Source organism: Mobula hypostoma, chromosome 15 (genome assembly GCF_963921235.1).
Source record: "Mobula hypostoma chromosome 15, sMobHyp1.1, whole genome shotgun sequence".
Taxonomy (NCBI): domain Eukaryota; kingdom Metazoa; phylum Chordata; class Chondrichthyes; order Myliobatiformes; family Myliobatidae; genus Mobula; species Mobula hypostoma.
The window spans coordinates 21445144-21517232 of NC_086111.1; positions in this window are offsets into that span (position 1 = coordinate 21445144).

The window sequence follows — 72089 nt, forward strand, 5'->3', positions numbered from 1 at the left end:
TCAGGGCAGGGTGTTCCATGCACCTGCCACTCTCTGTGTAAAGAGCTTACCGCTATACTTTCCCCCAATCACCTTAAAATTATGCCCCCTCGCATTAGCCACTTATGCCTTGGGGAAAAGTCTCTGGCTATCCACTCGATCCACGCCTCTTATCATCTTGTACACCTCTATCAAGCCACCTTTCATCCCTTCTCCTTTCACCTTTCTCATTCCAAAGAGAAAAGCACCAGCTTGCTTAACCCATCCTCATAAGGCATGCATTCTAATCAAGACAGCATCCTGGTAGATCTCCTCTACACCCTCTCTAAAGCTTCTACATCCTTTCTATAATGAGGCAACCAGAACGGAAGACAATTTAAAGTAATTGGTGAAAGGATTTAGAGGAGAGATATCTTATTATAGTGTGGGCACGTAGCCAAGTGGTTAAGGCATTCGACTAGCGACCTAAAGGTTGTGAGTTCGAGACCCAGCCGAGGCAGCATGTTATGCCCTTGAGCAAGGCACTTAACCACACAGTGGCCTGCGACGACACTGGTGCCAAGTTGTATCAGCCCTTGCCCTTCCCTTGGACAACATCGGTGTCGTGGAGAGGGGAGACTTACAGCGTGGGCAACTGCCGGTCTTCCATACAACCTTGCTCAGGCCTGCGCCCTGGAGAGTGAAGACTTTCCAGGCGCAGATCCATGGTCTCACAAGACTAACGGATGCCTTTATTATTTATTATTATCTTGTTACAAAAGCTCGCTGGCATGTGGAACCAGTGATGGAGGCAGAAAGATTTATCATATTGAAATAGAGCTTGGCATGTATACGATGTCCACATCCATAACACCCATGAAAGCATTTATTTCTCCAGTCCTGCTGAAGGGTCTCAGCCCGAAACATCGACTGTCCTCTTTTCTATAGATGCTGCCCGCCTGCTGAGTTCCTCCAGCATTTTGTATGTGTGGATTTCCAGCATCTGCAGATTTTCTCTTGTTTATGAAAATACTGTTCTTGTGTTCAATAACAGGCAAAAAAGGACTTCCTAGTCCATTCAACTTGTCTAAGACAACTGACGTTCCTTGTTCTTTATGAGCTGTTGCTTAGGGAGGCAAAATAGATAGATAGATACTTTATTGATCCCAGAGAAAATTACAGTGTCACAGTAGCTTTACAAGTGCACAGATATAAATATCAGAAGAGGAGCAGAATGAATAAAAAAAATAAGTTACCACAAACAGTCAAACAGGAAGGGGTCATCACTTGCCGAGCTATAGGTTGACTAATAGCTGAGGGTAAGAATGACCTCACATAGTGCTCTTTGGAGCAGCACAGTTGTCTTAGTCTATCACTGAAAGTGCTGCTCCTTCTAGCCAAGGTGGCATGCAGAGGGTGAGAAACATTGTCCAGAAGGGCCAGGATTTTCCATAGCATCCTTTGTTCTACAGTGCGATGAATGTTGATTTTGGTGAGGTGGAAGGTGGATAAAATTCAGAGAAGTATGTCTATTATGCAAGGAATCTGGAGTCCTAACAATGGCCCTTTAAGTGTTATAGAGTCTCAGAATCAGCACAGCATAGAAATGGCCTCTTTGGTCCAATTAGTCCATGCCTATCAACAGTCAACTCACTTGCCTCTATTAGGCCTGTGTTCCTCCACACCTTTCCTGTCCAAGTATCTGATCAAATGCCTTTTCAATATTGTAAATACGTCTAACTCCACCACCTTGTCCCAGATAATCACCAACCAGTGTGTGAGAAACATATCCTTTGGGTCTCATTAAAATTTCTCCCCTGTCACGTTAAACCCATCCCCTCTAGACTCATCAGCCCAGGGTGAAACTCTGTGACTATCTATGCCCTTCAAAATCTTGCAAACCTCTATCTGGTCTCCCCACAGGCTCCTATGTTCCAGTGAGGTTAAAAACCACATCCTTCTTACATCCTTCTACATCCTTCCTGTAGTCTGGTGCGCAACAGTGAATAGACTACAGAACGGTGCACAATGTTTGAAGAGTGGTTTTACACAGCTGTAATTTGGTATTCCATCTCTATGTTCAGCGCCTCAGTCTATGAGGGCAAACATGCCAAATGCTTTCTTCGCTACGCTATCCACTATTTTCAGGGAACTAGGCACCCCAAAGTCTTTTGATAGATTAACAGTCCTTTGGTCCCTGCCTTTATTGCACTTTACCCGCCAACATTTAAGTTCCAAATTGCTTTGCTTTGTACTTGTCCAAATTAAATTCCACTTGTCCTTTATACATTATTCAGCCTCATTGTTCTGAATTAAAACAAATAATAAGCAATGTTATTTATGTATTATTATTATTTGTTTTTGCCCATTTTATCTTCTTTTCAACATTGGTTGTTTGTCTGTGTAGTTTGTCAAAGATTCCATTGTATTTCTTTGTACCTACTGTGAATGCCCACAAGAAAATGAATCTCAGGGTAGTATACAGTGACAGATCCGTGCGTTGATAATAAATTTAGTTCGAACCTTGAACTTTAAACAAACTGAGTCATAAGTCTTTACCTAACAAAGTCCAGCAGGAAACCAAGGAATGAAAATCAGACATCCCACCTCTCCCGGAAGTTCTGGGAGTCTCCCGCATATTGATAGCGGCTCCCTGATGCCCGGAAATTATATACAATATCCCACAAAACGATTTTTTTGAGAGGGAGAGGGAGAGCGAGCATCCTAATTGGTCTCTCTTTGTGCTAAGTAGACCTATCAGTTTTCTTTGTGGGTGGCTCTGCAGTTGACCTCAAAAATAATGACAGTGTTGCTCGCTGCACTGTCTGCAACAGTGACTTTTCTACTGCCCATGGTGGGTTAAAATGTAAAATACATGTTGAGGTGAGTTTAACAGGTGTCATCCATTCATTAGCATAGCTAATGTTATTTAAACTAGCTGGCTAGCTGCTAAGGAGCTACTCTACTGATGTCCTACGTGATGACGCCAAACTCCCTGTAGACTTGCTTAAAGTTGTAATAGAATAAACATGATAATATAATATAATATATGTACATATTTTAATGTCACATTTTCTGCATATACCCAACTTGGTTTACAGATTAGACAAAATCACTAAACAAAGTATTACATACACCCTTGGAGGTCGACCGGGTTTGGGGGGGGGGAGGAAATATGAGGTTGCGGGGGGCGGGGCTGCTACCTCCCTGAAATGAGTGTTTGCAGGGTGGAATGTCTGGAAAATGATTCTCACTTCTCCAGCCAGATCAACAGAATCAAACACACTCCAAGTCTTATGTGGAAAGGACCTGAAATAATATTGCTACAGTGATGAAATAAAGAACATTGTATTTCCTGAATAATGCATCCTGAGGAGTCAGGCCTACTCTGCTAAGGACAATTTCTTGTGTTCCTGGCTCAAATGTGTCTGATAAAACCTTGTTCTAGGCTTTGGCAGGACTAAAAGCAGAGTTGGTGATAACACGTCTACTGCAACATCAAAACTGCTGTGTTACCTATTAGAGCTTTGCTCAACAGATAACCCTGCGGACTCGTTAAGAATGTTTGACACACTGAGGGTGCAGGGCTGCAGTATAATCAACAATTCCAGCCAACAGTTTTCCACGGTGTGAAAAAAAGAAATCGTGAAATTGACCATTCCCTAGGGGCTCCCTTGGCCCCTGGAGTCTAAATCTTGGCACGATAGGACTGGAACCACAAAGAGTCACTATTTGCTTACTTTTTTCACTAGGAGGCAGGTGTGAAACCGCATACCTGACAGAAGCAGAAAATTTGTGCAGAATCCCACCGTGCATTTGGCATCATTAACTTTTAACGACACTTGGGAATAAACAGTAAGCCACTCTCCCACTCATGATGGTACTGCTCAACAGCTTTGTACCATGTTACACAGGACCAGAAAGGAAGGGGAGGCACTTACTCTGTAGGGACAAGGTCTGTGGTACTAAAGGCTGGAATGATAAGATCATTCAGCCCCACATCAATTCTATACCAAATTTCAGATTTCCAACATCCGAATATTCTTATTTTTATTGTCTAGTTCCAACTTTCAGGCCCTTTTGTCATCGCAATTTTTTCTCCACCATTTATTTATCCAATTCCTTCTTGAAGGCCTGAAACCAAAAGCCTGAAGTCCCACACCACCAAGTTCAAGGACAGCTACCTCCTATAGGAAGGTGTATGGTGTAATGCCCTTCATTAGTCAGAAGATTGAGTTCAGCAGACCATGAAGTAATGTTGCAATTCTGTAAAGCGGGTTAATACTATACTTAGAGCTCTGGTCACCTCATTATACAAAGGCTATGGAAGTCTTAGAGGGCTTGCAGAGGAATTTACCAGGCTGCTGCCTGGATTACAGAACTTGGCTTATGAGGAAAGGTTAAGTGTTCAACCTTTAGTGCTTTCGTCTTTGAACTGATGGAGGGTCTTAGGTGAGTTAACAGAGTTACACAGACAAAATGCTGGAGGAACTCAGCAGATCAGGCAGCACCTATGGAGGAAAATGAACAGTCAACATTTCAGGCTAAAGCCCTTCATCAGGACTGCTCAGTTCCTTCAGCATTTTGTGTGTGTTGCTCAGCATTTCCAGCATCTGCAAAATCTCTCGTGTGTCCAGCTTCAGAGTTGTATAAGATTACAAGAGGTGGACAACCAGCAGCTTCTTCCCAGGGCAGTGAAGACCATTAAAGTGAAGTGGAGGAAGGTTTAGGGAGGATACCTGAGGACAATTTTTTCCTGGAATTGCCTGCAGGGGTGGTGGTAGAGGCTGATATATCAGGAACATTTAAAATAAGATAGGCACAGGGATGAAGGGAAAAAGGAGGTGTGTGTGCCGGTGATAGGCTATTTAGAAGATTGATTGGATTGATTGTGGAATAAGCACAACATCATGGGCAACACTATGACCACTTTAATAACTTAGTCCTAAAATCACCCACAGCGTCGGTGTGCAGCGTTGCAGTAACTGAAATGCTCCTGGGCACATAGCCTTCGTTGCCTTGCAGCTGGAATTGGACACAGCTAGAAAAAGTTTACGGAACATGAAAGATTTTCTTTGTTGTACGGTATTTCATTATATCCTTCAATTAATAAATAAAATAAAAAGTATGCTATTTTCCAATTTGCATTTTAAACATTCATAGAGTGCATATTACATAAAAAAATAAATAAAGTACCATACAGAGTTTCAGGCCATGTAAAAATTTCCTGCTCAGAACAATGGTTGGTCTGCACAGCTGCAAAAAAAAATTGAAGGAACTTTGACTAAAATGGTCTTTTTTTAGTTCTAATTGTGTTCTTTTATTTAATGTTTTATTAATTTTACTTAAAATATGTTTAATTTATGTTTTTTGTTAATATTGCTAAAATGACGCTTTGAACATGTGATGCTCTGCAACAATGTCTTTCGTTGCAATCATGTACTTGTGCAGATGACAATAAACAACTTTGGCTTTCAAGGCCTTGAACTGTGGAGGAGATAGACAACATGTGGAATACAGTACAGCCTTTTCAAAGGCGTGAAACAGATAACAACTATTCCACTAAAGCATCTGTGTATCATGCCAGGAATATAGAATGATAGCATTCATCTCCCTTTCCCTCGCAGGGTCCATGACAGGAAGCCTGGGCAGATTTTCATGTGGTACATGAGGTATTATTGGCATACGACACACAACAGTAGAGAAGTTCTCTACTGTTATCTGAGCTGCATTTTGAGGTGGCAAACAGCAAACAATGTGCCGTCTGATGGTGATAGTACTGAGAGGTGACAGTTTTTGATGTAGCAGCATGTCCGAAAGGACTTTTCATGAGCTTTATGTTTGAGACTGAGGATCACATCCTACAGATGACCAAGAGCTCTGTCAAATATTTGGATGTAAAAGATCACCTCAACAAAGGGAAGAGTTATGAACATGGCGAGAGTTGGGAAAAGAAAGTCACAGTTTAGAGCTTTACTGGCAAAAGACATTTGTTGCTGATGATGGAGAGATTAAAGTCCAGTTGCCATAAATGCTGGAATTGAAGGACAGATGCTTCAAGAGCTGAGGAGGGAAGGGTGAGTTCAACACAGTCTTGCTGAGAACAAGAGGAGATCGTAACCTTTGATCCCGACAGAATTGTGTGATTGGGGCATCAGATTCAGAAACAGATTTATTTATAGATTCTTATTTAGTAAGGGCATCAAAGGTTATGGGGAAAGGGCAGGTGAATGGGGATAATAAATCAGCCATGATGGAATGGCAGAGCAGATTGGCATAACTCTGCTCTTAAGTCTTGTGGTCTTATCATTGATTATATAACACGAAATTTATTGTTCTGCAGCAGCAGCACAGTGCAGTACAAAGACATACAATTACTAGAACTAGGGATCACAGGTTAAGGGTAAAAGGTGAAATATTTAAGGGGAACTTTTTCACTCAGAGGGTGGTGGGTTGAGCTGCCAGTGGAAGTGGTCAATTTCAGCACTTAGGAAAAATTTGTATAAGTGCACGGATGAGGAGGGTTATGGAGGCTATGGTCCAGTTGCAGGTCGATGGGACTAGGCAGGATAACAGTTCAGCATGGACTAGATGGGCCAAAGGGTCTGGGACTGTGCTGTAGTTATTTATCACTCCATGACTCCTCTATCAATTAGAAAAATATACAAACAGCTGAAAAAAATGACTATAAGGTGGTGTTCATGCTGTTCATAAATCTGATGACAGGAGGGAGGAGGCTGTTTCTGAATTGTTGAGTGTGGGTCTTCAGGGAGGTTGTGTGGGCGGAACTCAGTATTTAGAAATGCAGAACAGTTCAGTTGGTAAATGATGAATAGGGATACATATGGACACAAAAACATAGCACACAAGCTTGAATGTGATGGAAAGAGAAGCCGGAGGTTAGAGCTAGGAGTAATGTTGCTCTTCACTTCATAAGACTGTCCCTGGACACCAAGCTTTGGTGACAATACTATGATGTTAGACAGACTGAGGTTATCACAGCATCATGCAGCACAGGGGGCAGTTCAGCCCATCGTTTCTCTGCTGCGTCATAGAATAGGTCCTGCAGCTCACCAAACCTGTATTAATAATTAAGCACACGTTTATTCTAATCCAACAGTAATCCTATTTATTCTCTCCCTAAATCCATCATCTTTCCTCAGACTCAACTATACACCTTCATTAGTGGCGAATTATACTGGATAATTAATCTAACAACCCTCAGTGACCCTTTGCCTGATTGCAGTTACCATCTTATCATTTACACAACTTGTGTCTTATGGAAACTCCCAGAACCAGACAGTCATTTGCAGTTTTCCAGAGCGTTTTTAAGCAAGGGCTATCCATTTGTTCAGTCCTGCAGGTTATGAAAAGATTCCGCCTGACGGACACTTGGTGGACTTGGTGGATCATGGCGGATACTGAGACCAAAAAATGTTGATGACAAGGAGGAGGCTGTCAAGCCCACTAATCGAAGAATATACAGCAAAGAAACTAACAGCAGGATTACTCACTCCAATAATGGAAAATTATTGACAGGCATGGGAGCTAAATATGTCCTGTAAGCACTTGCTCAAATCTACTATTGATTCTACACAAGTTTGCCATTCCCAGAGTTTGACATTTTACTGAAGAGCTAAGTGACTGTTTTCTACCTAAGGAATAATTAACAGGGCTTAACTCACTTGGGGATACAAAGAAATGATTTGTACATTTCTCATCCAAAGGCACTTTGTAACTAATAAACAACACACAGAAATACTAGAGGAACTCGGCAAGTCAAGGAGCATCCACACAGGGAAATAAAATAGATGCTTCAGGCCGTCACCCTTCATAACCCGAAAATGACTGTTCATTCCCCTCTATAGATGCTGCCTGGCCTGCTGAGTTCCTCCAGAATTTTGTGTGTGTTGCTTTAGATTCCCAGCATCTGCAGAACTCCTTGTGGCTAAGAACCAGTGATGGCTAAAGTCTGAACTTTGGTTGTCCAGTATATCACTGTATCTGGTTGTCGATACATCAAGAGAAGAGCTGCAGCTCGGTGATATCATTGTGTGTGAATGCTGCCTTTCCCTAATATGACTTTAATCCGGGAAGAGGGAATCATGATGGGTCTAGCTCAGTCTGAAAGTCGTAACCAGGATCAGAGTATAACACAGTACAGCACAGACAGGCCTTCATTGTGAAAACTTCAGCTGATCCCATCTACCAATCCATGTCCCTATCAAGGATCATCTTTATTCCCCATATACATTTACATATATTAGGAATTTGCTCTAGTGTGTTGGGCAGAGTGCTAGATGCAACAAAAACCAGTAACAGCAATTATAAAAAAAAAATTAAACTTCTCCCCTCTCACCCTAAATCACTCCAGTATTTAATGTGAGGAAACACACTCTGGCTGTCTACTCTAGCTACGCCACTCATGATTTTGCATACTTCTGTCAGGTCACCCCTCAGCCACTGATGCTCCGGAGAAAACAAACCAGGTCTGTCTCATCATCATTGTGTGCCGTCTCGTCTGACAGGTGATCATGGTCTCATGACCATGATTGTTCTTGGCAAATTTGTCGACATATATGGTTTTATGTTGCCTGCTCCGGGCAGTGCCTTAACAAGATGGGTGACCCCAGCCATCATCAATACCCTTCGGAGATTGTCTGCCTGATGTTAGTGGTTGCATAGCCGGGACATGTGACATACACAAGTTACATATGACCATCTAGCACCTGATCCCATGGCTTCCCTGATCCGAGGGGGGAGGGGGTGCTAAGCAGGTACTAAACTTTGCCCAAGTGTGACCTGCAGGCCAGCAGAGGGAAAGGGCAGCTTACACTTCCTTCGATGGAGCTGTATCCCCACAAATCTGTCCAAACTCCCTTTATTGGTAATACTCTCTAAACCTGGTAAACATCTCCTGCACCCTCTCCAAAATCTCCACATCCCTCCTGTAATGTGATGACCACAACTGTACACAATACTCCAAATGAGGCCGAATCAAAGATTTATACAGCTGCAATGTGACATCCCAATTTATATACTCATTGACTTGACTGATGAAGGCATTTGAAAAAAATGGTCACATCAGTCTTACAGGGAGCGCGAAGTTCAATTAGTATTTTTACTAACGCATACATTGTAAACTACCTGCAAAAGAAAACAGTCTAGCTCCACTTTTGAAACATCTTGCTCAGAGGATATTAACCAATAACACACACAAAACACTGGAGGAAGTCAACAGGTTAGGCAGTATCTACAGAAATGAATTACCAGTCAATGTTTCAGGTTGAGACCCTTCCTCAGGACTGGAAAGGAAGGGGGAAGACACCAGAATAAAAAGGTTGGGGGAAGGAGAAGGAGGACTAGTTTGAAGGTGATAGGTGAAGTCAGGTGAGTGGGAAAGGTAAAATGCTGGAGAAGAAGGGTCCTGATTGGAGAAGAGAGTGGACCATGAGAGAAAGGGAAGAAGGAGGGCAATGGGCAGGTGAAGAGAAGAGATGAGAGACCAGAGAAGAAGAGGGAAGGAGTTGGGAATTTTTTTGGGGGAAGGAGAAATTGATGCCTGTGCCATCAGATTGGGCATTACCCAGACAGAATAAGAGGAGTTGCTCCTCCATCCTGAGAGTGGCCTCATCGTGGCAAAAGAGGAGGCTAGGGACTGACATGTCCCAGTGGGAATGCGGATAGGAATTACGATATTTGATCACCAGAAAATTGTGCTTTTGGCAGAACATGCCCCAATGTTTACATATTTTCTTATGATATAGAAGGAGGTTGCTCTGCCCAGTGGACAATCCCATTCCTTCGCGCACCCCCCCCACCCTCCCCAACTTATTTCCCTGTGTCCTATTCCCTCCCACTTGCCAATAAATGCTTCTCAATTCTCCCACCACCCACTTACACCAAGACAACTTACAGTACCCATTTACCTAGCAGCACATCTTTGTGTGAAACTTACAGTAGAGAATGAATGTTATGGCAACATTATTACAACACCAGCAACCTAGGTTCAATTCCCACTGCTGTCTGTAAGGAGATTACACATTCTCCCCGTGACCACATGAATTTCCTCCAGGTTTTCATACATTCCAAAGACACAGGGGTTAGTAGGTTAATTGATCACATGGGTGTAATTGGGTGGCGTGGGCTCATTGGGCCGGAAGGGCCTTTTACTGTGTTGAATTTCTAAATAAAAAATAAAATGTGCTCTTCATTCCCTCCTACAAGTTAAAGTGGCTCATAGGGCTTATATGACCAAGGATAAGTTATCTCGTTTTTACAGGGACATATCTCCCTACTGTGATAGGTGTAACAATGGAGAACCTTCACTTATTCATATGTTTTGGACATGCCCAAGTCTTGGAAAATATTGGAAGGAAGTATTCCAAACTTTTTCTGTACTCTTTAAAGTAAATTTTAAGCCTAATCCTTTGACTGCCCTATTTGGTATTGTTGGAAGGAAAGATATCATTTTGAAGACATCTGATTTGCATATTCTGGCTTTTATCTCTCTTACGGCTAGGAGCACGCTTTTGTTTAAGTGGAAGGATGCTGTTCCGCCTAATCATGCTCAGTGGTTACGGGATGTTATGGTATGCCTAAATTTAGAAAAGATTCTTTGTTCAATTTCTGAATCTAACCAAGGTTTTCAAAATTTTTGGGGGCCATTTTTAAATTATTTTCATAATCTTTGACTTATTTTGGTTAATAGTACATTTTATTATCTGATAAGTTTTTTTTTCTTTTTTTTCACAAACAGCTTCGACTTTGGTAGTGGGTGTAGATCCTTTTTTTAATAAAATTGTTTATATTCTAATATAATCTATATGAATATAGAGCAAAGAGGTCGTTAATGTGATTCAATATACTGTATCTGCTATTACTATATTTTTTCTTTTATTTTATAATATGCATTCTCTTGAACTCTGTATTCTATACAGAAATCAATAAAAAGTATTGGAGAAGAAATAGAAATAAAAATAAATATGTAAATTATAATAAATAAAAAATAAGTAAATATATTCAATTCTGGTCACCTCACTACAGGAAGGATGTGGATAGTATAGTATCAGAATCAGGTTTATTATCACCGGCATGTGTCATGAAATTTGTTAACTTAGCAGCAGTAGTTCAATGCAAAACATAATATAGAAGAAAACAAAAATAATAATAAATAAATAAATAAATAAATATATAAATAAATTGCAATATACATATATTGAATAGATTAAAAATCATGCCAAAAAAACGTAAATAATATATATTTAAAAAGTCCAAGGGTTCATTGTCCATTTAGAAATCAGGTGGCAGAGGGGAAGAAGCTGATCCTGAATCGCTGAGTGTGTGTCTTCAGGCTTCTGTACCTCCTTCCTGATGGTAACAGTGAGAAAAGGGCATGCCCTGGGTGCTGGAGGTCCTTAATAATGGATGCTGCCTTTCTGAGACACCGCTCCCTGAAGATGTCCTGGGTACTTTGTAGGCTAGTACCCAAGATGAAGCCAACTAAATTTACAACCCTCTGCAGCTTTTTTAGGTCCTGTGCAGTAGCCCCCCCCCCCCCCACCCATACCAGACAGCCTGTCAGAATGCTCTCCATGGTACATCTACAGAAGTTTTGAGTGTATTTGTTGACATACCAAATCTCTTCAAACTCCTAATAAAGCATAGCCACTGTCTTGCCTTCTTTATAACTGCATCAATAGTTGGGACCAGGTTAGATTCTCAGAGATCTTGACACCTAGGAACTTGAAACTGCTCACTCTCTTCATTTCTGATCCCTCTATGAGGATTGGTATGTGTTCCTTCATCTTACCCTTCCTGAAATCCACAATCAGCTCTTTCGTCTTACTGATGTTGAGTGTAAGGCTATTGCTGCGACACCAGTCCACTAGTTGGCATATCTCGCTCCTGTACGCCATCTTGTCACCATCTGAGATTCTACCAACAAATTTATAGATGATATTTGAGCTATGCCTAGCCGCACAGTCATGGTTATATAGAGAGAGTGCAGAGGAGATTTACAAGGATGTTGCCTGGATTGGAGAGCATGCCTGATGAGAATAGGCTGAGTGAACTTGGCCTTTTCTCCTTGGAGTGGTGGAGGATGAGAGGTGACCTGACATAGGTGTATAAGATGATGAGAGACATTGATATGTGGATAGCCAGAGGCTTTTTCCCCAGGGCTAAAATGGCTAACACGAGGGGGCATAGTTTTAAGGTGCTTGGAAGTAGGTACAAGTGGGATGTCAGAGCTAACTTCTTTACACAGAGAGTGGTGGGTGCATAGAATGTACTGCCAGTGACAGTGATAGAGGTGGATACGATAGTCTTATAAGAGACTCATAGGTACGTGAAGCTTAGAAAAATAGAGGGCTATACAGTAGGGAAATTCTAGGCAGTTTCTAGAGTAGGTTACATGGCCAGCACAACATCATGGGCCGAAGGGCCTGTAATGTGCTGCAGATTTCTATGTTCTGTGTTCTATAAACTCAACACTGACATCAGCCCAGGTGTGTAACCATCTTGCAGCAGGCAAGGTTAAATGCCAGGACTGCACTCTGCAACAGCTCTGTGTAGGCAAAGGACTGAAAGTCTGGATTATTACCACAGCGTTGTCAAAGCTCCGTCAAGTAAAATGAAGTGATGGCTTGCGATGCTGCTGCTCAACAGATCAAGTAACTGATACCTACAGCAGCAAGGTTAGGGAGCCTCAGGTGCTGTTTTATTCACATCCAAAGTAGTTAATTCCTTAGTCCATAACAAGAACAGATGCCATAGATTTAGTGCCAGTTTGATCTATGCACCATCAATCTCATTCCTGGTGGGAATGATAGTTCGTGACCTAAAGGGTAACTGGCTGCTGCAGGGAACTGGCTGACATCCCACATTGTCCTTTGCCGCTTGCAACATCGATTTTTTTCAGTGACACGTCGTGATGGAGGTCACAAATGTACGAGAGCAACTTTCTCCTGTCTCTGCTCAGCCCATACGGACAGGGACTGAAGTAATAATACGGAGAAACTGGAATGATCATCGCCATGATCGATTTCATAATTTAGATTAAGTTGAACTAGATACAGCAAGGGTAAAAATAAGACCATAAAACATAGGAACAGAATTAGGCCCACTGAGTCTGCACTGCCATTCCATCAAGGCCAATTCTGAACCCCATTCTCCTGCCTTCTCCCCATAACCCTAATCCCATTTGCCAACACATAACCTCCTAAACCTTTCCAACCCATGTATCTGTCTATAAAAACTAGTACCTGTAAACTGAAGACGCAGCTTTCAGATTCTTTTTAAAGTTTGGTTGGTTCATTAATAGACTTCTGGTTAGGAAATGAGGGTGATAGAGTGGTGCCAGTAGTAGAGCTGCTGCTTCATACTTCCAGTCACCTGGGGGATTCAGTCCTGGCCTCTGGTGCTGTCTGTGTCCTCTCCATGTGACCACACGGCTCTTCTCTGGTTTACCCCAACATTCCAAAGTCATGTGGATTAGAAGTTCAATTGGCCGCCGTAAATTGCTCCTAATGTGTAGCTGAGCGGTAGAATCTGGGGAGAATTGTGGGTAAAATAAATCATTTTAGTGTAAACAGATGCAAACTGGGAGAACTCAAAGGCCTGTTTCCGTGCTGGGGAACTTGACGATTTATGATAAACGGAGGAATTGAGGGTAATGGGGAAGCCATCATAATTTAGTCCCAATCATATTTCAATGTCCGCCCGGAAGCTGCATCTACCAGCACTGAAGCCTTATTTTTGAGAAATAAACACTCATGAATAGGCTCTGTGTCCAGGTGCCTGAGAACCCCCTCCCTCCTCTGTCCTAGCAGATGTTAATGGGCCCACCGTCATTTCACTTCATTCTCTGTATCTTTTAAAACAGCATTTGGCTTTGCAGCAGAGTGATTTCATCATTTGAATTCCAGACTGAAGCATTAATATGTTACTTTACTTCTGCTTCAATATGGCTAATATAATCAAAAGGAAATTGCTCTCCAAATCCCAACAAATGTTAATTAATCTATAATTGTATTCAGCACTTCTAATCAGGTCAAAGAATAGGTGATCTGTTTTCAACTGCCATGCATTAGCGGACTACCTATAAGTAATCATGAACACCGTTTAATTATTCATACTGTTTGCATGAAGAAGCAGTGTTGATTTTAAAAATGCAGGGAAGGATCTGACCTGGATACCTGTGTCTGACATGAAATCAACAAATCCTGGCTGGTGGCAAAAGCAAGTTGGCTATTCAACAAAGCATGAGTCACCATATCCCAAAACTCAAGAGAGAAATCATTGTGACAAATAGAAAGTGTTTAGCCTTTGAAGTAATAGAATCTTAATGAGGAAGGATAATTACGTTTGAATTGAAGGCAACTCCTTCACTGTTAAAAATGACTTCCCAGAATCAAAACTCTTGAGTTTCTGAACTAAATGGCATTTAATTATGTGCGAAATTCTCATACCAATAGATTATTTAGGTAAAAGCAAATTGCTGAGAATCTGAAATTTTAAAAAAATGGGAGAGAGAACAGTTAAATTGCCATTTAGCAGTTTCCTTTTTGGCAAGTGTATAAGCTATTATAATCAAAAGAAGTGTGATGTCATAATTGTAGACACCGTAAGGAGTGATACCGATGAGATTGTAATAGATAACGTCAAAATGACAAGCTTGTTTAACAGTTTTTTTTTATATATTGGAGGGCAAAATGCCAGCAATAACATGGAACTGAAATATATACTCAGTGGCCACATTATTAGATACCTCCTGCACCAAATAAAGTGGCCATTGATTGTATGTCCATAGTCTGCTTCTGTAACCCGTCCACTTCCGATTTCAAGGTGTTGCGCATTCAGAGAAGTTCTTCTGCACATGTTATAACACGAGCTTATTTACTGTCACCTTCCCGTCAGCTTGAACCAGTCCGGCCATTCTCCTCTGACCTCTCTCATTAACAGGGCGTTTTTGCCCACAGAACTGCAACTCGCTGGATGTTTTTTTGTGTCCTGCACCATGTTCTGCCAGCTCTAGAGACTGTTGTGTGTGAAACTTCCAGGAGATCAGCAGTTTTTGAAATACTCAAACCAACAACAATCATTCCTGGGTCAAAGTAACTTAGATTACATTCCTTCCCCTATTATGATGTTTGGACTGAACAACAACTGAACATCTTGACCGTGTTTTTACTTATTTATTTTATTTATTCAAAGATACAGAGTGGAATAAGCCCTCCTGATCCTCTGAGCCATCTCACACAGCAACCTACTAATTTAATCCTGGCCTCATCATGACACAACTTACAATGACCAATTGACCTACCAACCAGTATGTCGTTGGACTGCGGCAGGAAATCAGATCATCCAGAGGAAACCCATGCATTCCACGGGCAGGACGTGCGTACTCTAGACAGGACTCTGAGGTTGAACTCTTAACTCTGACATGGCAAGCTGTAATAGCGTCTCACTAACCGCTACGCTACTGTGGCGCCCATGCTGTCTGCATGCTTTCATGTATCAAGTTGCTGCCACATGATTGGCTGATCAGATATCTGCATTATGAAACAGGTGTACAGGTGTACCTAATAATGTGGCCACTGAGTGGACATAATATATCTCACTGTAGTCACCAAGTAAGGACATGCAATTCCACCTGTGTCCTGGTCAACGATTACCTCATCAGCCATCCCCAGCAAGCAAATTATCCGGTTAATTATTTGTTTATGCGTTGGAGATTGCTACACTCTCTCAGTCTGCATTGTTCATCTACAGAAGAACAGTGAAACAGTGGCTCCATTACCTACTCCCACCCTCCAAGTGCTAATACCAAGAGATTAACAATATCTACAAAGCAAGCATCCAGACGGTCTCTTCAAAATCCACTTATACATTTACTTGTACATTGTGTTTTATAGGATTGCATTTATATTTATACTTACTGAGAGGCGGAACAAAGTCAAGATAGCGCTAAACGGCGACTCCTGTGCTAGCATCTTCGGAAGCAGCTCTATTTCCATCTTTAATATCTTTATTTTTCCCTTTCAGGATTCTTTTGAAGACCCTAACCTGGAGTTACACGCTGACTTCGGTTCTTTGTGGGAAGGGGACCCGTTCTCGGGGTTTCAGGACTGGCTGTTGTTCGGCACGCCAAGGGTCCGGCCTGAGAGTCCGGCTTGGATTTGGAAGCCTAAGATCTCGCGGATCTGGAGACGGGTGGTCTGAGGGGCGGTGTCACGGCAGGAGACCCGTGTGTCATTGGGGGAGTCAGAAAATCTTCTGCTCTGTGCCCAAAGACCCGGGATCTTTGAGATCTTTGGGAATAGAGCTCGGAAAAAGCGACGTAACGGACTTTTAGCATCGTATACCAGCGAGTTGTCCGTTATGTCTCCCCACTCGCTGGGGAAAAAATGGAGACACCTCCTTCTCCCTTATTAGGGAGAGGGAGAACCTATGGTATGTCGAATGCTGGGTGAGACGCGAAGTCTTTGGGGTAACTGCGTCTGTGTCTTTCCTACTGCTTTGCTCACTCTTGAGTGCTCGGTGGTGAGTGCCGATGGTGGGGGGAGGGGGGATCGTTGCTCGCTGCCGTTTACGCGCAGGAGGGAGGGGAGCTGGGGGGACTTTGGGGTGCTAACGTTTAACTGTCAATCATTCTTTGGAGCACTCTGTTTTGGTGGATGATTGTGAAGGAAAAGCATTTCAGGATGAATTTTGTATACATTTCTCTGACACTAAATTGAACCTTTGAAACTTTATTGATTTTTTTTGTGTTCTTTATGCTTACTGATTTTTTAATGCTGCATCAGATCTGGAGTAACAATCATTTTGATCTCTTTCACTTGTGTACCGAAGAATGACAATAAACAATCTTGAATTTTTAATTCTGAATCCCTTCCAAAGCAGCTCACAGGCTGCAGAATGCTTTTGGACACATTGAAATAAGGCTTTCCATACGCACAAGTGTTTTTTAGCAATGTCCTACAACGTACAGCCAGAAACTCTCCTGTTACTAAGAATCAGAGTCTATTGTTACACCTTGGCTGCCCTGGTGCTGCACTAAAGACACTAAAATCCACGGGTTTTCATTCAAAAGAAATGTGAATTGGCTACATAAATTACCTTCAAACCACTTGCCAGAATTTTTTAAAAACTGCTAAGGAATACTTCAATCTTATCTCCCTATTGATCCTCAATATTATTTAACCTGTAGCTGGCCCAGAGCAGATCGGGTTAATTCACCTGGAGATCCCCTTCACCATTTCAATAAGACCTTGCATAATTATGACCTCTCAGAGAAAGATAAGGCTGTTACCGTGGCTTGTACATTAGTTGTATTCTAAACACCTTTGGGGCGCAGTAATGAGTACAAACGAGCCAAGGCAGGAGTAATGAACCAAACTAGGATTGGGAATGAGATTATCTTCCATGAAGTTTGATTCCATCAATTCTATTTTTGATGAATATAATTATCTAGTGGTCATAGGGTCATTTGAGTGAACCCAAGCCTCAAGAAGATAAAGTGAGCTGATCAGCAAATCTATGATTTGAAAGTCTGGCTTGTCAAATGCAGTTCAATGTTTAAGTTCAGAATTAAATGTGGCTTAGTGTCTCAGATAACCCACTGTAAACAATCAAAGCCTAGCTAGTTTCAAGCATAATTGCAATAGGTTCGTTTCAGGCCAGTATCTGGTGTTGTAATAGGCAGTGTATCTAGCTGGTGCAGCTTGATACACTGAAAGAGAATACCTGATTGACCTGAAAACGTCATTGACCTGAAGCATTAACGCTGTTCCTTTATCCACAGATGCTGACTAGCCTGCTGATCAGCACACTAAGTATCATTTCAAAGAAGGCAAAGCAATGCCTCTACCTTCTTAGAAGCTTGCACAGATTCAGCATGTCATCTAAAACTTTGACAAATTTCTTTCTATAGGTGCACAGTGGAGAGTATCTTGACTGGTTACATCACAGCCTTTGTTTCCAAAGTCTTGCAAATCTCCAAATGCGAAGTAACTTGGTGTAGGATTTGTTGATCAGAACCTGCATCCACCGCAGCTCCATGGAGCAGCCTGGAAACACCAATGCCCAAGCACAGAAAAGCCTACAAGTGGTGGAAACTGCTGAGTTATTCACAAGCAAAGCCCTCCCAACCTTGAGCACGTTTACAAAGAGCACCTGCCACAGGAAAGCAGAACCCATCATCAAGGACATCAACCATCCAGGCTACACTCTCTTCTTGCTACTACCGTTGGGAAAGAGGTAGGTTCCATACCACCAAGTTCAGAAACAGTTATTACCTTCAGCCATCAGCTACAGAACCAGAGTGGATGACTTAACTCTCCACAACACTGAAGACAACCTATGGACTCACTTTCAACAACTCCACAATTCCTGTTCTCAATCATATTATTTATTTATTTATCTATCTGTCTATCTTTTTATTTTTTGTGTATTTACAAAGTTTGTCTTCTATTGCACGTTGATTGCTCGTCAGTCTTTGCGTGTAGACTTTCACTGATTCTATTGCATTTCTTTTTTCTACCGTGAATGACTCCAAGAAAATGAATCTCAGGGTAGTATTTAACGACATATACCAACTTCAATCATAAATTTACTTTGAACTTTGAACATCGAGTAGTTGGAGCACTTATTTCAGACTTGCACCATCTGCACAATTTTGCTTCTTGAGAATGTCTACCAGTCTTCATAACAGCCTTTGTTTCCAAAGTCTTGCAAATCTCCAAATGCGAAGTAACTTGGTGTAAGATGTGTTGATCAGAACCTGCATCCACCGCAGCTCCATGGAGCAGCAATAGACATTTAACCACACCCTAGGGAACTGGAATCCTAGACAAAAGAGGTTGTTAGTGCTGAAATCAGGAACAGAAACACGGAATGGTGGAAGAACTCAGCAGATGAAGCAGCATTTGTGGAGGAGAATGTCAATGTTCAAGGACTGAGGGAGAAGAGGAAAGACTGCATGTTATGAGCAGCACTAAAGAAGGGAGGAACACTTGAAAGGGTGACTATTTTCTGAAACACCTGTGCTCAGCCCCAAATGACCATCTCAAACTTCTGGTTGCATTCATTTTAACACTTCTTCCCACCCTGACCATGGCCCGTCTGCCATCGGTCTCTTCCATTGCTATAGAGCAGCTAAATGCAATTTGGCAGAACCTCATCTCATATTTTGCTTGGGTTGCTTACAAACCATGGAACTTTTCAACATAACAATGTGATTCCATGAAATGAGGAAATCGCTAGTCTTCATTTTCAACATTTTCAACCTCACATCTTCATGTTCCCTGTGAGCCTTGCCAACTTTCTGCTGGTTTTATCTCTAGCAAGTTGCCTCTTGCCACCAAAATAAAACACATACGAGGATCAAGGATCAAGGATTAACTTCATTCACCATATATATTTACATAGATTTGGAGTTTGCTGTGGTACTTTGTTCAGAGCATGACATGCGATAAAAAAACAACAATATTCAACAATTATGAAGAATTATAAGTTATACTAAGTACAGATGTACAGATATGGAATAAAATGTACATAAATACATAAATGCCAACATGAATTAACAATGTAAACAGCATTATAAGAAGTGGTTTAAAGTGTTTTCAGTGCAGCGCAGTGCACTGACTGGGGTAATAGATATAGGGGGAGGGGGTTAGGATATGATAATTAACTGCCTGGGGAAAGGAACTGTTAAGATGGCATGAAACTTTTGTTTTAATAGCCCTATAGCACTTGAAAGAAGAGAGCCTTTGGAAAAGGCAGTTTCCTGGGTGGGTAATGTCCACAATGATTTTGCCCTGCCTGCTTCTTTGTCCTTGAAACATATACATTCTGCACCGATGGTACACTGCACCCAATGACCTTTTCGGCTATCGACAGTAATTATCGTATATCATGAGAGGATACTGTACCAAACCGGACAGCAATGGCTGATGTGACGACGCTCTCTATGATGGCAGTGTGGAATCGCACCAGTATGTTCCGGGGAAGATGAATTTTACCAACTACCACAAGAAGTACATCCTCTGCTGAACTTTCTTGAGTCATTCTGAGGTTTCATCAATACTCCCCATCACCTGATATTAATTGCCTGGCGATTCGATCAAAGATATTGTGGGAGAAGTACTTCATAACAAAGCCCATCATGTAGAGTGATTACACACAACTGAATAAGAAATGATTTTCTTTCTCACTTTGCTACATTTGTTTCTAACCTAACACAGCTATCAGCAAAGAATGATAATGATTTTGGTAAATGGCTATTCTCTATGTGCAATATGGATTTCTGAGAGAGAGTCACAGAGAGGAATCAATAGGTAGTAATGCATGCCATTGTCTGTGGTGCAGGCTGGAATCTAATCCCAGGTTATGGAAAGCTACTTTCAGATAGTGCTGTTGCTGGATATAATTGTATATCTGTAACAACGTGCTTTTTTGCCACTCATATTTATTCCTCTCTCCTCTTTATTTCTGATTAATTCCAACATGACCAGGATGGCACAGTGGCACAGCTAAAAGACCTTCTGCTACACAGTTCCAGTTACTCAGGGTCAATCCTGACCTCCAGTGCCATCTGAGTGGAGTCTCAACATCTCACTCCCATGACCACAACCTCACTCCCACAAACACCACCTCACTATGTCTTTTTAAAATTTTTATTTTTGCACTACTTATTTAATTTAAATATTTTTCTCTATTATTAGGTATTGCATCGTACCACTGCCACAAAGACAACAAATTTCATGACATATGCTGGTGATATTAAACTCGATTCTGATTTACTGACAATTAATGTAACTGCACCTCAAAGATGCATCCTTAATACGCTGCTCTACTCTCTCTACACCCATGTCTGCTAGGCTAGCCACAGCGCCAACAGCATCTATAAATTCGCATCCAGTGGAACTGTTTCTACTGACAAGAGAAGGGGCAAAGGCGGACCACTGGCGCCTCAAAACCAGTTGCTTCTGGCAGGTGGGGCTCATCAGTATTGGATGGCAGCCTGTCCAGGAGAAGGAAAGCTCTGATTTTAAACCTTCGTTGCCTTGCAACCTTACCCACCCACGGGAAGGGCTTCAGGAGTAAACTCCAAGGAAGAAATCCAGAGCCGGGGTCCCTGAGGCAGTTTGCTGTTGTTTACAACTTTACTCTGGCAACCTCTGCGGTGACACTGGTGCCAAGCTGTATCGGCACTTGCCCTTCCCTTGGACTACATCAGTGACGTGGAGAGGGGGAACCATGGACAACAGCCGGTTCTTCAAATCTTCCCGCCAGGCTTGCGCCCTGGAGAGGACACAGTCCACCAGAGGTGCAAACCCATGATCCCCTGGGATCGATGGCTGCCTACTATTACAAACTGTTAACGGCAGAATCTCATCTCAAATGGTGATGAGGTGTACAGGAGACAGATCAACTGGATGAGAGCATTCTTGTACTCAATGTCAAAGAATTGATTGTGAACTTCAGGAACTGGATGTCGAGGGAACACACACCAGTCCTTATCAAGAAGTCACTGGTCAAAAGAGTGAGCAGTTTCAGTGGGGTCAACATCTATCCTGGGCCCAACATATTGATGCAATTACAAAGAGGACGTGCCAGTGACTATATTTCATTCGGAGTTTGAGGAGATACTGTATGTTACCAGAGACTAGCAGATTTTCACAGCTGCACCACCACCTGGGTATGGAAGGGCCACCGCACAGGATCGGAAAAAAAGCTGCAGAGGGTTGTAAATTCAGTCAGATTCATCATGATGCTAGCCACCACCTTCGAGGATATCTTCAAAAGGCAACGCCTCAAAAAGGCAGCAGCCATCATTCAGGACCCCATCAGCCAGGACATGCCCTCTTCTCATTATTAACATCAGGGAGAAGGTACAGGAGCCTGAAGACACACACTCAAAGCACTGCTGCCACAAAACAACAAATTTCACAAGATATCTCAGTGTTAACAAGCCAGGTTCTGATTCCCCCTGTATCCAGTTTCCCCACACCTTCCTATGGGCTGCTAAATTAATTAGCCGCTGCAAGTTGCCCTTAGTGTGTCGATGAGTGAGTGAATCTGAGGGGCGTTAAAGGGAAAAATACAATAAAATGAAATTTGAGTAAATGGGTGCTCGGGGGAACAAAGAAAATTTCAAATGAATGAATCCAAAACAAAAAATGGAAATGTTGGAAGTACTCAGCCTGTGAAGTAGCTTTTGTGAAAGGGAAACAAGCCTGTGTTTTGGAGCAGGGAACCTTTCTTAGAATATTCCTGTCCTGACCTGATTCTCCAGCTCATGTTCAGGGTAGTTTTTTTTTTATATTTGCACACTTTGCCTTCTTTTGTACATCAGTTGTTTGCCAGTCTTCATTTATGTAGAGCTTTTCATAAATTCTATTACAGTAATGTATAAAAGTCTCAGGCATATATATATAAAGCTATGGTACCTAAAGCTTTTGTACAGTACTGTATTTGTCAATGTGGAGCGGACAGCGAGTCTGCAAAGCTGGCAGGAGCAAAAGATATTGGGAATGGTGAGGGCAGAGCACCAGGACAGAGTGTGGGACAGGTGGCAGAGAAGGCAGCCAGCCCTGAGACACCAGGCAGGGTCATTTGATGCCAAACAGTTGGTTTATTGATCCTTATAGAATGTCTCTCTGGTGCTTCCCACTCCTTCCCCTTTTCCCAACCATGATTCCCCTTCCCACTCTCGGGCCACAATACAGACCCATATCAGAATCAGGTTTATCATCACTCATATCTGTTATGAAATGTGTTTGTTTTTGTGACAGCAGTACAGTGTAATACATAAAATTACTACAGTACTGCGCAGAAGTGTCAGCCGCCATATATATGTGTGTGTGTGTGTGTGTGTGTGTGTGTGTGTGCGTGCGCGCACGTCTAAGGACCTTTGCACAGTGCTGCATATTTCTTTATTTCCCTGTAAATTCCTCTAAGAAAATGAATCTCAAGGTAGTTTATGGTGTCATGTACGTACTTTGATAATAAATTTACCTGACTTTATGTTTATTTTTGGTCAATGTGACTGCTGTATTCACATCTGGATGAGGCACTAGGCTGCATTAAAGGGCAGTCAAAAGCCCAGCCACTCATTAAGGGCACTCACGCTGTTACAGGGATTTCCGGGAACAATATCCTCCCATTTGTCATTGACATAAGGAAGCTCTTCTCTCCTGTGCACAGTGATCTTCAGTCATTCCTCTGCCCTTCAGGAGGGCCTCCCTTCCACCCACTCTTTCTTTTCCAGCACTCCCCAATAGCTGAAAGGGTGCGAGGTACATTGTGATCTAAAACTTGAAGGATTTCTTTGTGAATTCACAGCTGTAAGGAAAGGCATTGTCAATATAGGAAATTCAGCTCCTAATGCTTGCTGTTCCTAAAAAGTTTAGTGGTACATGGGGCAGCACATAAGCATAAGTTTTGAAATTGTTGCCAACAACTTTTATGTCTTGCTTTAGAGTTTTTTTTAAATGAGTATTAGGGAGATTGCCGATGCTGCTCCAGTTACTAAGGAACATCTCAGATTGAGATATAAGGGGATTGCACTTTGGCACACTTAGTAAGACTGTCAACTCCATGCCACCTACCAGCTCCCCCACCACCAGAGACCCGGGTTCAATCCTGACCTCCGTCTCTGAAGTTTGCACATTCTCCCTCTGACTGAGTTTCCCCTGGGTGCTCCAGTTTCTTCTCACTTCCCAAAGACATGTAGGTGGTGGGTTCGTTGGCTACTGCAAATTGCTCCCAGTATGTATGTAAGTGGTAGAAGCTGGCAGAAATGAATAAAAATGTGGAAAATAACATGTGATGGATGGAAGGTGAGTGTAAGTGAGTGGCTGTTGATCAGTATGGAGGCTGTGCCTAAAGGCCTGATCCATAGTGTAGCTCTCTGTCACTCTTTAAGTCGCGGTTATGTAAACATTCTATGGCACTGTTCCAAGAACCAATGGAAGGATTCCCACCAATTCGTTCATTCATTAAGTGCCATGTTGTATGACGTGGGCGATCATGGTCTTTCCGTGACCGTGATTGTTCTTGGCAAAGTTTTCTACAGAAGTGGTTTGCCATTGCCTTCTTCTGAACAGTGTCTTTACAAGGCGGGTGACCCCAGCCATTATCAAAACTCTTCAGAGATTGTCTGCCTGGTGTCAGTGGTTGCATAACCAGGACGTGTGCTATGCACCAGCTGCTCATGCACTCATCCACCACCTGCTCTCGTGGCGTCAACAGACCCTGAATGGGGGCTAAGCACTCTTGAGCACCTTGCCCAAGAGTGACCTGGAGGCTGGAGGAGAGAAGGAGTGCCTTACACCTCCTTTGGTAGAGACATATCTCCACCCCACCACACGGTTTGCAACAGTACCCAGTCCAGAAATCTGAGTGTACTTGACAGTTTGACTCGTAACTTTGGTTTATGTATTTTCGACTTCCCTGTAGCCAAAAGTGGTAGTGGGGAAAATGTCTTGGATCAAGAGCTCTGAAGGCCAGTGGCATCCCATCAGTCCGTCTTCTTATGACGGGTCGTCAAATGGGAGAGGGTGAGGAGGTGAAGGGATTGGTCTGCATTTGCATTGGAATTCATCAGGTGGGGGGTAGTTATAGGAGGGATGGAGTTGACTTGCGACTTGGGTGGCAAAGGATGGAATATCACTTGGGGGTATGGAAGTATGGTTGGGAATGGGAAGACAACATGAGAATGGGATTGCAGAAGAATGGTCTGGAGCACGAGCAAAGCTGAGGCAGATATCAACGGTTGGCAAGCAGGCTGGAAGCTAAGGGATGGCGTGGTAGGGTTCTGGAAAGGATAACAAATGTTGGTAAACAACTGCAAGTCTCTCAGTTTGTTTTAAGACCACACTATCCTGGGAATGCCAAAAATGATCCAAGTTCTCCCACTGTGCTTTGAAAGAATCAATGCATGAGACATTGCTGTCACTTGTATTCCTAGTGTAGAAACCACAGTGCAGTTAGTTAAAAGAGGTGTTTGACTGAAATCCCCAGTTGAGATGATGGCTGGCAAGTGGACACATTTGAGACTTAATCCAGTTTACACTGATTTTCAGACCAATAGTGCCGAAGAAACTGCAGCCTGGTCAAATATCTAGGCAATTATGGAATCATTATTGCAATGCTAATTGTGGAAAATGCAGAGCACATATTTAAATGTTTGCTTCATTAGTTCAAAAGCATTTTATAGTCTTTGAACCATCTTAGAGCATTCTGTCATTGTGAAAAGTGTTGAACAAGTGCAAATTCTCCTTCCCCTAGTCTGCTGAGGTGGGCCAGCCCAGGAGAAAGGCATATCATATCCAGGAAACCACACTGTTTAAACACTAAGGAATTAGAATTCACTCCACTAAGTGATCAGTTCCAACACTGTAATATTTTGTAACTTGCAGATTTCCTAGCTAGAGTTCAGACAGTTCCACAGTGTGAACACTGCAGTTTGCTGCAAGGACAATCACTTACCATCTGCCTGAGATGGGGAAATAAGCCAAACAAGGAGTGGCGTGGTTAGAAGAGATAAGGTTATAAATCACAGGGACAGAATTAGGCCATTCAGCCTATCAAGTCTGCTCCACCGTTCATCATCACTGATTTTATTATCCTTCTCAACCCCATTCTCCTGCCTTCTCCCCGTAACGTTTGACGCCCTTACTAATCAAGGATCTATCAACCTCCACTTTAAATGTACCCTATGACTTGGCCCCCACAGTTGCCTGTGGCAATGAATGCCACAGATTCACCACCCTTTGACGAAAGAAATTCCTTCTCATTTCTGTTTTAAAGGAACATCCTTCTATTCTGAGGCTGTATCCACTGGTCCTAGACAATCCAACTGTAGGATACATTCTCTCCATGTCCACTCCATCTGGGCCTTTCAATGCATGTTGTATTTATTTTACAGTACACCTTTTAGAAATGGGCCAGGCCAATGGCAACATTGCAGAAGGAGACATGTTGATTAGCAAAAGTAGATATGTTACAAATTGTAGAACTGACATTATTATGGGACTTGACCACATTGTTTCTCTGTGATCTCATGGATAGAACTGATTAGTTGGACCTCTGCTCCTCTGCTTATTAGCACTAAGACAGTCTGAGCTAGATACATAAGGTCTCAGAATATTTGAGCCATTTTTTAGCTCAGACATCCAGGGTTGTCTGTTAGCTGTCCATAAGATGATTAAACTTATTGGACATCTTGCTGGATATGCATGGAATGCAGGCATTTAATTGTTCATATTACTTGTCTGTAGCCAACCAAGAATAAACCAGAATCGTTCTTCAATATTAACGTACATACATTTCAAGAGGAATAGAATATAAAAGCAAGGATGTACTACTTTAGCTTTGTAATGTGTTGGTCAGACTGTATTTGGAATACTGAGAAATTTTGGGACCTCTGCCTGAGGAAAACTCTGGTGTCCCTAGGAAGGGTTGAGAGGAAGTTCACAAGAATGATCTAATCCCAGGAATGAAAGGTGTGATGTGTGAGGAATCTTTGAGGGCTCTGCGCCTGTACTTGATGGAGTCCAGAAAGAGAGGGGAATCTCATAGACACCCATCAAATACTGGAAGACCTGGCTACAACTGACATGGAGAGGATGTTTCCATTGGTAGGAGAGTCTTGGATCCAATGGCACAGTTTCAGAATTAAGGACATCCCCTTTAGAACTGAAATGAAGAGGAATTTCTTTAGCCAAACTGTGGTAAAATGTGTAGCTTAATGGGCTTTGGAAGCTGCTATAAGATCTTGAATGGTAACGGGGTTAAGGGTTAGGGGAGAAGATAGGTTGATTAAAGTAAATGCAGCCATGGCATGGCAGAATGGCAGAATGGCAGTGGACTTAACAGACCCAATGGCCTAATTCTACCCCTTCACTGTACTGCCTTATTGTCACGGTCCGGATCGGGGTCCCTTTAAATTTACTTTGTTTATGTTACGATCCAGACTGTTGACTCCCTGTTTCTCTTTGGTTCCCTGTTTTCCCGTGTCCCTCGGCTTTGGTGATTGGAGGCAACTTACTCTCGACTGAACTGGTAGTTTATAGTCTCCCGCTTTCAGCTGTTCAGCACGAGAGCGTCTGCAAAGTCACCAAAGGTACAGTGTGCCAATGTCATCTGGCCGGACCAAGCCTAGTCTCCACCTGAAGCGAGTGCCAGTAGTTTGCTTTTCCTCACCGGAGCAACCCTGTCAAGTTACCTTGCCAAAGCGAGCCTGCAAAGTTTCCTCATCAAGGTGGGTCCGTCAGTTAACCCGCCGGAGGGAATCAAGAACCGCTGTCTACTGTTCCCGGGCCGATTCGAGAGCTCACCACTACCCGGAGGCTCCAAGTCAAGTCCTGGCTCTGGGGGCATTCAAGTACCGAGTCAAGTCCCAGTCCTGGTGGTATCCACGTACCGAGTCAAGTCCCAGTCCTGGTGGTATCCACGTACCGAGTCGAGTCAAGTCCCGTCCCTGGCGGCATCCAAGTTCCGAGTCAAGTCCTGGCCTTGGCGGTCTGTGATTCCTGTCCTACCCCGCTGTCTGAATCCCTTCTCTGCCCCTCTCGCCTGCACCTCGGTCTAGTTCTATCGCCGGAGCTAGATAGGTACTGTCTGGTGTTCTTTCATGTTGGTCTTGTATTGTCCTTGCCTCCATGGGGTAAGTCAGGTCGACTTGCCATTGCCCCGCAGGGGGTCATGTCTTGTCTTGTCTTGTCCTCACCTCCGTGGGGTAAGTCTGGCCGCCTTGCCGTTGCCCCATGGGTGGTCATGTCTTGTCTTGTCTTGTCCTCGCCTCCGTGGGGTAAGTCTGGCCTCCTTGCCGTTGCCCCGCAGGGGGTCATGTCTTGTCTTGTCCTCGCCTCCATGGGGTAAGTCAGGCCGTCTTCCATTGCCCCGCTGGGGGGGGTTATGAGTCTCGGTCCTATGTCCTGTACCCAAGGAGGGGTCCCGACTCTGTGTTCTGTGTATGTGTCCATGGTTCTATGTACCTGCTCTCCCGAGACCGAGCCTCTGTTTTTCCATGTTCCTCCTCTCCCTAGCCCATGTCATGTTCATGCCTGGTTCTGGGGTCCGAGCCCGAGGCAAGAGCCAGGTACTGGGTCCTTGCCCAGTCCCTGGCTCGGTGCCCATACCGTCGCCTCTTCATGTCGCCGCTAGTTCTGGGATCCATTTCCGAGTCCTAGCCCAGACCCTTAGTCCCAGCCTAGTCGTAGTCCTGAATCCTTGTCCAGTCGCTACTCCTGCTCCTGCCTTGCTCTCCTGGTATCGAACAATAAACTAAATCTAAGTAACTCACAAGATGTGTCTTGCATTTGGGTCCACCCTTGCTCCCAATGCCCTACCATGTGACACTTATGGTATAATAATAGGTAACTTCCTCTGTCCTTTGCAGAAGTTGTCTGAGTGTTATCTCTACCAATGATAAACAATAAACCTTTCATGCATGTAACAGACTTGGTACAAAGAGATTCTTCAACCATTGGATTTTCCCCGGGTGTATAAGTGAAAAGAGAGAGAGTGATACCAGGCTATTCCATTGTCTTGTTTGTCAAATTCAGGTTAGGAGCAGTGATCTGGTGTGGATGCAAGAAACGGAGCTTTCTTATCCAATATATAACAATGGTAAGTGAAGGAGCACTGATGGTGGGCAACCAGAGATGAAAGATAGCATCTGCAATAACAAACAATGCACGGTAAGGTTTAAGACAAAAAAAAATGAGAATAGTAAGCAAGAGACCAAAACGAATAAGGTTAGGGAATGGAACTAGGGCAAATAAACTGTAAAAAGTTAATGATAAAAAGGAACAGAACGGCGGCAATATCTATAAACATGGTCAATAAGAGATTTTAATCCCTGAAAATCAAGAACATACCAAGGAGTAATAGCATATCATTGACAAAGAAAAAAGACAGAACGAGAAAGACATGTTCTCTGCACATTGAGAAAATGGAATATGAAGAAGAAAAATGAAAAACATTGAACGCAAAGACAAATTGCAAAGTTATATAAAAACATGACGAAATAGTAAAGCATTCGACAGGCTCATCAGTAACAGAAAAAGATCACTCTCCAGGGTAGATGCAGATATCTGTGTGCTCTTAATTCATGATATATTTACCATAATATTAAATAATTTTGAATACATAATATTGCCTTAGTGTTTACCAGCGAGACTAACATGGCAGGCATGACATTAGATCAATAATGACAAGATAGTACCCAGGAGATAATTGATAAATTAATCAAATTTGAAAAGGATAAACCCACTGAACAAGGTGGATTGGATTTATATGTATTAAAAATTAGATATGAGATAACAGGGACACTATTATAGTTAAATAAAAATCATTAGTTAAGGGAATATTGCTAAGGGACTGGCTGACATATGACAACGATGGCTCAATGGATATAATACAGCTAGGTTAACCAGTGCCAAGCTCCCCACCAGCAATCAGAAGCTCAATTGGAACTGTCCATAAAAACAGACTGGAGACTGGGTATAATGCACTCAATAACTCACTTCTTGACATCTCATACCTTTCCCACTATCTAGCAGGCACAAGTCAGGACCATGACAGAACACTGCACTTCTCTGGATGAGCATAGCCCAAGTGTATCAAAAGGCTCAGCACCCAGGACAATCAGAACTACACCATCCACCCTAAACACGCATTGTCTCCACCTCTGACCGATCTGACTGTACTGTTTCATCTACAGTTACCGCGCCAGGTTACCCTAACGGTAACTCGCAAACCTGGGATCTCACAACAAAGAAAGCGAGAAAGAAGAGGAGAATTGGACAGCACCAGCTACATGTTTCCCACAAGATGCAAATGATTCTTGCTTGGAAAAATATATTTCCATTTTGCCATCATCTCAAAGCCCAATGTCTGCAAACCTGCAAGTCCACGGGAGGCTGGAGGCCAGAGACCGCCTGGCCTGGGGCTGGAGGACAGAGAATGGGCTTGGGTGCGTGGGTGGGAGGAAGGAACGGGGCTTGTTTTGATGTTGTTGTTTTGTTGCTTGTTGTACTCTGTGCTTATTCTGCCGAGCATTGTGGACGTGCTACGTTGGCCCTGGAATATGTGGCAAGACTTGCAGGCTGCCCCAAGCACATCCTTGTTAACGCAGACAACGGATTTCACTCTATGTTTTGATGTATGTACATGTGAGAAATAAAATGAATAAAATCTAGTTCTCCCTTCCCAACAGCACTGAGATAGCACCATCACCAGAAGGTCTGCAGCAGTACAAGAAGGTGGCTTATCATTACCTTCTCACAGGCAATAAAAGCTAGCCATGCCAGTGATGCCCAACCTTGAAAACAGATAAAATTTAACAATGTATCTATAGTAGAGAATAGGAGGCAAAGAAAGAGGTGACAGGTACTGTTCTATAAGGATCAGTGCTGGAACCCCATTGTTCACTATGCATATGATATGCACATAGAAACTGAAAGCACAATGTCAAAATTTGCAAACTACAAGCTGGGATTATTTATAGTTAATACTGTGGATAATTTAACAAGAATCAGGCAGATATTAAATTCTTTCCTCTTATGAACTGATAAGAGGAGAATTGCTGTTTTCTTTTTTATTATGTATTATATACTAGCTTAACACTATGTATGATTTTGATGTCTATTTCAATCTCTGTTCGTATTGTTACTGATATATATATTTGAGATAATTCTCCTCTTGTTTGTATTTATGTTCCTTTTAATTCAATAAAAAGATTAATAAAGAAAAAAAGAAATTCAGAATGGATTCCCAGATGGCAAATTAACTTAAGGGTAAATGCAATGCAGTAAGATCAGTGGGGAAAGTACAGAGCCACACATCCCTCAGGAAATAAACATCCCAATCCGGTTCTGCACCAGAGGATACTACTTGAACACAAATGGTTAAAAGTAGCATTGCATGTTAATAAATTCATTAAAATTGAAGTTATTAACATAACAGAATTCATTAACAGAAAGCACTGTGTGTGATTTCATGTATCTAAATGAAAAGCTTTGCAAACTTATATGGATATTTACTAGATCTCTCTGGAACTATGTACAGAACAGCGTCTTAGTCTCTATTTTATAGACACCTGGATAAAATATGAGGCAAGGGTGCACTACTGGAGAAATAGATGGAAGAAGGTAGAAGAAAGCCTCAAACAAGAATAGACAATGATCTTATAGGTTGACTATTGTGCTTTATTTTTACAGCAAATACTTGTAATGCAATATCTAACTAAATAACTCAAACCTACCAATTAAAGATAGCAGGATCCTGGGATGAAATCAGTACATTATTAGCAACCAAATGAATAGTTCGATACAAAACTCTTCAGCCTTTTAGTTTCAATGTTTTTCTTTTCCGTCTCAACTCGAATGCACTGATTTCCAGCACACTGATAAAGGAATGCAAGACTGTTATGATGGTTGTACTATGGTGAGCATACCTGCCTTCCAAACAACTGATCGAAGTAGATGACACAAAAACTTGTGTTGCCGTAGATGGTGAGGATAGTTTTAAGCTACAGCATGGTATTGAGTCGGGTAGAGCAAAGTTCACCCTAACTAATACTGAAACTACGGACCAACACTTCTTATTCCACACCCTGCCCCAAGAATGCATGAAAAGGGCAAAATTCCAGGTTTAATAAGAGAGAAAAATACGAAAAGTACTCAGGTGATCATGGCTAGTCCATGTCTGTTGAGGAGTTCCTGGAATTACATGTCATAAATACACCTTGCTACTCTTTTATTTACATCTCTACAAAGACTGGCAGGGTTCTGTGTAACACATGCTGTTGTAGAGGAGCACAGGAGAACATGGAGCAGCTCAGAATCCCCCCTTTGTAAGGCTCTGGCCATCATCGCAAGAGTCCATGATTTCTGCAGAGTCTATGGCAGGATCCAATTAGCTATTGTGTCAGTGATTGATCACTCTCTGTTGGATAGGTACATGGATGGTTTGGGTATGGAGGACTATGATTCCGGTGTAGGTCGATGGGAATAGGCAGTCTAAGTGGTTTGGCATGGACTAGATGGGCCAAAGGGCCTGTTTCTGTGCTCTATTTTTCCATGACTCCATGCCTCAGGTGGCCAAGAATGGTTTGTTTACACCCCAGTTCCGTGGCTGATGAGAGAAGTGTGGGTCCTGCAGACTGTGTTGCAGGTAGGGCAGGAGGAGTTTGATAGTGCGGGCGGTTGGATCAGTTAGAGAGTGATCTGGTCCTTCACTTGTCTAGCCAACTCTTCCCCATGAATGGACTCAGTTAGAACCATAGATTCAGACAGCACAAACAGATCCTTCAGCCCACATGATCCATGCTGACGAAGATGCCCATCTAGACTGATGACGGTTGCATCCAAGCTAGTCCTATTTGCTCATTTACAAACACTCCTCCAGCTTGAGCGTTCATGGGCCATGGATTCCCCAAGTTAGATATAATGTTACATCTTTCCTAGGAGTGACTGAGAACGTCCTTGATTTCTTTCCTCTCTCCACTTGGTAATCTCTTCTGCCAGAGTGCCAGGCAGATAAACGAGGTGGCCCGCCTGCTGTAGTTGGCTGAGTGTAATGCTGTGGTGCTGATGTTGTCTCTCTTGTCCTACCAGTAGATTGGAAGATCTTGTGGAAAGATCATGCCGCCCTTACCAATCATGAGACTATCAAACTCCAGTTGGGTATATACCCAATGACTTGGCCTCCACAACCATCTGAGGCAAAGAATTCCACAGACTCAACACCCTCTGGCTAAAGAAATTCCTCCTTGTCTCTGTTCTAAAGGGACATCCCTCTATTCTGAGACCATGGCCTCTGGTTCTAGCTCCCCACTATAGAAAACTCCTGCCTCACCTTCCAGGTTCAGCGAGAAAGCTTCAAATCATTGGCACCCATAGTAAGCCATGCAGCTTTAATGCCTTGGACTGCACAAAACAGCACAGCTGTTCTAAATGCTGAATTTCATCTGGCTTGGATGACCTTCAAAGACTTCATTACCCAGAGTGGGTAATGACATGGCTATGGAGGAGAACTCACTGAGTACATTTAAGCTGGAGGTTGATAAGTCTGTGATTAGTCAGGGCATCAAAGGTTACAGGGAGAGGGCAGGAGCATGGGGTTATGTTGAATGCCTGGCCTGGTATTAGAGGAATGTGGATGTGTATGGGTGGGAGGGAGGAATGGGGTTTGTTTAGCTGTTATTGGTTTCTGTGTTTTCTGTGCTGTTCTGCTGAGCATTGCAGGCATGCCATGTTGGCACCAGAATGTGTGGCGACATTTGCGGGATGCACCCATCTTGGGTGTGCTGGTTGTTAACACAAAGGATGGATCTTACTGCATGTTTTGATGTACACATGACAAACTTAAATCTTCAATTGCGAATTTTTTGCATTCTGGTGTTCTATTGTTGCTTTTCCCTTTATTGATGGAACAATCAATACGAATGGTATGCAAAACAAAGTTTTTCGCTGTTTTGTGGTACAAGTAACAAAAATAATTCAATTAGCAATTTCCCACTTTGCGGCATAGACGCAGATATTTGCTGATGAGCTATCTTGAATGACAGCACTGTTCCTTTAAGTACCCAAGTGTGTTCAAGCTGCCTACTTACAGAGCACTTGAATGAAAGATATTGTCCCCCAATAAGCACCATCTGTTATCTCCAAGTCATCTGAAATTTGAAACTCTGCTGGGTAAAAGGCAGATGAGATCCAGCTTATTGGCAAACTCTGAGAATAAATCCATATAATCTTAGTTTACAAGCTGAGGTCCAAGAATGTGAATCAATAGGATCTACGTGATACTTGGCTAAAATCTAGACAGGAGAGATTACGTTCCAATGACTCTGAAACAGCAGGACAGAATTGTAAAGATCCCACAAGCTGCTAACTGTGGGTCGACACTCGTGGGCTGCCCCCAGCACATCCTTGTGTTGGTTGTTAATGCAAATGATACATTTCACTGTATGTTTCGATGTACGTGTGATAAATAAGTGAACCTGAATCCGCAGGAAGAACAAAACTGGGGAGATAATACTTGTAGATCGTCTTTATGAGCTGGGCAATAAATTAATGGAACTGATTTTCTGACTGTTGCAAAACAGTGTCACCTCACCTTGCACCTCATTTGCTGTTCGGTGGTACCTTGCAATGTGCCTATTTTCTGCTGCTTGCCAATTTCTCACCAGCGATTTGCACTTTAGTTCTGGCTAAAAATGCGCCAAAGCTGTCATGTAATAAATTGTCAAAGTGTGCATTCTTTTCTCTTTGCAGTGAAGTCAGCAGCTTTCTGCCTACAGTCTGGGAGCATCCAAAATTTAGATCAATGTGGACATTTGGCACTATATTATTCGCTCAACAATAGTGCTCTCAGCCTTCTACAGTCATCGGAAGCTGCCTCTGACGCAGCCTGGTACACACACAATGGGAGCTTTCAAAGCTCTATAACTGTCAGAGTGGGAGGCTCATTATATAGAATCAATCCCTTTGATCATGATAATGGTAAGCAAACCACTGGAAATCTGAAATTAAAAATCTGGAAATATTCAGCAGGTCAACAGTATCTGTGAAGTGAGAAACATTAGGTACTTCCCATTGACTCTGTTCAGCTACTCTGAAATCATTGCTTGATCTGGAAGGAGTATTGAAAGTCAGAATTAGCCAACACCAACATTTTTTACTTTGTCTAGGTTCATTGCTCTGCTCTTAATCACAAAATCCTCTTAAAGATATTAGACACCCAGTAGTTCAAATTCAAGATCAACGGGGAAATATCAGGTCCCATAGCCCTGCAGACAGTTCTACTCAAAGTTCAAACTAAATTCAAACTAAATCTATCACTAAAGTACATATATGTAACCATCCTGAGATTAATTTTCCTGCAGGCCGTCACAGTAGATAAAAACAAACACAATGGAATCAATGAAAAACTATACACAAAGAAAGATGGACAACCAATGTGCAAAAGAAGACTAACTGTGCAAAATACAAAAAAAAACTAATAATAAATAAATATTGAGAACATGAGATGAAGAGTCCTTGAAAGTAAGTCCATAAGTTGTGGAACCAATTCAGTGTTGAGGAGAGTGAAGCTATCCATGCTGGTTCAGGAGGCTGATGGGACGGGGGGTGGGGGGTTACCCCTGGCTGTCCTGTTAGCTTAACCAGTATCTAAAACAAATTACCAGGCCAGTATCACATCTTATGTACAGTTAGAGTCCAGGAGTCATATGGTTATACAGCAGAGAAACAGCCCCTTTGGCCCAACTCATCTGTGTTCATCAAGCTGTCTACTCGAGCTAATCTCACGACCCTGCATTTGTCCAATATCCCTCTGCACCAGGGGTTCCCAACCTGGAGTCCATGGACACCTTGGTTAATGGGAGGATCCATCCATTAAAAAGGTTGGGAACCCCTGCTCTAAACCTTTCCCATCCACATTACCTGATTAAATGTCTTTCAATTGTACATGTTTCTGCTACATCCTCGGGCACTTCCTTCCACCTATTCACAATGTGAAAAACTTACCCATCAGGTTCCTCTTAATCTTTCCCCACACACCTTAAACTCGTATCTTCTAGTTTTAGACCCCCTACCTGGAAAATAGGCTGCAACTTTTCGTCTAATCTATGCCCTTGTGATTTTATGAACCTCGATAAAGTCATCTTTTAGCCTCTGGTGCTTCTGGGAAAACAGTCCCAGCCTATCCTGAACACAAACAAGAGAATCTGTGGATGCTAGAAAACCAAGTAACACACACCAGAAAAACGGAGGAGCTTCATCAGCCCTGCTGAAGCGCCTCGGTCCAAAATGCCAACGATACTCTTTTCCATTGATGCTGCCTGGCCTACCAAGTTCCTTCTGCCTTTTGGTGCGTGTTGCCAGCCTATCCTGATAGCTCAAGTCTTCAAGTCCTGGCAACATCCTTGTGAAACTTCACTACACCCTTTCCAGCTTTCTGACATCCTTCCTGTACCCAGGTAGGGCCAAATGGTCTCCTTTCCTGGGCTACCTCAGCTATCCACAGTTGGAGTATTGTGAGCAGTTTGGGGCCACTTTTCTAAGAAATGATGTGCTGGCATTGGGGAGGGTCCAGAGGAGGCTCACAAGGATAATCAGAGGAATGAAAGGGTTAATCTTTGAGGAGTGTTTGAAGACTCTGGGCCTGTACTCATGAGAGTTTAGAAGAATAAAGGGGGGATCTTATTGAAACCTACTAAATATTGAAAGGCCTAGGTCGTGTGGGCTTAGAGAGGATGTTTCCTACAGTGGGGGAGTCTTGAACCAGAAGGCACAGCCTCAGAATACAATGATGCCTCTCTTTAGCACAGAGATAAGGAGGAATTTCTTGAGCCAGAGGGTGCTGAATCTATGGAATCTATTGCCACAAATGGCTGTGGAGGCCAAATCATTGGATATATTTAAAGTGGAGGTTGCGAGGTTCTTGACTAGTAAGGGCATCAAAGGTTACAAGGAGAAGGCAGGAGTACGGGGTTGAGAGTGATAATAAATCCACCAAAGTGGACTGACAGAACAGAGTTGATGGGCCGAAGGACCTACCTCTACTCCTACGGTCTTATGATCCTCAATCTAATCTAAACATTTTTTCCAAACCAGCAGAGAGCGCAGAGTTCGATCAGCTCTGAATGAAGATGGACTCATGATCAAGCAGCATTGTAAAACACTATTTTATTCACACAGCACCATTTACTTCAGAGCTACTCATTTAGGAATTAAACCTTTGCAGCCAAATTGCTTCTGGATCCTGCTTCAATCAGAGATATAATTGGACACTTCCCACTAAGATTACCTTTGGGTGATGTATTCCAGCAGAGACACACGTCTATGAAAATTAATCATCATGTGACACTGATTTGCAGGAGCGACGGATGCTTTTCCAAAGCCTGCCTGTCATTGGACACTCATGAACAAACAGGGTTTCCAGAGTCGGTAAACAGGACAATTACACTGTCGTTTGCACATTACAGAGACTGTCTGCCTGCTCTAAAACCTGTACCAATCACTAGTGAGATCTCTACTGTGCTCTGCCTCTCTGTAAGACCTTGGATACTCCCTGTAGTGGATGCATATGGAATGGTGTTTAGTAGACTACCAAATGGGGCAGAGGACGGTAGGCCTACGATCATGGCATTCAACCAAAGACCATATCCTCCTATGATCTGTGGGGATCCACACCTATACCAACTCTCCAAGCAGTGAAGATGGTCCAAAGCTAAATGCTTTAGTTTACCTAATTAAATGTCACAGTGACCTAAATTCAGGGTGTATACCCCTCCCTGATTCACTCTGACAGTTGAGGCCAAGGTTTCTGCCCACTCAACTTTCTGGTGTCAGGGTCACTAAAGGAGGGGGTGGGAGACCAGTGTCACTTCTCCCTGTATGCAACTAGCACCAGCATGGTCTGCACCCAGAAGTGATTCACATGCCACAGAGTGAGCACTGTCAGAGTTGGCACTGTCAGAGTTGGCACTGTCAGAGTGAGCACTGTCAGAGTTGGCACTGTCAGAGTGAGCACTGTCAGAGTTGGCACTGTCAGAGTTGGCACTGTCAGAGTGAGCACTGTCAGAGTTGGCACTGTCAGAGTTGGCACTGTCAGAGTGAGCACTGTCAGAGTTGGCACTGTCAGAGTGAGCACTGTCAGAGTTGGCACTGTCAGAGTGAGCACTGCCAGAAGGTGTACTGTCAGCGAGAGCACTGCCAGAGTAAGTACTGCCACAGTGTGTACACTGCCAGAGAGAGCACTATCAGAGCATGTATTGCCATAGAGTGAGCACTGTCAGAGTGTACACTGCAGTGTGAGCACTGTCAGAGTAAGCACTGCCAGAGTGTGCACCGCCAGAGTGAGCACTGTCAGAATACGTATTGCCACAGAGTGAGCACTGGTACAGTATGCACTCCCAGAGTGAGCACTGTCTGAGGGAGCACTGTCAAAGGAAGCACTGCCAGAGTGAACACGGTCAGGGGGAGCACTGCCGAATTAGCACTGCCAAGTAAGCATTGTCAAAGGGAGCAGAGTCAGAGTGAACACTGCCAGAGTGAGCACGTCAGGGGGAGCACTGCCACAGGGAGCACTGCCGGGGGAACACTGTCAGAGTGAGCACTGTCAGAGGGTGTACTGTCAGAGGGAGCACTGTCAGGGGGAGCATTGTAAGGGAGAGCACTGACACAGGGAGCACTGTCAGAGTGAGCACTGTCAAAGGGAGCACAGTCAGAGGGAGCACTGCCAGAATGAGCACTGTCAGAGTGAACACTGCCAGAGTGAGCACTGTCAGAGTTGGCACTGTCAGAGTGAGCACTGTCAGAGTTGGCACTGTCAGAGTGAGCACTGCCAGAAGGTGTACTGTCAGCGAGAGCACTGCCAGAGTAAGTACTGCCACAGTGTGTACACTGCCAGAGAGAGCACTATCAGAGCATGTATTGCCATAGAGTGAGCACTGTCAGAGTGTACACTGCAGTGTGAGCACTGTCAGAGTAAGCACTGCCAGAGTGTACACTGCAGTGTGAGCACTGTGAGAATACATATTCCCACAGAGTGAGCACTAGTACAGTATGCACTCCCAGAGTGAGCACTGTCTGAGGGAGCACTGTCAAAGGAAGCACTGCCAGAGTGAACACGGTCAGGGGAAGCACTGCCGAATTAGCACTGCCAAGTAAGCATTGTCAAAGGGAGCAGAGTCAGAGTGAACACTGCCAGAGTGAGCACGTCAGAGGGAGCACTGCCACAGGGAGCACTGCCGGGGGAACACTGTCAGAGTGAGCACTGTCAGAGGGTGTACTGTCAGAGGGAGCACTGTCAGGGGGAGCATTGTCAGGGAGAGCACTGACACAGGGAGCACTGTCAGAGTGAGCACTGTCAAAGGGAGCACAGTCAGAGGGAGCACTGCCAGAATGAGCACTGTCAGAGTGAACACTGCCAGAGTGAGCACGTCAGGGGGAGCACTGCCGGGGGAGCACTGTCAGAGAGAGCACCATCAGAGAGAGCACTGTCAGAGGGAGCACGGTCAGGGGAAGCACTGCCGAATTAGCGCTGCCGAGTGAGCACTGTCAAAGGGAACACAGTCAGAGTGAGCACTGCCAGAGAGAGCAGTGTCACAGTGAGTATTGCCATAGAGTGAGCACTGTCAGGGGGAGAACTGCCGAATGAGCACTGCCGAGTGAGCACTATCAAAGGGAGCACAGTCAGAGTGTGCACTGACAGTGTCAGAGTGAGCACTGCCGGGGGAGCACTGTCAGGGGGAGCACTGTCAGAGGGTGTACTGTCAGAGAGAGCACTGTCAGGGGGAGCACTGTCAGGTGGAGCACTACCACAGGGAGCACTGTTAGGGGGAGCACTGCCAGAGTGAGTACTGTCAGAGAGTGCACTGTCAGGGGGTGCACTGTCAGGGAGAGAACTGCCACAGGGAGCACTGTCAGGGGGAGCACTGTCAGGGGGAGCATTGTCAGGGAGAGCACTGACACAGGGAGCACTGTCAGAGTGAGCACTGTCAGAGGGTGTACTGTCAGAGGGAGCACTGTCAGGGGGAGCATTGTCAGGGAGAGCACTGACACAGGGAGCACTGTCAGAGTGAGCACTGTCAAAGGGAGCACAGTCAGAGGGAGCACTGCCAGAATGAGCACTGTCAGAGTGAACACTGCCAGAGTGAGCACTGTTAGAGTTGGCACTGTCAGAGTGAGCACTGTCAGAGTTGGCACTGTCAGAGTGAGCACTGCCAGAAGGTGTACTGTCAGCGAGAGCACTGCCAGAGTAAGTACTGCCATAGTGTGTACACTGCCAGAGAGAGCACTATCAGAGCATGTATTGCCATAGAGTGAGCACTGTCAGAGTGTACACTGCAGTGTGAGCACTGTCAGAGTAAGCACTGCCAGAGTGTACACTGCAGTGTGACCACTGTGAGAATACATATTCCCACAGAGTGAGCACTAGTACAGTATGCACTCCCAGAGTGAGCACTGTCTGAGGGAGCACTGTCAAAGGAAGCACTGCCAGAGTGAACACGGTCAGGGGGAGCACTGCCGAATTAGCACTGCCAAGTAAGCATTGTCAAAGGGAGCAGAGTCAGAGTGAACACTGCCAGAGTGAGCACGTCAGGGGGAGCACTGCCACAGGGAGCACTGCCGGGGGAACACTGTCAGAGTGAGCACTGTCAGTGGGTGTACTGTCAGAGGGAGCACTGTCAGGGGGAGCATTGTCAGGGAGAGCACTGACACAGGGAGCACTGTCAGAGTGAGCACTGTCAAAGGGAGCACAGTCAGAGGGAGCACTGCCAGAATGAGCACTGTCAGAGTGAACACTGCCAGAGTGAGCACGTCAGGGGGAGCACTGCCGGGGGAGCACTGTCAGAGAGAGCACCATCAGAGAGAGCACTGTCAGAGGGAGCACGGTCAGGGGAAGCACTGCCGAATTAGCGCTGCCGAGTGAGCACTGTCAAAGGGAACACAGTCAGAGTGAGCACTGCCAGAGAGAGCAGTGTCACAGTGAGTATTGCCATAGAGTGAGCACTGTCAGGGGGAGAACTGCCGAATGAGCACTGCCGAGTGAGCACTATCAAAGGGAGCACAGTCAGAGTGTGCACTGACAGTGTCAGAGTGAGCACTGCCGGGGGAGCACTGTCAGGGGGAGCACAGTCAGAGGGTGTACTGTCAGAGAGAGCACTGTCAGGGGGAGCACTGTCAGGTGGAGCACTACCACAGGGAGCACTGTTAGGGGGAGCACTGCCAGAGTGAGTACTGTCAGAGAGTGCACTGTCAGGGGGTGCACTGTCAGGGAGAGCACTGCCACAGGGAGCACTGTCAGGGGGAGCACTGTCAGGGAGAGCACTGCCACAGGGAGCACTGTCAGGGGGAGCACTGTCAGGGGCAGCACTGCCAGAGGGAGCACCGTCAGGGGGAGCACTGCCACAGAACATGAAATTCCAGCCCAAACCAACTCTAAGGGCCAACACTCCAATCGTGAAAGTAAAGACAGACTACAAATGACATTAAATCTGACATTTTGTCTGCCCTCTCAGTTGGCTGTAAATGACACAAATGAGCAAAAAAAAGGACTGACGGTGTTTCCCTGATGTCTTGCCTTGTATTTAGCTCTCAGTAAACATCATCAACAAAAAATAGATTATCCAGTTACCTGTTTCACTGATCCTTGTGAGAGCCCAATCCTCTAGTCAATTCCTGATTCTGCAATAAATTTCTTCAGATAATATCTTTTTAATTTTTTTTATATAGTACAGCTCCGTACAGACCCTTCGGCCCACAATGTTGTGCTGACCCTCAAATCCTGCCTCCCATATAACCCCCCACCTTAAATTCTTCCATATACCTGTCTAGTAGTCTCTTAAATTTCACTAGTGTATCTGCCTCCACCACTGACTCAGGCAGTGCATTCCACGCACCAACCACTCTCTGAGTAAAAAACCTTCCTCTAATATCCCCCTTGAACTTCCCACTCCTTACCTTAAAGTCATGTCCTCTTGTATTGAGCAGTGGTGCCCTGGGGAAGAGGCGCTGGCTATCCACTCTATCTATTCCTCTTATTATCTTGTACACCTCTATCATGTCTCCTCTCATCCTCCTTCTATCCAAAGAGTAAAGCCCTAGCTCCCTTAATCTCTGATCATAATCCATACTCTCTAAACCGGGCAGCATCCTGGTAAATCTCCTCTGTACCCTTTCCAATGCTTCCACATCCTTCCTACAGTGAGGCGACCAGAAATGGACACAGTACTCCAAGTGTGGCCTAACCAGAGTTTTATAGAGCTGCATCATTACCTCACGACTCTTAAGCTCTATCCCTCGAATTATGAAAGCTAACACCCCATAAGCTTTCTTAACTACCCTATCCACTTGTGAGGCAACTTTCAGGGATCTGTGGACATGTACCCCCAGGTCCCTCTGCTCCTCCACAGTACCAAGTATCCTGCCATTTACTTTGTACTCTACCTTGGAGTTTGTCCTTCCAAAGTGTACCACCTCACACTTCTCCGGGTTGAACTCCATCTGCCACTTCTCAGCCCACTTCTGCATCCTATCAATGTCACTCTGCAATTTTCGACAATCCTCTACACTATCCACAACACCACCAACCTTTGTGTTGTCTACAAACTTGCCAATCCACCCCTCTACCCCCACATCCAGGTCATTAATAAAAATCACGAAAAGTAGAGGTCCCAGAACAGATCCTTGTGGGACATGACTAGTCACAACCCTCCAATCTGAATGTACCCCCTCCACCACGACCCTCTGCCTTCTGCAGGCAAGCCAATTCTGAATCCACCTGGTCAGACTTCCCTGGATCCCATGCCTTCTGACTTTCTGAGTAAGCCTGCCGTGTGGAACCTTGTCAAGTGCCTTACTAAAATCCATGTAGATCACATCCACTGCACTACCCTCATCTATATGCCTGGTCACCTCCTCAAAGAACTCTATCAGGCTTGTTAGACACGATCTGTCCTTCACAAAGCCATGCTGACTGTCCCTGATCAGATCATGACTCTCTAAATGCCCATAGATCCTATCTCTAAGAATCTTTTCCAACAGCTTTCCCACTATAGATGTAAGGCTCACTCGTCTATAATTACCTGGAGTATACCTACTACCTTTTTTGAACAAGGGGACAATGTTCGCCTCCCTTCAATCCTCTGGTACCATTCCCATGGACAACGAGGACATAAAGATCCTAGCCAGAGGCTCAGCAATCTCTTCCCTCACCTTGTGGAGCAGCCTGGGGAATATTCCATCAGGCCCCGGGGACTTATCCATCCTAATGTATTTTAACAACTCCAACACCTCCTCTTCCTTAATATCAACGTGCTCCAGAACATCAACCTCACTCATATTGTCCTCACCGTCATCAAGTTCCCTCTCATTGGTTGTGTATCTAGTTGTGTATAGTGAATTCAGGAGGTAATGAAGACATGGAAGGCTCCCAAAACACAATTTCTTTTCAGCTGCTTTTAAATGCAGAGTATTCCTGACTGACCATCGCCTGCCTCATCTTGCTGGTGTAGAGTCCAACTCACCCAGAGGCCTTTGCATACTCTGCTGAGCACCAAGGCAGGAGAGAATAGTCAAATACATCTCCTGGAAAGGTCAAGCTAATAGATACAAATCGCATGGCAGTGCTGCTTAAGCTAGCCTTCAGCATGCTGCTGCAGTCGAACAATTCATGAGCAACTGGTCTTTATCCTGCCTTTGTCCTCCAATCAACAGCACTGTGACTGACCATGGATGGATTCTGAAGTTCCCTGCCAGTGCCCAGCACGCAAACCCTCAGGGTGCCTACTAATACAAGATAGACCTGTCTGAAGGAAGTGTCTCCAGCTTCCAGTCTCTGCCGGCTTTCCATTTTAAAGGCAGTTGCACAATTTATATTCCTTTCCAGAGGTTTTTGTTGTACTTATTAGTGCGATGGTGGTCAAAGTCATAATGTTTATCTTATACTTCACATGCCCGGTTATCAGGTTATCTGATGACAGACCACACTACACGTACATACTGAGGTTTCATAAGCCACCAGTGAGGCCTCGCTTGGAGTATTGTGAGTAGTTTTGGGCCCTTTATTTAAGAAAAGATATGCTGACATTGGAGAGGGTCCAGGAAAGGTTTACAAAAATGATTCTGGGAATGAAAAGGTTACCATATGAGCAATAATTGAAGGCTCTGGGCCTGTACTCACTGGAATTTAGAAGAATGAGAGGGCATCTCATTGAAACCTATCAAATATTGAAAGGTCTAGATAGAGTGGATGTAAAGAGGATGTTTCTTTTGGTGGAGAAGTCCAGGACCAGATGGCACAGCCTTAAAATAGAGGGACATCTATTTAGAACAGAGATGAGGAAGAATTTCTTTAGCCAGAGGGTAGTAAATCTGTGGAATTCATTGCCACAAGTGGCTGAAGAGGCCGGGTCACTGAGTGCATTTAATGTGGAAGTTGGTAGGTTCTGGATTAGTCAGTGAGTGAAAGGTTATGGGGACAGGGCAGGAGAATGGGGTTAAGAGGGAAATGGATCAGTCAAGATCAAATAATGGAACATATTCAATGGGCTGAATGGTTTACGGTCTTAATACCATCATGAAATACCAGATCATGTACAGCTCAGGCTTAACTCTAGGATTCTTCTGTAGCAACCCACCAAATATTAGGTAGCAGTACCCAAATCTAACAGCCCTCCCTTGACAATGTGCCTCAAACAATCACTTGATGAGTACAGCAAGGGTTAAACAAAACATACAACACTACAGCGCAGTTCAGACCTTACGGCCAACAATGTTGCTCCAACCTTTTAACCTACTCTATGATCAACCTAAACCTCTCCCTCCTACATAGCTCTCCATTTTTCCATCATCCACGTGCCTATCTAAGAGTTTTTAAATATCTGTGGTGAATCTGTCTCGAACAGGTTGTTCCACACACCCATCACTCACTGTGTAAAAACTTACCTCTGATATTCCCCCTGTAATTTCCTGAATTTTTTTCTTAAAAGTTGTACCTTAACATGGCATTCCTTAGAAGTTATACCTTAAAATTGCTTTCCTTAAAAGTTATACCTTAGAATTACTTTCCTTAAAAGTCATACCTTAAAACTACTTCCCTTAAAAGTTATACCTTTAAATTACTTTCCTTAAAACTAATACCTTAAAATTATTCTCCCTTGAGTTGGCATGCTCTGCCCTAGGGAAAAGTTTCTGACAATCCACTCAATGTGCCTCTTCTCATCTTGTACACTTTTATCAAGTTGTCTCTCATACTCCTTCACTCGCTCAGCCTTTCCTCATAAGACATGCTCTCTAATCCAGTCAACATTCTGGTAAATCTCTTTAAAGCCTCCGTATTCTTCCGATGATGAGGTAACCAGAACAGAACACTGAAATATAAAGTTCCTATCAAACATTCCCAGGTCAGAAGTACCAAAGTTCAGGGACAGGCTGTTCCTGGAAACACACCCAGGGCAGAAACAGCATAGGTCAGACACAGAGTAAAGCTCCCTCTGCACTGTCCCAATGTATATACCCAGGGCAGGGACAGAGCATGTCTGGGATACTGATCATGGGACCATCCTGCACATTGGACTGTTATGGTACTATGTCTTGATGTATAGTAGTTGCAAATTAAAATGTAAATTCCAGAATCAAAGGATCAAATACAGGTAAAGTTCCCATCACACACCCACACGGCAGAGATAGCACGAAGTCTACAGAGTTGCTATTAGCGCCAGTATTGTAGGAATTATTTATCCCTCGGTCATTCCTGCTAAAATCAAGCCATTGGTTGCTTTCACACTGCGGATAGCTTGATCTTGCTGTGCAGTTGTAGGACTAGAACAGTACAACACAGCAACAGGCTTTTTGGCCCAAGATGCTGTGCCAAATTAATTAAACTAGTAAGTAAATGCCCAACTAAATTAATCTGTCTGCCTGCACAATGTCCACATCCTTCTAGTTCTCTCACAATCATGTGCCCCTCTCCGGACCTCTTGGAAACCTCGAATGTATTTGCCTCCACTACCATCCCTGACAGCACAGTACAAGCAACCGCCATGGCCTGTGTAGAAAACATGACCTGAACAGCTCCCCTAACCTTACTCCTTCCCTCCTTAAGGGTATGCCTCTAATATTAAACATTTTGACCCTGGGAAAAAGACACTGGTTGCTTATTCAACCTAATCCTCTCATACTCTTATAATCAGGTCTCTCCTCACCCTCCACCAGAGAAAACAACCCAGATTTGTCCGACTTCTCATTATCGCACATGTCCTATACTCCATACAGCATTCTTGGTAAACCTCTTTGCACCCTCTCTAAGGTCTCCACATCCTTCCTTAATGGAGTGACCAGAATTGAATGCAATACCCCAGATGCAGCCTACCTAGAGTTTTATAAAGCTGCAGTCTAACTTCCTGATTCTTGAACTTAATTCCTGATGAAGGGTCTCCCTGAAACATTGACTCGTCTTTACTTACCACAGCCAATGCCTGACCTGCTGAGTTCCTCCAGCAATTTGCATGTGTTGCTTTTGAACTTCATGCCTTTATTAATAAGGGCAAGCACGCAATATGCCTTCTTTACCGTATGCTGCAGTATTTCCTATGTTCTGATTACTTACTAACAATACTTCAATGGCTTTGAAACTTTAGGACACGCTGGACTACTGTCAGGAAGGAGATAGAGAAACATCAGGACTAGGACTGCCAGACTGGGTAACAGCTTCTTCCCCCAGGCTGTAAAACTAATGAAGAACCTGTCACCCTCAAGGTCTCGTCACTATGACAGCAAGCTGTTTACTGTACTGTTTACGGTTTATCTGTGCTGCATACTTCACATGAATTATATTTTATTAATTGTGATAATATTTGATTGTATATGCTGTGTGTGTGATACATATATTGTGGGTGCACCGTGGTCAGGAGGAACACTGTTTTGGTTGGTTTTATACATGTACAGTCAGATGTCGATAAACATGAACTTGAACATGAAAGCCTCTAAATAAATAGAAATCCTGCTCATTTTGTTTGGCTGGCTGAGACTGTTCCATTTGTTCTTTCAGGCAGATCTGTTGCAGCTTTACACAGAGCATCAGGTAGGAGAGGCACTGACTGACAGACACATCTCGTGGTTCTGACAGGCCTTCATCTTCAGCATCATGTGCACGAGTGTGCAGAGAATGAACAATTACACAGCCTCTCCTGGACCATGCGGACCTTTAGCTTAAAGGCAATTTATCGCAAAGCGCACTTTCTGACTCACAGCTGCTTCAAGCAGATAGCGGCATTGTAAAATTCAAAATGAAAGTTTGCTGCTCTGTTTTCACAAGCTATCAAAAGGGAGAACCAAAATTAACTGCATCCACCTTATCACGGTTGCCAAAAAGATCTTTCTAGAGACACTTCCCAGAAAAATTCTGATCCCCATTAACATTTTCATTTTAGTGGGCTATTTTCTTCTTAGATCAAGCTGGGTACAATTGGTGCTGGAGTTAATTTGTTTCATTTTTATTTTTTTCAGTTCCTGTGATGAAAGTGAGGAAGTCTCCAACACTTCTTAATGAATACCCTCTGCTTATCAGTAGAAGTAAAACTAATTTCCTACAGACTCCTGTGATCCGTGCCAGAGAAAAGCTGCAGAAATATTCTAAGGATATAGTTGGCTACAAATTTGCTCCAAAATCTATCATTTTATAGTTCTAAAAGTATTGTAGATAAGGAAAAATATTACTTGACAACTGTCACACAATCAAACAATGAAGCTTTCTGAATGGCGTAGGAAGGTAGGGCAAAGTGAAGAGTGACACACTCTGTGACCTTTGACACAAGCTGAAATATGTTGTACATTTAATATTTCAGTTATAGAAACATAGAAACATAGAAAATAGGTGCAGGAGTAGGCCATTCGGCCCTTCGAGCCTGCACCGCCATTTATTATGATCATGGCTGATCATCCAACTCAGAACCCCACCCCAGCCTTCCCTCCATACCCCCTGACCCCCGTAGCCACAAGGGCCATATCTAACTCCCTCTTAAATATAGCCAATGAACTGGCCTCAACAGTTTCCTGTGGCAGAGAATTCCACAGATAATATATTATATTTGAGTAATCTTGTATATATGTTGGTTGATTAAGCTTTTTTGTTCATTTCATTAACAGTTATATGTATAAATACAATAAATGCATATGCTTAAAGTAAAAGAACAAAGTTAGGCTCACATTTCGGACTCCTGTGTCTTCCTTTGAATTAGTGTAATGTTTTGGAGTTACAAACAGAACAGTGGTGACAATGTATTTTAAAAAAGTACCCAAGATGGCTACTGACCTGTTGAAGCACAGTGAGATATTCAAAGTAAAAAAAAAGAGAGGAACGGTGAGTCAAAAATGCAGCCCAGCATGTGCAGAGATGGCCGAGTTTTTAAAAAAGCAGTGCTGCACATGTTCTTTGGATGGGAAAGCATGGTCAAGTTTGTTTAAAAGTCAGAAAACAGAATAATTCACAAGTTCATAAAGAGTGAGTGTTGGGTAATAATAATCACAAAAAAGTAGCAGAAATGGCTGGCTACACCAGAAAGGTTAACACATTTGATTCCACTAGAGATAACTGGCTCATGTATACTAAGCTAATTGAACAGTATCTTGAAACAAATGAAATAAATAATGAGAAACAAATACCAATTTTGTTGCTTGCATTGGGATAAAAGGCATACAATTTGCTTAGAGTTTTAAGTGCTCTAACCCAGCCCTCTGAAATTAACTTTGCTGGCATTGTGAAAGTGATGCAGGAACATTTAGAACCAAAGCCATTGTTGATGGCAGAATGCTTTAGGTTTCATAAGCAAAATCAAATGGAGGGGGAGTCTATTTCAGCATACATGGCTGAATTGAGGAGATTGTCTGAGCATTAGACCAAAAAACCATAAGACATAGGAGCAGAATTAGGCCATTCAGTCAATCAAGTCCGCTCAGCTATTTCATCATGGCTGATCCTGGATTCCATCCAACCCCATAAACCTGCTCTCTCACCCTATCCCTTGATGCCCCGACCATTCAGGGATCTATCATCTTCCACTTTAAATATACCTATGGACTTGGCCTCCACTGTAGTCTGTGACAGAGCATTCCACAGATTAACCACTCTTTGGTTAAAAGAATCCCTCCTTACTTCTGTTCTAAAAGGTCACCCCTCAATTTTGAGTCTGTGCCCTCTAGTTTGGAATGCCCCCACCAGAGGAAACATCCTCTCCACATCCACCTTACCTAGTCCATTCAACATTTGGTAGGTTTCAATGAGATCCCAATGCATTTTTCTAAATTCCAATGACTGCAGGCCCAAGCTACCAAATGCTCCTCAGATGTTGACCCATTCATTCCCAGAATCATCCTCATGAATTTCCTCTGGATGCTCTCCAACGACAACATCTCCTTTCTGAGACATGGGGCCAAAAACTGTTGACAATATTCTAAGTGTGGCCTGACTAGTATCTTATAAAGCTTCAACATTATCTCCTTATTTTTATATCTCTTCCCATTCAAACAAATGCCAACATTGCATTTGCCTTCATTACCACAAACTCAACTTGTAAATTAACCTTCTGGAATTCTTGTACAAGGACTCTGAAGTCCCTTTGCTCCTTTGATGTGAGAATTTTCTCCCCATTTAGATAATCGTCTGCACTATTGCTCCAAAATGCATTATCATACGTTTCCCAACACTGTATTCCATCTGCCACTTTTTCGCCCATTTTTCCCATTCTCCCATTCTGCAATCACATTATTGCTCAGCACTACCTACCCCTCCATCTATCTTCACATCATCCACAAACTTTGCTACAAAGTCATCAATTCCACTATCTAAACCATTGGCAAACTATGTGAAAAGTAACGGTCCCAATACTGTCCCTTGAGGAGCACTGCTACTCGCTGTACCCCAACCAGAAAAGGCCCCTTTTATTCCCATTCGCTGCCTCTTGCCTGTCAACCTTCCTCTATCCATGGCATTACCTTTCCTGTAATGACATGGGATTTCATCTTGTTAAGCAGTCTCATGTGAAGCACCTTATCAAATGCCTTCTGAAAATCTAAGTAAATGACACTTTCTGCCTCCCCTTTGTCCACCCTGCTTGTTACTTCTTCACAGAATTCTAACAGGATTTCCTTTTACAGAAACCATGCTGACGTTGACTTAATTTAACATTAGTCTCCAAGTACCCCAAAGCCTTGTCCTTAATAATGGACTCCAACACTTTCCCAACCACTGGGGTTAGGCTAACAGGCCTATAATTTCCTTTCTTTTTTCTTCCTCCCTTCTTAAAGAGTGGAGTGAAATTTGAAATTTTCCAGTCCTCTGGAACCATGCCAGAATCAACCAATGTCAGTTCAGTTATGGGGTTAATGGTGCACTGAGAGATTGTTTTGTGGAAAGCATTCAAAAATGGCTCCTAACTGAAGCGCAATTTACATTTAAAAGGACAGTTGAAATTGCTGTATCAATAGAAACAGCAGACAGAGAAGCAATTGAGTTGTAGTCAGGAATAAACAAAATTGCAACTTCTAAACAGAAACTGGCCTGGCTGAACAAATTGTGTTATTGTTGTAGCATGGGCTCACATAGACCAGGCCAAATGCAGATCTAAATTGAAACTTGAAGAAAATGCAACAAAGTAGGACACATACAAAGAGTATGTTGAGCAGAAAAAAATAAATGGACTGCTCAGAGAGGAGAAAAAGCTAAAAAGTCAAGTTTCAAAAAGAGCACTAATCTGCATGCTGTTGATAAAATTGTTTAAAAAAATCTGATAAGGCTGAGAGTGACACAAGATTGTGTAGCCCTGAGACTTACAATGTGAAGACTAGCAATAGACAAACAATAGGGCTTACACCAGAAGTGAATGGCAAATTAACTAACATAGAATCGGACACAGATTTAGCTGTTTCAGTCATTCCAAAGAATGAGTCTGGACAGCATTTCAAAGATACTGAACTGAAGCCTGCAGATATCCTACTAAAAACTTATACTGGAGAAAAAATAACTCCTGTGGGAATAATATTCATGACAGTGACAGACATCAATCCACTTCCCACATGCCCTGTGCAGGTACGAGGTCCAGCATTGTGGGGGCATGATTGGCTGAGGCAACTACAAATTGGAGATCCATCCACCATTTGTATGCCACATTCCCTGCAAAGAAGCCAACTGAAAGCAAGTCTCCATGCCGAACACCATGAACCATTGCCCAACAGAGGGCAAACAGGTGTTGGTGTGAACCTCTGTGCGTCTGGTTGGAAAGCATATTGTACCAAGGAAGAACCATGTTGCCCAGAGGGATTGTAAAAGTGATAAAAGCAGTGGTCCAATTACAACAGTTTTTGTTAGCAACATATCTGAGAAAGCATCTGATATGTTAATTAGGCAGTTACTTGTTCAATATGGCCTTGTTTTAAGCTGGCAGAGAGTTCAAGGAGCTTCAGGAAAGTTGCAGGCATTTGGCTTTTGTGAGTATAAAGAACCATAATCTACCTTGTGTGCTTTAAGGTTACTGCATGACCTTCAAGTGGGAGAGAACAAGCTGCTTGTAAAATAAAGGTAAAGTTCAAAGCCAGCTGGATGAATGGAAGGCCAAAAAACAAGCAGTCAATGGAGATACAAAAACAGTTTCATCAGATGATGCTGTGGATGAGGAAACCATGAGAGATCAAATCGTAAAGGAGGATTAATAAAAGAAGACTCCAGTGAACTAAATGCACCTTCCCAAGATCAAGATGCACAAACTAGAAGAAGAAAAAGGAAGGAGAGGAAAGGTGTCCAGAGCTGTCAGAACCACTTCCTGCAATCTCAGAGTCAATTCCTACATCCACCACGGAGGAGGCCCCAGAACCTGAGATTGTTTCACAGCCACAAGCCACACCTGCCAAACAATGGAATTCCACTTGTCAGGAAAGACTCTTTCCCACAAGAGTAAGAAATCCTCCACAGCAATGAAATCTTTCAGCCCAAATGGGACAATTTAAAACTCACTATGCTGTGGATGTCTGTATAAGAATAAACATGCATTCTCTATTAAGTTGAAGTTTAGAGCTAAGCAGGGAGGAGTGTTGTGTATTTAATATTTCAGTAATATTTAAGTAATCTTGTATATATGTTCGTTGATGAAGCATTTTTGTTCGTTTAAATAATTTATTATGTTATATGTATAAATATGTGAATTGCATACATGATCATGCTCCCATGCGATATATGCGCACATCACTTAAAGTAAAAGAACAAAGTTAAACTCACATTTTGGACTCTCATGTCTGCCTTTTGAATTAGTTTAATGTTTTGGAGTTACAAACATAACAAAATGGTTTGCAGAAGGAGCTTGTTATGACACCATCGGAAACACGTCCAGAGCTGGCTGGCTTCTCTGGGAAGGCTTAACTCTTGGACACAAAAGCTAAAGAAGCAGGGTCAAGGTACTATAGGCGTTGGCCCCAGGCCACTGTGTTGCGAATGTGTTACCAGGAATTAGTAATGGGTATTGGATGAGGGTCAAAGGGTATGCTCCAATAATGTAATCAAAAGATAGACTTGTAATTCCACAGACCCCTCCATAACAAGATGGTTCATATCACTTCCTAGTCGATGCTATGATTTTAATGTGTGTTAAGGAAATGGTGCAGAAATTCTCCAGCCATGAATCTTTTTGTAATCTACAGGGTGATAACCAACAGACAGTCTGTGAAAACTCCGATAATCTGCTAGCTGATGATTCAGTAACCCCATATGTATGGACTCTGGCTTGCTAGGTAGTGTTCCCCATGCTCTTGACCCACTCACCAAGACTCTAGTTCCCATATTCCCTTTCACATTCCAGAGTCCCATTCCCATGTTTCCTTTGACCCGTGACTGCCCCAGCTCCTGATTCAGCTCAGTACAACACTGGCACGTTCCTCCCCACCATTGGTACAATCCACATGAGGTGCTGCTCCAGTAGGCAATATCTATCCTCAAGGGTCCCCATTACCTGAGCCATGCCATCTTGCAGCTACCATCGGGCAAGTCATACTTGACGTTCCACGTCACCAAGTTCAAGAACAGTGCCTTCCCTTCAACAATTCGGTTCTGCAACCAACCTGAACAAGCCTAATCACTCTCTCAGTGTAGCAACACTATAACCACTTAGGTAATTTTTGGGTAATTTTGTTCTGTTTTGTGTTCTTTCCTGTACAAATTGTATCTGATTTATGTTTAATTTGTGTTTTTCTTGAGAGTGCTGCTTATGTTACTATGAGTCTGTTTTTCAGTCCCCCTGTGCATACTTGTATTTGTGCATGTCAGTAAACTTGACTTTGACTTTGACTCCATTCAACAGACCAATGTTTATCGTAACATTAAATATCATTTCAAAACATGAGGCAGTACAAAGGGATAAGCAATAACAGAATGCATAATATAGTATTACCATTACTGTTATAGAGAAAGTGCAGTGCAGAATATCGTGCCAGTATTCACAGGGAAATTTATTATAACACTGAGTAACATCTACAAAAAGTGTTAACATTTTGTTGGGGTAACACCAATGAATAACATCTAAAATACACTAATTCAAGCCTAATAAAGTCACAAGAATGCTGGATTATGTGTTTAGATGAGGACAGTAATATTGGGAATAATCACATTTCTTCTCTGAGCATGTATATCCTTCCTCCAAAGTCATTTCTACCCAATGGGTGACAAAAGACATCCTTGGATGTTGGTCTGTTCCAGGTCACTGGGTCCCAGAATCAGATATCCATGCGTGCAGGAAACCCAAGGAGACACGATGCCCGGTCAGGCGCGAGTCTTTAGTTCGAGCCTGGAGTTCGCGGTCTCATCATTGGCTAGTCCAGGGGTCGGTACCAAAGATCAAAGTCTGAAGTTGAAGCCCATTGGTCAAAGCTTGGAGACTGGAGGTCTGTCCTGGGGACGGAGGACTGCCCATGTGTGTGGGTGGGAGGTAAGGTGCTTGTTTTGTTGCTTGTTGTGTTCTGTGTTGTTCTGCTGGGCATCGTGGAATGCTATACTGGTGTCAGAATGCGTGGTGACACAAATGAACTGTCGCCAGCGCATCTGGTTGTTAATATAAATGATACATTTCACTGTGTGTTTCCCTTTGCATATGATAAATAAATCTGAATCCAAATCTCAAGCTGAGGTCTACAGGTTGAAGACACATTGATGTCAGCTTTGTCAACAACATTGCCAATTTCTTCCCCCCACTCCCCAAAAGATACTTCTTAGCTCACTGAGTGTTTCAGGAAAATTGTCTTTTGCTGCAGTCACTTGTATCCCTGTTGACCCCTCAGCTTAACCAAAACTATCCCACATAAATGATGTTAACACTCAACACTGGCGAACAAATGGGTGAACCAATTAGATTAGACCCACATCTGCATCGAGGCACAGACATCAGGATCTAGGAGTCAATGGATAGACCATCATTCACTCCTCTATAATTTCCCTTCAACTGAGTCATTCGCTGGGTTATTTCACCAAGTATCCACAAGTGGTCTGCAGTTACATACAGGCCAGGTAGGAAAAGAAACTCAAAAAAACTGCAGATGCCAGAAATATGGAGCAACACACAAAATGGTGAAGGAACTCAGGCAGCCTCTATGGAGGGAAATGAACAGTCGATGTTTGGGTCAAAGCACTTCATCTGTATTGAAAGAAGGTGGGGAGATAGCCAGTATAAATTGGTGGAGGGAAGGGGTGAATCAGGAGCTGGTAGGTGATAGATGGATCGAGGTACGGGGAGATGTTAGGCAGATAAGGGAGCAGTAGGGCATGAATGGTGTCAAAAGCCAGGAAGTGACAAATGGCTGAAAATGATGGAAGCTGATAGGAGTGTAAGGTGGAGCCTGACATTAAGGGAGGGAGGTGGGAGGGGAACCAGTGGGAGGAGTGTGTGGGTGATGGGCAGATGGAGAGGATGGCGAAAGGGGAAGAGACAGAGCGATTGAGGGGGGAGTAAGAAAAGCGAGAAGAGAAAAGGGACAGAAAGGTAACAGTTACTGGAAGATTCAAAATTCAATGTTCATACCATTGGTTTGGAAACTACTCAGGCAGAATATGAGGTACTGATCCTGAAATATGTCTTGATATATAACAACCGTTACCATATCAGAAAAACAGGAACCGGTTTGTAAACAAGTTTGATCCCCACTAGATGAACAGACCATTTGTCGTACTAGTGGTTCCTGAGGGGTGAGGATTAGTGACACCTGAGGACGGGATTGGCCTGAGTTTAACATCCACCTGAAAGTCGACATCATCAGCGACACTGCACACCCTCGGTAAAAAGGGAATCAAAGCAAAAACTTTAGAGATGCTGGACATCTGAAATTAAAATGGAAAATACAAGAAATGTTCAGCAGGTCAGGTTGATTGACTGCTTTGCTTCTCTCTGACTGAAGCGTCGAGCAAGACTGAAGTCAATGAGGATGAGAGCAAAGGACGGGCTGGTGCTCAACGCTGTCTGCCTCTGCTTGACCGGTCTTCCTTTCCGTCTTGCTTGCTACTGTCACAGGAAACTGTAGGATTCTTGGGATCCGTGTCGCAAAAATTGATTGGAGAGGCTGTGAACTTGTTTTAGGGGACGTTGAGGTTCACGTTGCACGTCTTCCTGAACTCTGGTTACTCTTTTTTTGCTGTTATTGAACAGTCTGAATGCAGTCTGGGGCTTCAGCAAAGAATGCTTTGTTCTGAAAAATGTAGTGGGCTAGCGGCGAGACACTGATCTGAACTAATCTGAGTTTGATGTACTCCTGGATTGATATTTGATATTCTACGTGCTGAATAAACTCTTCTTGTTCCTTATTCTGTGCTGTTCAGTTGCTTTTCACTGTTTGCGCAATTTGTTGTTTTTTTTTTGCATGTTTCATATTTGATGTTTTCTTGAAAGAGTTCCATGGTGTTTCTTTGTTTCATGTCTGCGTGCGGGAGGACAAATGTCAGAGTTGTATTCTGTGCGCATACCTTGATAATAAATGTACTTTGAACTTTGAAACTTTGAAGTACAAGATACTACTTGAAGGTGTAGCTTAGGTTCAGGGATATCTCAGTCCTACTGATATACTTGAAAGTGTACTTCAGGTTCAGGGATATCACAGTGCTACTGAAACACTCCAACAAAGGACAGGATGCAGGAACAGGTAACAGGCACCGGGAAGGAGAATAAGAAGTTAGCATCTTAAGCAATAGTATAGAAAAGAAGACCTTTTGGCTTTATTTATTATTTTAGCATTAATTTTATGATTTTCAATTCAGCATTTTGATTTAATTGAAGGCAAGGCTTCAGGTCCTGCTTGAAGCTCTGTGAAAATTAAAATTAGATGTCATGCTGTAACAGAGAATTACAACCAAAGTCGCTCATAACCAGTGGCAACACTGGTGAATCTGTGGAATTCATTGTCACGGACAGCTGTGAAGGCCAAATCATTGGTATATTTAAAGCAGACATTGATAGGTTCTTGATTAGTAAGGCCGTCAAAGTTTACGAGGGAAAGGCAGGGGAAGGGATTGAGAGGGATAATGAATCAGCCATGATGGAATAGTGGAGGACACTTATGAGGCGATGCCTAATTCTACTCCTATATCTTATGGTCTTAAAATGCTGCACATCCGACTTTTTGTTGTCCAAGAGCTCTTGAACACTGTTGGTCAAATCCAGAGAAAAATAACAGGGGAATTAAACAAAATAACATGCTTTTATTAATTTATTTTAAACAGGTAGGAATGCAGAGACAAGAATGAGCCAATCAGCTTGAGCTGGTTCTGCCTTTTAATGACATCATTTATCACAGAAACTGATAGCACAGAAGAGGAGACCATTCTGTCCCTCTGTCTTTGCTTGCCAGAATGATGGGACGACAAAATAAATACTTGTCTTCTGCACTGTTTGAGATAAAATTCGAGTCTACCACTTCATAACTAGCTCCAGAGACGAGGTGGTGGTGCAGAAGTTAGGTTCCCAGACTGGTAATCTAGAGGAACACACCAGATGTTTTAGGAACACAGTGGGTCAGGCAACATGTACGGAGAGAAATGGACAGTTAATGTCTCAGGTTGGGATCCTGATCAGGACTGAAAGACAGAGGGGTGCTGATCAGTCTAAAAAGTTGGATGGAAAGGGTGGAGCAGGGGCTAGCAGGCGATAGGTGGATCCAGATAAGGAGGGGTGATAGGCAGATGGAGGAGGGGAGAGTAGGAATAGTGCCGGAGACTATAGGTGATAGATGGAGGGGGGAAGGAGTTCATGAGAATGTGAGGAGATTAAATTATGGGATTAATAAGCACAAGAGATTCTGCAGATCTGGAATAACATACACAAAATGCTGGCAGAACTCTGCACTTCAGGCAGCATCTATGGAGAGGGATAAAGAGACACTGTTTCAGGGTGAGGCCCTTCATCAAAACTAGAAAGGAAAGGGGAAGGAGCCAGAATTGGAAGGTGGGTCAGGGGAAGGAGTACAAGTGAGAAGGTGATAGGTGAGGGGGAAGGTAAGTTGTTAAGGGAGGGGGATGAAGTAAGAAGCTGGAAGGTGATAGGTGGAAAAGGTAAAGGGCTGAAGAAGAAGGAATCTGATAGGAGAGGAGAGAGGACCATGGGAGAAAGGCAAGTAGGAGGGGCACCAGTGGGAGTGTAGACAGGTGAGGAGAATGGGTAAGAGGGGAGCCAGAATGGGAATGGAAAATAAGAAGAGGAGAATGTAGGATTAGTATATTTAGATGGCTGAGAGTTGGTGGGGATTCTGTTTATGTGATCTCTGTGACTCTATGATCTCTGTTAATGATCTGGAAGTTAAAAGCAACACTGCTGTCTTTGGCAATGATGGCTTCAAAGTGACTGGACTGCTGATGATAATTATCAGATTCTCCTGTGGAGCATCAGCAAAGGAAATGTGCTGGCTTTATCCCTGACGCCAGATTCACCACAGCGGTCGATTTAAACCAGCCCAGTGAGCTAATGGGTTCAGATAATGATCATACGACCATAGGATATAGAAGCAGAATTAGGCCATTTGGCCCATTGTGTTTTCACCACCATTCCATCATAGCTGGTTATACCTTTCAACCTCATTCTCCTGCCTTCTCTCCATGATCATCCCTATCCTTACTAATCAATAAACCATTAACATCTGTTTTAAATATGCCCAATGACACAGCCTCCACAGCCATCTGTGGCAATGGATTCCACAGATTCGCCATGAAGAAATTCCTCCTTATCTCTGTTCTAAAGGGCCAACCTTCTATTCTGAGACTGTGCCCTCTGGTCCTAGACTCCTCCCCCCACAATAGGAAACACCCTCTCCACGTTCACTTCCTTAGGAGTTTGCAAAGATTTGGCATGACATCTAAAACTCTGACAAACTTCTATGGATGTGTAGTGAAGAGTATATTGACTGGCTGCATCACAGATTGGTATGGGAACACCAATGCCTTTGAACAGAAAATCCTACAAAAGGTAGTGGATACAGCCCAGTCCAGCACAGGGAAAGCCCTTTCCACCAGTAGCACATCTACACAAAGCATTGTCCCAGGAAAGCAGCATCCATCATCAAGGACCTCCACCACGCTCTTTCTCACTGCTGCCATCAGGAAGAAGGCACAGGAGCCTCAGAACTCACACCACCAGGGTCAGGAACAGTTATTACCCCTCTTGAACCAAAGGTGATAATTTCACTCAAATTCACTTGCCCCGTCATTGAAAAGTTCCCACAATCTATGGACTCACTTGTAAGGACTCTTCATCTCATGTTCTTGATAATTATTGCTTATTTATTTATTATTATTATTATTTATTTTGTATTTGAACAGTTTTGTTGTCTTTCACACAAAGGTTGCAATTTACTGTGGTCCTTCATTGGTTCTATTACGGATTTACTGCAAATGCCCACAAGAAAAATAACCTCAGGGTTGTATACGGTGACATATATGTACTTACATAATAAATTTACATTGAACTTTGAAGTCTACCTAGGCCTTTGAATATTCGATGGGTTTCAACGCGATCCTTCCTCATTCTTCTAAACTGCAGCGGGTACAGGCCCAGAGCCATCAAATGCTCCCCATATATTAACCCATTCATTACCAGGAAATGGGTAAAGAGAATGCCGGTTCGGCAAAATCAATGCCTCGGATACTCTTCTCCATTTGGAATGGAAGTGGTGCCCTCTACTCTCTCCCCATAAACGCCCCCATCTAGATTCTGATGTAGTCGGGAGGGGATGGCGCTGTGTTTTATTTTGGAGAGGCAGAACGACAGTGCTCGGCTTGAATATAATCATATACCCAAAGCACACACCCACTGGCTGCCAGTTTTCGCACTGAGAGCTACAGCTGACAGACTAGAAGTGACAGCAGCCAACTCCAAAACAAATCAAACGATCACATTAAACGCACGTTGTATATCAGCGTGCAGCAGAGCAGCTGATGGAACCATCTCGAGGCTGCGATGACTTCCTGCAAATTAAAACATCATTAACACATTTTGGGCTTTGTTTTACAGCCCCTGACACCAGCCGAACACCTTGGTTAGATTTCAGCCTGTAACTTACCCCAGCACATCTAAAATCTTATATTCGAAGCATCTCAACCACTTGTTAAGATTTAATTCAGCAACTCACTTTCCGGCACTCATTACTGCCTAAATAAATTAGCAAGTCATTTCCAAACCTGTGAATTGCATGTTCTGAGAACGTGCAGTCAGACAAAGTGCAGGATCAGGACCTAGAGAAGGAAAGGATAGGGTCATATCTCAGCTGATCCAATAATCTCAATTCAAGACCAAAGGGGGTGGGGATTTGAACTCACAACCTCTGGCACTTAGAGACGTGAGCATTTCCCTCTGAGAGTGACACATACAAAATGCTAGAGGATCAGAAGGTCGGGCAGCATCTATGGAGAGGAATAAACATGCAACATTTCAGGCCACGACCCTTCATCAGGAGTGGAAGGAAAGGGGAAGAAGCCAAAATGAGAAGGTGTGGGGGAGGGGAAGTGGAAGAAATACAAGTGAGAAGGTGAGAGGTGAAGCCAGGTGGGTGGGGGAGCCAGGGTGGGGGGGTGAAATGGGTAGATGGTAGATGTTAAGCAGAAAGGTAAAGGCTGAAGAAAAATCTGATAGGAAAGGAGTGGAGCATGTGAGAAAGAGAAGGAGGAGGGGCATCCTGGGGAGGTGATAGGCAGGTGAGAAGAGGGGAGCCAGGGTGGGGAATGGAAGAAGACAGAAAGGGGTGAGGGAGGCACGGTGCACAGGGTGAGCTGACACCTCTGCACAGCAGCAGATTACCATCAGCATATCTTTTCCTCAGACAGTAGTGTCCCAATAGAATACCACCGTTAAGGATAGAAGAGGTTAAGAAATCATTCCATACTGATAAAATGCCAGTATAAGAGTATTCTATTGGCAACTAGTCACTTGCTGATGGAAAGATGGAATTTATAAATTACAGTTACGGATTCCTGTAGCTCTCTATTGAAATGTGAAACTGGTTTTCTCCACTCTTTCCTAGCTAAATGCTTTCTTGTCACATTTCTCAAGCTCACCAGAGCGTCAATTTCTCTGACAGTCAGAGCACCAAGGTTTCCAACTGGATGCTTTCAAAACAGCTGCAGAATTGGCTCACTACTGTGGAGAGCGAAGTCTGTAAACAGTGCATCAAAATATCCCTCTCCACCATCTCCCAGAGGATCGACAGATGAAGGCAAACTTGTCTTTCAGAGAGCATGCCATATCAAGCAAAGGAACTCTGGGTAGACCTGGTATTACAGGAAAGATACTAGCATGGATAGAGATTTGCTGACTGGCATGAGGCAAAGGATGGGAGTCAATGAGGCCTGTTTTAATTGGCTACCAGTGACTAGTAGTGATCCGCAGGGGGACCACTTCTTTTCATGTTACTTGCCAATGACTTGAATGATGGAATTGATGGCTTTGTGGCCAAGTTTGCAGATAATATGAAGATGGGTGGAGGGGCAGGTGGTGTTGAGGAAGCAGAGTGTCTTTGAATGGGCAAGGACATGGCAAATGGAATATAGCGTAGGGAAGTGCATGGTCATGCACTTTGATAGAAGAAATAAAAGTGTAGATTACTTTCTAAATGGAGAGAAAATTCTCAAATCAGAGGTGCAAAGGTACTTGGGAGTTCTTGTGCAGGAATTCCTAGAGGTTAACTTGCAAGGTAGGGAAAGCAAATGCAATATTAGTATTCATTTCAAGAGGACTCCATTTTGCTGATTATAGCTTCCATTGTTTGCTGATTAAAGTGACGAGGTGATTGAAACATCCAGGCAAGGGCATAAGTTTGGAGGTTGTTTGGGTGTTCTAGCAATTTGCAGAATCCAAGAGGATTCCGAGAGACAGAGACAGCATGCATGAACCTCGTAAAGGGCAGGCTGCAGGTTAGGGTGCAAGCCAATATTTGGCTCCATTTTGACGATTAAAACTTCCATTTTTCACCAACTAAAGTGACGTGGGAGATTGAAGCATAGAAGTGAGTGCGGAGGGAGAGCACCAGCTGCCTGTCTTTTGATCACTGTGCTCCTACCAGAGAGGGGAGAGCCTGCCGCTGAGGAGAGTGTTGCCCAGGTGAATGTGGTCTTGGACTATAAAATTTTTTCCTGTCTTATAGTTTTTATATTCTGTGTTTTTTTTTTGCCTAATCTTCTCGTTTTTTGTGTGGGAGGAGGGATTTGGGAGTAAATGTGCCTGATCTGTCTTCTTCGTCTTTTTTGTGCAGGAGGAGGGGTTTGGGGGTCGATGTGCCTGATCCATTTTTGTTTGTTTTTTTTGTGGGGAGATGGGATTTTGGGGTTGATGACCATTCTGCCTTTTTTTTCTTTCTTGGTTTCATGGCTACCCAGAGAATCAAAGAACTTCAAAGTTGTATACTTTGATTTATAAAAATGAACCTTTGAACCTTTGACTAAAATGTAAACGTAAGGATGTAACTCTGAGGCTTTAAAAGGCATTGGTCAGACCATTGTGAGCAGTTTACAGATCCTTATCTAAGAAAGGATGTGATGGTATTGGAAAAGGTGCTGAGGCGTTTCATGAGAATGAAAGGGTTAATGTATGAGGAGCATTTGATGTCTCTGGGTTTGTACTTGTTGAAGTTTAGAAGAATGAGGTGGAATCTCATTGAATCCTATTAAATATTGAAAGGCCTGGATATAATGGATGTGGAGAGGGTGTTTCCTAGGACCAGAAGTTCCAGCCTCAGACCAGAAGGAGACCCCTTGAGAACAGAAATGAGGAGGGATTTCTTTAGCCCAAGGGTGGTGAATCTGTGGAATTCATTGCCACAGACAACTGTGGAGTCCAAATCATTGGGTATATTTAAAGTGGAGGTTGATAGGTTCTTGATTAATAAAGCTGTCAAAGGTTATAGGGGGTATGCAGGTGATTGGGGTTGGGAGAGATAATAAATCAGCCATGATGGAATGGTGGGGCAGGCTCGATGGGCCGAATGGCCTAACTCTGCTCCTGTGTCTTATGGCCTTGCAGTCTTCATTTGCACACTGTGCCTGTTTGGCTGTGCTTTGAGGTGTGGGTGTAAGGGAACTGGGGGAAAAAAGGGCCCTCGCAGATTCCTGGAGACACAAGAGGTTGCAGGTGCTGGAGTGTGGAGCAGAAAAACACGAGGTGAAGGAACTCAGCGGGTCGGGCAGCATCTGCAGAGGAACACAGACAGTCCACACTTCAGGTCAAGACACATCATTTGGACTGAAAGATTGTTCCTTCCCTATGCTGAGAACAGAAGTGACTGCATTACTGTAGTTGCACAGCCTGCACCAACATCAACTGGCCTCAGTAGGACCTTCAGTATCATTAAATACAAAAACACAAGCAAAAATGAGCAGGAAAATGGGCCACTCAACTATCAATGCTGCCCCACCCTTAAATATGATCAATGTTGATCTATACCGGCCTCAACTCCTCGACTCTCTCAGTTCCACATAACTCTCAACTCCTCGATCTTTCCAATATTTATCTATCTCCACCTTAAATACACCCAGTGGCCCCTTCATTAGGTACCACTAATCTCGTTAATGCAAATATCTAATCAGCCAATCATGTGGCAGCAACTCAATGCATAAAAGCATGCAGACATGGTCAAGAGGTTGTTCAGACCAAACACCAGAATAGTAAAGAAATGTGATCTAAGTGACTTTGACTGTGGTGTGATTGTTGGTGCCAGATGGGGTGGTTTGAGTATCTCAGAAACTACCGATCTCCTGGCATTGTAACACCCCTCAGTCTCCAGAGAACGGCAGAAAAAATGAAAGTGTCCAGTCAGCGGCAGTTCTGCGGGTGAAAACATCTTGTTAATGAGAGAGGTCAGAGGAGAATGGCCAGATTGGTTCAAGCTGACAGGAAGCTGACAGTAACTCAAATAACCACGCATTACAAAAGTGGTGTGCAGAAGAGCATCTCTCAATGCACAACATGTCGAACCTTGAAGTGGATGGGCTACAGCAGCAGAAGACCACAAACATACACTCAGTAGCCACTTTATTAGGTACAGGAGATAACTAATAAAGTGACCACTGAGTGGATATCCTATGATCTGTCCTCCACCACTCTCAGGGGAAGAGAAGACCAGAGGTTTACCAACGTCTAGGAGAAAACATTTCCCTGCACGTCTGTTTGAAATGGCCAGCCCATTATCTTGTAGCTACGTCCCCTTGTTTGTGACTCTCCCGCTTGCAGAGACATCTCAGCATCTACCCTGTCAAGCCCCTATGTTTTTGAACAAGATTGCCCCTTATTCTTCTGAACTTCCAAAAGGGCAGACTTCCAGAATACTGAAAGGCCAACAAAAGGGCAGGGATGATATATGAAACCATGGACCTTAGAGCACTACGGCACAGCTTCAGGCCTTTGGCCTATCTGGTCCATGCCGAATTATTATTATCCTAGTCCCATCAACCTGGACCTGGGCCATGGCCCTCCATAGCCTTCCTGTCCAGGTACTTATCCAAACTTCCCTTAGGTATTGAAATCGAACCGATATCCACCACTTCCACTGGTAGCTCATTCCACACCCTCACTACTCCCTCTGAGTGAAGAAACTCAGATCAGCGAGGATTGTGCTGGGCAGTCCGCAATTACCACCACACTTCTGGCGCCAACTGAGCATGCTCACGACTTACTAACCCTAACCGCTATGCCTGCGGAGCGTGGGAGGAAACCAGAGCACGTGCATGTTTTTTTTTCCTTTTCATTTTCATCCAGAGCTCCAATTAAACTTCTGGCTAGACCCAAGACACGCAGCATTTTCAAATCAGCGATTCTTGCATAGCACGATGAGCCCAGCTGACCATACACCAAGAGTGGTGGTGAGGGTTGAAAATGGAATTTGTTTAAACAAGCAGCTAAAACTGTGTGACAGGGTGCAAGCAGAACCGGGGACTAAAGCAGGGCTCGGTATGCTGAGGAGCTGTTGGCAGGAGTTTTGCCAGGACTGAGGGCAAGGAGGTGGTGGGGGGAGGACCCCTGAGTCTGAGACCCGTGTGTCTACGTCAACAAGAATACACGTGCCACGATGGTCGTTGCAGACTCCGCAGGCCGAAGGGCCTGCTTTCACGCTCAATGATTCTGAGAGCTGAAACTGAAGAGAAATGGAGAGGGGGCTTTTGGACCAGTTAGATCACTGGGGTCAAAAACACAAATCACGTTGTCATTGTCAGTGAGTACAAGGAGGAAAGAGAGAAGGGTGTTGGTTCAGAGGTGGAAGTAAACAGCTTTATGAGGGATCAGTCGCGTGGTTTTTGAGGCAGGTAAGACATAAAGGCTGTACATTCACCCAGAGTGAAACCCGGAGATAAATTACATGACTCATCCCGTGTTCTATTGCGAGAACGTTTTTTCTTGGTCCATGAATAGGTCACATACTTCAATGGGTTAGTTTTCAAAATTTTAGATTTAAAGAACATGTAGGGCCGATTTTGTGAAATGCCTTGTTCCTTCAGTGTCTGAATGCTGTTTGGATCTTTTTGACACGTGCTGGGGTTAATGCATCCATCAAAGCGGTGGGCAGCAGAATCACATCATGCACAAGTTAAGTGCTTACCATCATTATTAAAGAGTCATTTGTGAGCCTGCATTTCAATTTCAGAGAGGAGTTCACATTTAAATGATGCTCCCCATAGAAATACTGTACATTGCCATTTAAAAGCAAAGGTCTACGGAGAGTTTTATGAAAGAAGGAAGCAAAGAGATTGTGAGCTAACTATAAACACGTATCCCCTCGTTATTGTCATGATTCCTCACACAGTGCTTTTTACTTTGATTAACCAACTATGAACCTAGCAGACCAAACTTTGCTTGTATTTCTATTTTGCAATGGCAGGAAGCCCTTGTGGCCGTCCATCTTTATTGCCAGCGTGCCTTCCACACCAGGTCACAAAGGCAGGTCAGAGAGGAAAGGTCAGACTGCTTCGAGCTGACAGGAAGGTGACAATAACTCAGATAACCACGTGCTACAACAGTGGTGCGCAGAAGAGCATCTCCGAATGCACAACGTGTCAAACCTTGAAGTGAATGGGATACAGCAGCAGGAGACCACGGACATACACTCAGCGACCATGGATCATCAATAACCCATTTTATTCACCCTACCCACCAACCGTTTCAAAGATTTCTCCACTCAGCTACCCACTAGGGGCAAATTACATTGGGCAATTAACCCACCAATCTGCACTTTGAAACCAGAGCACCCAGGGGAAATGTACTGTCACAGACAAGGCTTGCAAATGCCACACGGACAGCAGCTGGCATTCAGGATTGAACCCAGGCCACTAGAGTGGTGAGGTCCTTGTCTTAGAGCACTACAGCACAGAGTCAGGCCCATCTGCCCATCTATCCCGTGCCAAACCTTTATTCTGACTGGTCTGCACCTGGACCACAGTCACCATACACCGCCTGTCCGTATCCAAACCTCTCTTAAATGCTGCATTCGAACCCACGTCCACCAGTTCCTCTGGCAGCTCTCATCACCCCGAGTAAAGAATTTCCCCCTCAGGTTCCAACACTTTGGATATCTTGCTCTATCAGAAGAGGGGAAATGTGTTGGAGTGGGAGCCTCGCAGTTGCTCACATTTCAAAAGTTAAATGAGTTTGCTGCTGAGAATGAGTTTTTATGCAAATCTAATCACTTTGTTCTCCTGGGAAGACAGATAAGGAGAAATCAATTGAACAGACAGGGCCCAAAACATCCACTGTACTCTTTTCCTAGATGCTGCCTCGTCTCTTGAGTTCCTCCAGCATTTTGTGCGTGACAGTACAGGGCACATTCACAGAGGTAAAGGAATTGTCAATAGTCAGGACCCTGCACCCTGAGAATGGAGAGGGGATAGTATAAAGATACGAGGAAGGGGGAGGAGACTGGGGCCAGGTCGACAAAATTCAAAGTAAGGTCATTATCAAAGCACATTCATGTCACTACTTTGAGATTCACTTTCTGGCAGGCATTTCCAGGAAAATAAAGAAATACAATAGAATTTATGAAAAACAATGCATAAAGACTGACAGAAAAGCATGTAAAAAAAGGACAAATTCAAGATTCAAGATTGCTTAGTGTCATTTCCACTACATAATTGTACAGGATATGAAATAATTTTGTAAATAGGAAATAAAAGAAAACAGTTAATACTGAGAACTCCAGCTGTCGAGTCCTGGAAGGTGAGTCAGTAGGTTGTGGTGTCATTTCAGTGTTGAGGTGGCTAATGGTTCAGGAGCCTAATGGTTAAACTGTTCGTGAATCTGGTGCTGTGGGACCCAAGACTCCTGTATCTGGCCTGATGGTTGTAGTGAGAAGAGAGCATGGCCTGGATGATGTGAGCCCTTGACGATTGAGGAGTGAAGAGGTGGGCTGAGGAGGGGTGAATGGTGATGGAGCCAGGTAGCGGTGGAAGTGGTAGGAGTTGAGAAAAATGTTGGGTGATAGGTGGAAGCAGGCACGATAGGGCAGATAGATCCAGGTGTAGGGATGGGAGCACAAAGGCAAATGGAGGGAGATAAGCAAGAACACAAAGGATTGACTGTACTGTAATTAGATAAGTAAAGAGGCCAATAATGGGAAGCATTAGGGGATAGAAGAAAGACAGATAGAACCAGATAGAGGAGGGGATTTGGTGTATGAAGTGGATGGAACCAGGAGATACATAGAAAACATAGAAAACAGGTGCAAGAGTAGGCCATTCGGCCCTTCGAGCCTGCACCGCCATTTATTATGATCATGGCTGATCATCCAACTCAGAACCCTGCACCAGCCTTCCCTCCATACCCCCTGATCCCCGTAGCCACAAGGGCCATATCTAACTCCCTCTTAAATATAGCCAATGAACTGGCCTCAACTGTTTCCTGTGGTAGAGAATTCCACAGATTCACCACTCTCTGTGTGAAGAAGTTTTTCCTAATCTCGATCCTAAAAGGCTTCCCCTTTATCCTCAAACTGTGACCCCTCGTTCTGGACTTCCCCAACATCGGGAACAATCTTCCTGCATCTAGCCTGTTCAATCCCTTTAGGCTTTTATACATTTCAATCAGATCCCCCCTCAATCTTCTAAATTCCAACGAGTACAAGCCCAGTTCAACCAGTCTTTCTTCATATGAAAGTCCTGCCATCCCAGGAATCAATCTGGTGAACCTTCTTTGTACTCCCTCTATGGCAAGGATGTCCTTCCTCAGATTAGGGGACCAAAACTGCACACAATACTCCAGGTGTGGTCTCACCAAGGCCTTGTACAACTGCAGTAGTACCTCCCTGCTCCTGTACTCGAATCCTCTTGCTGTGAATGCCAGCATACCATTCGCCTTTTTCACCGCCTGCTGTGCCTGCATGCCCACTTTCAATGACTGGTGTATAATGACACCCAGGTCTCGTTGCACCTCCCCTTTTCCTAATCGGCCACCATTCAGATAATAATCTGTTTTCCTATTTTTGCCACCAAAGTGGATAACTTCACATTTATCCACATTAAATTGCATCTGCCATGAATTTGCCCACTCACCCAACCTATCCAAGTCACCCTGCATCCTCTTAGCATCCTCCTCACAGCTAACACTGCCGCCCAGCTTCATGTCATCTGCAAACTTGGAGATGCTGCATTTAATTCCCTCATCCAAGTCATAAATATATATTGTAAACAACTGGGGTCCCAGCACTGAGCCTTGCGGTACCCCACTAGTCACTGCCTGCCATTCTGAAAAGGTCCTGTTTATTCCCACTCTTTGCTTCCTGTCTGCTAACCAATTCTCTATCCACATCAATACCTTACCCCCAGTACCGTATGCTTTAAGTTTGCACACTAATCTCCTGTGTGGGACCTTGTCAAAAGCCTTTTGAAAATCCAAATATACCACATCCACCGGTTCTCCCCTATCCACTCTACTAGTTACATCCTCAAAAAATTCTATGAGATTCGTCAGACATGATTTTCCTTTCACATATCCATGCTGACTTTGTCCGAGCATTTCACCGCTTTCCAAATGTGCTGTTATCACATCTTTGATAACTGACTCCAGCAGTTTCCCCACCACCGACGTTAAGCTAACCGATCTATAATTCCCCGGTTTCTCTCTCCCTCCTTTTTTAAAAAGTGGGGTTACATTAGCCACCCTCCAATCCTCAGGAACTAGTCCAGAATCTAACGAGTTTTGAAAAATTATCACTAATGCATCCACTATTTCTTGGGCTACTTCCTTAAGCACTCTGGGATGCAGACCATCTGGCCCTGGGGATTCATCTGCCTTTAATCCCTTCAATTTTCCCAACACCACTTCCCTACTAACAAGTATTTCGCTCAGTTCCTCCATCTCACTGGACCCTCTGTCCCCTACTATTTCTGGAAGATTATTTATGTCCTCCTTAGTGAAGACAGAACCAAAGTAATTATTCAATTGGTCTGCCATGTCCTTGCTCCCCATAATTAATTCACCTGTTTCTGTCTGTAGGGGACCTACATTTGTCTTTACCAGTCTTTTCCTTTTTACATACCTATAAAAGCTTTTACAGTCCGTTTTTATGTTCCCTGCCAGTTTTCTCTCAATCTTTTTTCCCCTTCCTAATTAAGCCCTTTGCCCTCCTCTGCTGAACTCTGAATTTCTCCCAGTCCTCAGGTGAGCCACTTTTTCTGGCTAATTTGTATGCTTCTTCTTTGGAATTGATACTATCCCTAATTTCTTTTGTCAGCCACGGGTGCACTACCTTCCTTGATTTATTCTTTTGCCAAACTGGGATGAACAATTGTTGTAGTTCATCCATGCAATCCTTAAATGCTTGCCATTGCATATCCACCGTCAATCCTTTAAGTGTCATTTGCCAGTCTATCTTAGCTAATTCACGTCTCATACCTTCAAAGTTACCCCTCTTTAAGTTCAGAACCTTTGATTTTGAATTAACTATGTCACTCTCCATCTTAATGAAGAATTCCACCATATTATGGTCACTCTTACCCAAGGGGCCTCTCACGACAAGATTGCTAATTAACCCTTCCTCATTGCTCAAAACCCAGTCTAGAATAGCCTGCTCTCTAGTTGGTTCCTCGACATGTTGGTTCAAAAAACCATCCCGCATACATTCCAAGAAATCCTCTTCCTCAGCACCCTTACCAATTTGGTTCACCCAATCTACATGTAGATTGAAGGCACCCATTATAACTGCTGTTCCTTTATTGCACACATTTCTAATTTCCTGTTTAATACCATCTCCGACCTCACTACTACTGTTAGGTGGCCTGTACACAACTCCCACCAGCGTTTTCTGCCCCTTAGTGTTACGCAGCTCTACCCATATCGATTCCACATCTTCCCGGCTTATGTCCTTCCTTTCTATTGAGTTAATCTCATTTTTAACCAGCAATGCCACCCCACCTCCTTTTCTTTCATGTCTATTCCTCCTGAATATTGAATATCCCTGAACGTTGAGCTCCCATCCTTGGTCACCCTGGAGCCATGTCTCTGTGATCCCAACTATATCATATTCATTAATAACAATCTGCACTTTCAATTCATCCACCTTGTTACAAATGCTCCTTGCATTGACACACAAAGCCTTCAGGCGCTCTTTTACAACTCTCTTAGGCCTTATACAATTATGAGATGATGGTGGAGTGACTGAAAATGGGTAATGGGGGCTGGAGGGGAATCGACAATGGGTGGATCAAAGAAGACCCGAACACAGGAGCAAAGGTCATCTGAAAACTGGAAAAATTCCCACCATTGGATTGCAGACTACCCAGGCAAAACATGTGGTGTTTGTGTCAGGCCTCACCCTGGCAGTGGAGCAGGAGGATGGGTAGATCAGGTTGCAAATGGGAATGGGAAGTGGTGCTGAGATTAGGTACTGGTGAGTAGAGCCTCAGTCCTTGGAGAAGACAGGTGGTAGAAAGGACAGGCAGGAGATGAGTCATAATCACAGCCAGTGGGAAGATCTATAGGGCAATAGAGGCGAGGTGCAGTTAAAACAGAAAGCAACAAATACTGGACTAGAAGTATTATATTTGAATGCACGCAGCATAAGAAATAAAATGGATGATCTTGAAATTCAGCTACAGATTGGCAAGCATGACGTTGTAGCCATCTCTGAAACTTGGCTAAACAATGGCTGCTATTGGGAGCTGAATGTCCAAGGATATATGGTGTATCGGAAAGATAGATGAGTAGGCAGAGGGGGTGGTGTGGCCCTGTGTATAAGAAATAATATTAACTCATTAGAAGGGGATGACATAGGATCAGAAGGTGTAGAGTTTCTCTGGGTTGAGTAAAAAAATGGCAAGGGTAAAAGGACCTTAATGGCAGTTGTATAGAGGCCTCCAAACAGCAGCCAGGATGTGGATTACAAATTACAGCAGGAGATAGAAAAGGTGTGTCAGAAGAGTAGTGTCATGATAATCGTTGGGGATTTTAACTTGAAAGTGGATTGGGAAAACAAGGCCAGTACTGGCCCTCAAGAGAGAGAATTTGTAGAATGTCTAAGGGATGGCATTTTAGAACAGCTTGTTGTTGAGTCCACTAGAGGATCGGCTGTGCTGGATTTGGTGTTGTGCAATGATTCAGAGGTGATAAGAGAGCTTAAGGTTAAGGAACCCTTAGGGAACAGTGATTACAATATGATCGAGTTCACTTTGAAATTTGAGAAGAAGAAACTAAATTCCAATGTGTCGGTATTTCAATGGAATAAAGAAAATTACAATGGCATGAGAGGGGAACTGGCCAAAGTTGACTGGAAAGGGACACTAGCAGGAATGACAGCAGGGCAGCAATGGCTGGAGTTTCTGCAAAAAATAAGGGAAGTGCAAGACAGACATATTCCAAATAAGAAGAACTTTTCGAATGCAAGAAGGACACTACCTTGGCTGACAAGTGAAGTCAGACCCAAAGTAAAAGCAAAAGAGAGGACATAAAAGGAAGCCAAGTAGGGAAGATAGAGGATTGGGAAGCTTTTAAAAACTTGCAGAAGGAAACTAAGAAGGTCACTAGGAAGGAAAAAATGAATTATGAAAGGAAGCTGGCAATTAATATCAAAGAAGATTAATATCAAAGAGAGCTGAGGGTAGATATAGGACCAATAGAAAATGACGCTGAAGATATTGTAATGAGAGACGGAGATGGCAGAGGAACTGAATGCGTATTTTGCATCAGTCTTCACAGTGGAAGACAACTGCAGTATACCGGACATTCAAGAGGGTCAGGGAAGTGAAGTATGTGCAATGAAAATTACAACTGAGAAGGTGCTCAGGAAACTTAATGGTCTGAGGGTGGATAAATCTCCTGGACCTGATGGCTTGCACCCTCAGGTTCGGAAGGAAGAAGCTAGAGAGACTGCGGAGACATGCACACATAAGGACTCAAATACTTGCACTAACAGCACTTTGTGCATTACTGTGATATTCTGGTGCTGCTGCAACTTATTTTCCGCTACTTATCTATTTAATACTGTTTTTCTATTACTGTCTTGTTTTTATCTACCGCTTTATTTAATTGCCTGAAGGAAGCCAAACAGAGTTTCATTGTACCTATGTATAATGACAATAAAGATCATTCAATTCAATTCAATTCATTAACAATGATCTTTCAAGCATCGATAGATTCTGGCTTTGTACCGGATGACTGGAAAATTGCAAATGTTACTCTGCTATTTAAGAAAGGTGGGAGGCAGCAGAAAGGAAACTATAGACCTGGTAGCCTGACATCAGTGGTTGGGAAGTTGTTGGAATTGATTGTTAGGGATGAGATTACAGAATACCTGGAGACACATGACAAGATAGGCCAAAGTCAGCTGGTTTCCTGAAAGGAAATTCCTGCCTGACTAACCTACTGCAGTTTTTTTGAGGAAATTACGAGCAGGGTGGATAAAGGAGATGCAGTAGATGTGGTGTACTTGGATTTTCAGAAGGCCTTTGACGAGGTGCCAGACATGAGGCTGCTTAGCAAGATAAGAGCCCATTGAAAATTCAGGGAAGTTACTAGCATGGGTGGAGCATTGGCTGATCGGCAGAAAACAGAGAGTGGGAATAAAGGGATCCTATTCTGGCTGGCTGCCGGTTACCAATGGAGTTCCACAGGGGTCGGTGTTGGGATCGCT